The sequence below is a fragment of the Phodopus roborovskii genome, unplaced genomic scaffold (genome assembly GCF_943737965.1).
Source record: "Phodopus roborovskii unplaced genomic scaffold, PHOROB, whole genome shotgun sequence".
Taxonomy (NCBI): Eukaryota; Metazoa; Chordata; class Mammalia; order Rodentia; family Cricetidae; genus Phodopus; species Phodopus roborovskii.
The window spans coordinates 6,846,480-6,918,568 of record NW_026126485.1 but is presented as its reverse complement, the minus strand read 5'-3'; the positions used below and the strand labels follow the sequence as shown (position 1 = coordinate 6,918,568).

General features: G+C 38.7%; 1 protein-coding gene and 1 non-coding gene across 7 annotated transcripts; both read right to left on the bottom strand.

Moving 5' to 3' along the window:
* Window positions 1-12,478: 12,478 nt before the first annotated feature.
* On the bottom strand, window positions 12,479-66,103 carry Wdr37 (WD repeat domain 37). 6 transcript variants are annotated; one of them, XM_051194777.1, is made up of 14 exons: window positions 65,872-66,103; window positions 56,109-56,286; window positions 51,364-51,460; window positions 48,697-48,792; window positions 48,343-48,407; window positions 44,728-44,863; window positions 43,120-43,191; window positions 39,414-39,458; window positions 37,737-37,813; window positions 32,391-32,631; window positions 30,912-31,053; window positions 15,074-15,208; window positions 14,518-14,632; window positions 12,479-13,522 (listed from the first exon to the last, which is right to left on the bottom strand). In XM_051194777.1, exons 2-14 carry the CDS (start codon window positions 56,244-56,246, stop codon window positions 13,391-13,393), a joined length of 1,491 nt encoding a protein of 496 aa, XP_051050734.1. In that variant the 5' UTR covers window positions 56,247-56,286; window positions 65,872-66,103; the 3' UTR covers window positions 12,479-13,390. The 6 variants fall into 6 exon arrangements, with proteins under 6 accessions (XP_051050734.1, XP_051050732.1, XP_051050737.1 ...); XM_051194775.1 differs by lacking the exon at window positions 65,872-66,103 and adding an exon at window positions 65,226-65,393; XM_051194780.1 differs by lacking the exon at window positions 65,872-66,103 and adding an exon at window positions 65,226-65,393 and having other exon boundaries at window positions 32,391-32,628.
* Window positions 56,950-57,082, bottom strand: LOC127229962 (small nucleolar RNA SNORA1). Its single transcript, XR_007835151.1, has one exon. It is a non-coding gene; the product is annotated as a small nucleolar RNA SNORA1 (small nucleolar RNA).
* Window positions 66,104-72,089: the final 5,986 nt, after the last annotated feature.

The window sequence follows — 72,089 nt, the reverse complement described above, 5'->3', positions numbered from 1 at the left end:
AGGAAGGAAGGAAGGAAGGAAGGAAGGAAGGAAGAAAGGAAGGCAGGAAGGAAGGAAGGAAGAAAGAAAGAAACAAAGAAACAAAGAAACAAAGAAACAAAGAAAGTCTATGCTGACTTATAGTTCAAGGAAACAGGGAAAGGCATGGAAGCAGAGCAGGAGACTGCTGCCCACACCACATAAACAACCAGGAAGCAGAGTGCAAAGGAAATGGAGCCAGGCTATAAAATCTCAAGGATCACACGCCAGTGATCCACTTCCTCCAGCAGGGCTCCACAGTGCTTCCTTCCACCGGCTGGGGACTAAGTTCAAACCCACAAGCCTTTTACATTCAAATCACAAGTACCTATTAAAAATTCTGCAATGAGGGAGTTAGAGGATTCTTCTGAAGGACCCAAGTTTAGCTCATCGTATAACTCTTTATGAAAGGCTGTGGTGGTTTGAATGTAATCAGCTACCATAATCTCATAGTGAGTGGCACTATTAGGAGGTATGTGGCTTTATTGGAATGGGTATGGCCTTGTTGGAGGAAGTATGTCACCTTTCGGTTAGGCTTTCAAGTTTCCTATGCTTAAGATACTGAGGAGTGAGACAGCCTACTTCCTGTTGCACCACATCTGCCTGTACACTGCTATGCTCCCCATCATAATAGACTGAACCTCTGAAACTATAATCGAGCCACCCTGATGGGAGATGGCATTCTATAAATATGTTTCTCATACTGGCTAATGAATAAAGCACTGCTGGCCAATAGGAAAGCAAGATGAGCAGGACTAGGAAACAAGAAGGAGAGAGGAAGTAGGAGGGAGGAGATCCAAGATGGAGGATGGAGAGAAGAATGCCAGCCCCTCTCTCCAGTAAGATAAGACCATGTGGAAGTACTTAGATTAGTAGAAATGGGTTAATAATTAAGACAGAGCTAGCCAATAAGAAACTAGTAACTGGCCAACAGCATTATATCAAATAGAGTCTCTGTGTGTTATTTGGGGCTGACTTGGCTGTGGGACCAGACCAGCTGGCAGGAAAAACCTTACTCCTAACACCACCCCAATTAAATATTTTCTTCACAAGAGTTGTCATGGTCATGGTGTTTTCACAGCAAAACAAACACTAAGATGTTAGTACCTGGAGTGGGGTATTGCTGCGATAGGGTGTACCATTTTGTTGAGGAATTTGAACTTTGGTACTTTGGGTTATGAAAGCAGTAAGATACTTTCAGCATTTTAATGAGACATACCAGTAGGAGCATGGAAGGCAGAGATGCTAAGAGTTATTTGAACAGTCAGGGGCTCTGTCAAGAAGTTCCAGAGGAGGAGAATGTTACTATGTGGCCTAGAGATCATTCTTGTGATATTTTGTTGAAGAAAGTGGCTGCCTTTGCCCTTGTTCAGAGTCTGCCTGAGGCTAAAATGTAGTTTTGGATTAATTCTATTGGCAGAAGAAATCTCAAAACAGCCTAGTATAGACTCTATTTTGTGCTTAACTCTAATTAAGATATATAATGAAAAGGAGCAAGCTGAGCAAGGAAAAATATTTGAGCAGAAAAAGAGCACCAGAGAGTGGAATGAAACTAATCTCTGTGTTTGAAGTAGATAGACAGATTAAGATATGGAATAAAGGGAGTGGTAACCTCAGGGTAAGATGCCACCCAGCTAAATTTCCAACTTGTGAAAAGGAACTAAAGAAAAATTTAGAGCCCAGAGTGGTAGCACTGGGAAGGCAGAGGCTGGCAGATCTCTGAATTACAGGCCATTCTGATGTAGAGATCCAGTTTCAGGACAGCCAAGTTTAGCCATTAGAAGACAGAAAGTTGATGAATATGTAATTGAACACGGGGGCCATGTTACAGCCCCAGAAAGCAGCAGAACTTGGAAGCTTCGGCCACGATTTTGGCTTTAGAGTTAAGGATAGAAATGGGTTATGGAATTTGTCTTTGTGACTAAAGAGAGCCACTGAGGTCAGGTATGTGTTGAAGCTGTCCCTGAATGAAGGTCTACTAGAGAAGCCACTGCATAAAACTGTGAAGTTGAAGGCTGGATTGTCTTGGAGAACCCAGGATGTTAAAGATGCCAGAATCATAGGTTACCTGCTGAGGAAAGCTGCTAAAAGGGAGTGGACTAGCCCAAAAGAAAGAAGTCTGTTGCAGACAACAAAGCTGAAAGGATTTGAAGATCTGAAGAGCGTTCCAACAGTTTGGAGTTTGTCCAACTGGTTTTTGGTCTTGCTTTGGTCCAGTATTTAATTACTATGCTCCCTTCCCTACATTTTGGAATGGTAATGTATACCCTGTGCCATATGTGATCTGTCATTCTATTTTGATTATTATAGGAGATTGAAGTTGAGATTGTGTGAATCTTAGAAGAGACTTAGAACTTTTAAATATTGTTCAGACTGTGACAGACTATGAGAACTTTTGAAGTTGGACTAAATACATTTTATATTATATTGTTACAAGCTTATGGAGACCAGGGAGTGGAATGTGTTAGTTTGAGTGTAATCAGCCCCTATAATCTCATAGGGCATGGCTTTGTTAGAGTGGGTATGATCTTACTGGAGGAAGTGTGTCACTGTGGAGGCAGACTTTGAGGTTTCCTATGTTCAGGATGCTGTCCAGTGTGTCAATCCTAAACTGTAATTGGGCCACCCCAATTAAATGTTTTCTGTATGAATTGCCATGATTATGGCCTCTCTTCACAGTAATAGAACCCCTAAGACAAAGGTGCTACTTCCTTACTCATGTCTTACATATCTAGAGATGATTAAAATCTGTTGCTGGCAACACTGAAGGAGAACATCATGAAATATCTCCATTGCTGAAGACACTATGTGGCATATGGTAGTTGGTATCAGCAGGGGAAGAGAGATGTGAGTGTGAATATGGGTTTGATAGAGTTTTGCAACCAGAATATGATGACTATTCTGAAATCCATAGAGATCCTGTGCCATCCACAGCTACCATTAGTGTTAATGGGCATAATATTTGCACTCCCTCCTACTGAATCAGCTGTGAGCATATTCCGAACACAGCTCTTTCAGGCTTCAATGTTATAATATTTAAATTGTTTTACATTTTTAAAATACACATCCATTCTTCAGAAAGTGACTATTCAAAGTTTCATAAAGACAAAAGGTTCAAGAAATATTATTTGGTTTAAGTAAACAGAACTAAAATGATTGTAAGAGTCTCTCAACCAGAGATTATCTACATTGGGTTGACCTGTAGGCAAATATGTAGGAAGTTGTTATGAGTAAATTAATGGTGAAGACCCAGTGCCCCTCCCTAGGCAGTGCCATTCCCTAGGCAGAGGATCCAGAGCTGTGTAAAAGTAGAAAAACCCAGCTCAGCTGACCAAGTGGGCATGCATGTGTTCATTTCTCTCTGCTCTTGACTGTGGATGTTATGACTAGCTGCTTGAAGTTCCTGGAATATAATCTAGAATTGTAAATTCTTTCTAAATTGTTTCCTGTTTACTCTTGATTGTGGATATAATATTATTAGCTGTTTGAAGTTCCTGGATATAACCTGGAATCACAAACCCTTTCTCTAAGCTGTTTTGTATCACAGCAACAAAAATGACACTAGAACTACCACCCTTGGTTCTCTCTCTCTCTCTCTCTCTCTCTCTCTCTCTCTCTGTGTGTGTGTGTGTGTGTGTGACAGAGAGTCTATTTTTAAATGTTTTTGCTTAAAAACTGCAACAATAACACAAAATAAAAATCATCATATAACATAAGCATTCAAATATTCTCATGAAGATGAAGAATATTTTGTGATTTGAGTCAAGGTTTTACTATGTGGCCCAGGCTGGCTTCAAATCACAATCCTTCTGTCTTGGCTTTCTGGGTTGCTGATGAAAGATCAAATCCTGCATGGTCTAATTCATCTAGTACAAATATAAAAATTATCCAATGAATTGAAAGAGTAGCTCAAGCATTAGGGAAGCTGAGAGCTGGTGGTTTTTATACATCTACATGTTTTCAATTTGCTGTCTATAGGAGAAGTTTCTGTAGCATGAACTCTCTAGATCAAAAGAGAGTCCTTGGCTTCTCCAACCAAGCACTTACCAGTGTGTGCATCACACACCAGAAAAGATGGAGGAACTGTTGCTCAAGGAATACATGGGGTTAAAGCTAATTGTTGTCCCCTCCAGGTGGTCAGAAAGATCTTTCATCCATAGTATGAGGTAACTAACTTTGGGATAAGCATTATTCTGGACCTACCTAACACTTTTTTAAAACAAGGTCCAAAGTAACCCCCCAATGCAATTTAAAATAACTGTATGATAGGCCTTAGATCAAGAATGTTTGTAGGAATACTAAGATATACTGTAGCAGCATCTTGCCTGAGAACCTGTAACAGTGGCCACATCCCTTTAGGCATGGCTTCAGGCAGATAGACTAGAGAAGCGTGATGCATGGTCACTCTCAAGCTCTCTTTCTCTTGGGTCAGTAGATCCAATCGGAAGGGCAGAGAAACGCTCCGGCGGTTCTATGTTATTATCTGTGTAAATGTTCCCTAATAAACACCCATTTATCATTTACCTTGTTTCTAGTGAAATCATTACACCTATGCCTTCAAAATGTAGCACATTAAAAGGTAAATTTTACTGTCTAGCATACTATCAAATCTAACCAGATAGAAGCATTAAACATAGAATTCAAAATGAAAAAAATAACTCATAAAATCTGACCTGGTTTTTCCAGTTACTGACCTTAGCAGAGAAGCATACTAAGCTCTATTATAATTGTTTTCCATGTGCTCCCCAAACTAAAGTTGGGCTGAGAGAAAAGAGATCCTAACTTCCAGATGACAACTTCAGAACCCAACTTAAAAGACACAGGATGAGGCTGATGGTACATACGAGATTACAAAACCCCAAACCCAAGAAACAGGTTCATTACAGAAACTGTGCTCAAAAAGACTAAAGGTGAAGATGCAGGGTAAAGGGCACACTGGTGGGGAAAGGTTAATTAGCATAGCCACTATAAAAAGAAGTTTGGAGATTCTTCCCCAGAATTAAAAATAAAGTCACCAAGTGATCCAGCAATCCCACCACTGGGCACATTTCCAAAGGAAGTAACCCCAGAATGGAGAAGGGAGATCTGCATCCCTGTGTTTACAGCAGCACTCTTCCCAAAGGTCAAGAAATAAGGTCACTTAGACTCAGGATTCTGAAAGAGAATATGAAGTGTACACACACACACGCAGACACACACACACATGGAGACACACACAAAAACACATGCACATAAACACTCACACACATACACACACACACAGTGACAGACACACATAGTCACACAAAGAGATACATGAATACTTTTCAGCCATTGAAAGAAATGAAGAATCCAGTGAGACAAGCACAGAAAGATGAACATCACACAATCTTACCCATACATGGGATGTAGAAAAATTGATTCTCTACAAGTTGAGAGCAGTGACTAGAAGCTGGGCAAGGAGGGAAGGGATGAGAAAAATCAGGCAATGATACTGTTCAGTGGAGTTGGGTATGTCAGTTCTGTGCAGTGGGGTGACTAAAGGTAATCAAAATCTACTGTATAGTTAAAAACTAAGCTTACCAGTAAGAAATTTTATTTGCAGAAATTCATTTGCCCAATTTGAGTATTATACAATATATTCATGTCTCCAAACATCACATAGTACTCCACATATATACATATATATGTATATATGTGTGTGCATCCATTTAAATATATATGTTTTCTATGTGTTGATTTTAAATTCCAAAATTGGCCCAGTGACATGGTTTAATGGGTAAATGCTTATTGGCAAGCCCCAGAATCCCCACAGGATGAGAGCACAGACTCTCATAAGTTGTTCTCTGACCTCCACATACATGATATGGTATACATGCCACACACACACACACACACACACACACACACACACACACACACCCCAAATACTAAATAAATAAGCAAACATACACAAAGTTTTCAGGCAGGGTCTCATTATGTGGCCTTGGCTGTCCTGAAACATAGAGACCCTCTTGCCTCTTGCCTTCCCAGTGCTGTTGTGTACCACAATGCCTGGGTAGACATGAAACTTCAAAATTATACAAAATAAAAATATTTCTGAAGAAAAGTCATGAAAAATAAAACACAAGAGGAAAAAAGACTAAAAGGAAATATGAATAGTCCATTGTGGAAAATATAAGACAACTGGGTGGATAATTCTGGAGCCACAGGAGGAAGACAAGGAACTGGGTCAGATAAAGTATTCAAAGAAATAATAGACAAATTAAATTTTAATGACATAGGCATGTAATCCTATATGCAACTGGGATTGCAACTGTAATTCCAGTGTACAAGACTATGAGCTCAAATTGAGCCTTGGGCTACAGAAAGACATGTGGGTCAAAGAGAGAGAAGAGGAAAATAAAAGTAAAAATGTAGGAGGGAGCAAGAAGGGGACAGGAGAGTGTAATGATGGCTAAATATTTATGGTGAAACTCATCAAGCTCATCACTTCAACTATGTTTAGTTTATGTATCAACTACACACAACACTGTGTTGAAAAACACAGGAGAAAGTGAATTTAGCTCCATCTAATGAGGATTAGTTACAGGAGAAAAGTAAGTTTGCCAGTCACATATTTTGTTGTTCTGCAGTGCTAAGAATGAAACCCAAGTACTATACCCCAAAGCTACACTCCCAGGCCTGCTGGGAGAACATTTTAATATTATTTATGAGAATCAAGTTGGAAGCCAGAAAACATCTGTAAAGCATATGTATGGTAGAAAATGGTTAAATATTGCAGAACATCCCCACCTACCCAAAATGCAGTTTTTTCAAAATACAAACTGAAGAATAAATATGTATCTTCTACTCAATGCAATTCTTGGACTGCCTCCCAGATCGGAAATGATCTTCACTCTCAGTATATGAGAGACACAAGAAAACTACTTTTGTTATTTTATGTTCACACCTGGTAAATGAAATCTTTATTACATTTCCTACTTGGACACTAAGAGTCATAAAATGTATTTGAAAACAGCCCAATTCTGACTCAGTATAGCACGTTGCCTTTGTACAATTTCCTTAGTGACCATTTTTTCAAAATTGGTTTCACATCCTCCTATGGAATATGTGCAAACTGAATGACTGAGAATGAGATGTTTTAGAATAATAAAACTACCTGTTCATAAGCAAAAGAATAAATATAGTTAGAGTTCATAAGCAAAAGAATAAATAAATAGAGTGAATAAAATATAGTTAGAAGATCAATTCGAAAAAAACTGTCAGAAAGTATCAACATTCATTTTTTACACATTATTACTCTTAATTATATACTATTATGGTACACTAAAGGAACATATTTGTTATGAGTTATGAAAAGCAAAACACTGAGATTGGGGCTCCTAACCCCCTTAGTAAGGGTGAGGGCAAGATGGCTCAGTGGATAAAAGCACTGAGTGAACCTGGTGTCCTGAGTTCAATCCCAAGAAAGTACGTAAGCAGAGAGACCCAATTCCATCAAGTTGTCATTGGACCTCCACATGTGTACCACAGCATGTGCCTTTACACAGATTAAACATGGAATTTGGCAAGTCTGGGTTTCCCTATTTGGTCTCCTGTCTCCCTACCCCAACTGCCCCAGCACAGAAAACATGACACTAAATTTTGCATTTTTGTTCCTGATGACAGATAGATATGTAAGTGGGATAAATTAGATAGGTAGATAGAATTTAGTTTTACTTGGTTTGTGCCTTTTAAAAAAATGGTTTCATATTGTATATTCATTGGTTTGTTTGCATTCACATAAGGCTCCTAAGATCAAGAATGGCAATGTAACCATATGTGGTTCCTAATATTTAACTGATAGTAGTACCTCACTGTGTAGACCAATCATCACTTATATGCCTGCTCCTCCCATTGAAATCTTCACCTTGTAACTGCTGGATTATGGAGATACTATTTTCCAGTCATTGCAGTATTTTATATCCCAGGAAACAACATGTAAAGGTTTTAGTAGCCTATATTCTTGGCAGATCCTTCAATCTGACAATTGGTCTCACTCCCGTTTCCTGCTCTTCCTATGTTATTTGTTCTTTAACATTCCCATTCTCACTTGATGCCCGATTTCCAGTTTTCCTATCAACATATACAATCTTGTTTGGTTTAGTATCCTACAAAAAAACACGCTTCTGTGAATTAATACATTGTGACTACATGACTATACTTTGGTTTTAGGATGTCTTATAATGACCACAACTCATTATTATATCTAATGTGAATTTGCTAATCCTTTCTAACATGGTTAATGCATTTTTGTTATACTGCTTTTGATAAGTCCAGCCATACAAGCGCGCCCACACACTAGTGTCTTTTCTTTAATCACTTTGTTAGGTGTGAAGGAATCATATTCAGCATCTCAATCCACGTGGATAACTGGCAACACTATAATTCATTAAATAGGCCACTGTGTTGGGATTCTCCAGGGACAGAACTGCCACTGGGTATATAAAGATGTATAAAAACTGGTCTGAGGAGATAGCTGTTAGTATATTGTTTGCCTTGCAAGATGAGGGCCTCAGTCCAATCCCTAGAACCCACAGAAGAAAAACAGAAATAATGGCACATACTTGTAACTTGAGTGCTGGGAGAAGCAAAGACAATCAAATCCCAGGAGCCCACTGGTTAGCCAGTAAGCTTCAATGAAGAGACCTGATCTCAAAACACAAGGTAGACAGCTCCCAAAGAACACTGGATGGCAGCTTCTGCTGTCTCCACGTGCACATGCACCCACACACACACCAAAATAAAAACACCTGATAATTCCAGAAATCTATTTGTCAAAAGCAAAATCTTTGATTCCCCCCCCCCCCCAGTATGATACTTCCTTTGTATCTTCATTCCTTTATTTCCCAATGCCATCAGTAACCCCTTTTTATTATTCTAATGTGTTATTTTTGTCTGTCTGGGTGCCCAAGGAGTCCAAAAGAGGCACTGGATCCCTTGGACTGAGGCTACAGGTGACTATGAGCTGCCCGCTTGGAGTGCTGGGAACCAAACTCCAGGCTTCTGAAAGAACAGCAAGCTCTCCTAACTGCTGAGCCACAATGGAGAGCACAACGTGTTCTTTTGTTTTTGTTTTTAAGTGATTCTACTTGAAAATTTATATTTGAAAACTTAAAAATATACTATCACTAACTGAATGTCCCTATTGAATAAATCAGTAACATTAACTATACGTAAGTATATGTTGGTGCCTTTTGCTCATTTTGAAAGCATTTCACCCCTAACTTTCTTCACATTCATTTTTCAAATATAGAATATGCACTTCTAGTAATTTCTTTTCTTAGAATTTTGAAACACTCACTGTTATTTTTCACTAGGATTAAAAGCAGGGTCACTAATAACTACTGGAGCCTTACAGTTTACTTAAGAGAGAAACTGGCTTTCTCTCTTTCAAGGGAGGGTCCTGATTGGCCATAGAAAAGAAGGGATTGTTCCTACTGTTTCCCTGTGGCTGAGGGATGGATGGGCACAAGGCCAACACTGCGAGTGGTAGTGATAAGTGGTGGTGACAAAGTATCTGTCAGCATAGAGAACAAATACATTTAGCAATACTAAATTAATGCCTCCCATGACTGAAATTTCCTGAGGTACTGCTTTTTTAAGGGAAAGTCCTTCACAACTGTCCCTTAAATGTCTGGAGACCCTGAGGAAGGCTAGAATGGGTAGTTCTTCGAAAATACATTTGGATTGTGGCATAAATAATGATTCCCTCCTGCAAGAAATACCTGTGCTATCCCCAATATAGATCTCAAATGCATACTATTGCCATCCTGCATCCTGCTGCCAACAAGGCCTGGAAGCAGCTCCTCTCACCTGGACATCTCCACAGTCTGTCAATTCTTACTGCATCTCAACGAGGAAACAACAGACAGGGTGTGAAATCCACACTTCTTACCAAGGCCTCTAAATGAGAAGACACCCAGCCTCATCCCAGGCCCCCCACTTTCAGGCCATATGTTGCCACACTGTGGTCAGTAACCACATCGTGCCAAGCTCTTTCTCACCACCTTTGCACACAGCATCCTACAAGAAATGCCCCACAACTTACTACCTACTTTGGTTAAATGTCACCTTAGCAAAGACTCCTTGGCTAAATGACCTGACAAGAGCTACTGAATACCTCTCTATCTACAACCACAACTCATGAGTCCCCAAAATACTGTTATTTCTTTCACACACTCCCAAGATCCCTAACAAAAGCTATTATAATGAAATTGAATTTAAATCTTGAAACTCATAACTTCATTTTTAGCTTCTTTCCATAGTATGGCCCATGTTCTTTGTGCATAATTGAAATGTTTCCAGTTATGAAATATTTTTTTAAATCTTAATTTATTATAGGAAAGCAAGATTTATGGGTGGTGTGGAAGAAATGTTTTGGTAGAACATGCTAGTCTTTATTTGCAAAAGATGCTAGTCTTTATTTGCAAAAGAAATGGATAGAGAATATAACTGCGTTTTAACTCTAAGATTAAAAAAAATTCAAACAGGCATTATAAGCAGTTTGCTCAATTTCTGGACAAGTAATGTTTCTATAACTGCTAAATTGGTTCACAAACTAACACATGAGGAATAAAAACAAAATACTCCCAATAACACAAACCCTTATAATAGTAAATACAGAACACAAATGTTTTAATGAACTTCATATTTCAATGAAGACACTGAACATTTACAAACAATTACAACAATACAGTAAAGATAACTGATTCCACAGAACACTTATAAATGCACTTATCCCTCAAAAAACAAAACTTTTTTTTTTCACAGATATAAGTAACAAATGATTTACATAGTCTTCAGATCCCCAAATATGTACAGAGCTTTTTTGAGTCCACAGAAACTGATGCAGCAGTTAAGGTTGGGGGAGGGGGGAAAGTAAGTCTGTCCAACCAAAAAAAAAAAAAAAAAAAAAAAAAATCTCTTGGGAAATTTTGCTTCAATGCACATTTAATAACCACACATTTTCCCTCCATTATTAAATGAAATTCTGGACACTTAAGCACATAATAGTGTTCCTGTTTCCAAACACTATTTCTAATAAGATCACACATGACTGATAGCATGACTTATCCTTAGATGCAAACAGCCTGCACACACTCATGAGCACAAACCTGTGCCAGTCATAAACTCTTGAAGGTAACACTGACCTCAGCAGTGAACAGACGACACAGCAGTTAACAATGAAGTCACATCCTGCTCCTGAGCACTCTGATTGAGCACCATTAGGGTCTTCTAGAAATGAGTGGTGAGCCTCATTTCTGTATCAGAGGCTGGTCCCTCCAGTTAGTCAAAAAAAAAAAAAAAAAAAAAAGCAGCTATTGGCAGTGAAGGTCACTAGTCTGCATAGAACTAAATGGTCACCAATACAATTTTTTAAAGCTTCAAAACTGTAGCAGAGGTCTGGATCTTATGTTTGATTTTGCTGCTTGTATTTGCATACTTTTTTTCAATGCTCTTAACTATACCTAGACTTTCAGATTAAGATACAAGGAACATAAGAACATGGCTTGTCACCATCATTAACAACTCTAGTGTAGTAGAATGGAGGGGGTAGGGGAAACCCTGTGTGGCTGTAAGGTTAAGCAGACCACTGGGAACATCATCCTACAATACTCCACCATCAAGCAAAATACAATCAAAACAGCCAGAGCTAGGTCTTAAAAATGTAATCAATTACAGTGACTAGCCTGACTCGGTTCTCAAATACTACATGGTAAGAATTATGATCAGAAAGGGTCAGACTTTAAAAGCTCTTACTTTTTTTTCAGTTGAAAAAAAAACAAAATTATTCAAAGAACATTCTAAATGAGTCAGATGTTCCTAATATCAGCTCCTTTGGTGCCCAAATCAAAGGTGCCGATAACCAAGTCCTCACTCCTGGAAAGTGCCACCAAAGGACATCCAAATATTTTACGCACAGCAATACACGTCTTACACCAAACTTCCTACCACTTACTAGGTCAGGTGCCCTCCTGTGGCACTCAGAGAAAATAGGAACTGAGGGAGAAGAGGTGAGGTAATGTAACAGCACACTCACTACCTTTTCTCTTTTCCCCCCCAAGTGGTCAGTCTCCAAACGGCGGTATGCAAAGGACTAAAATACGAAGGGCAGTAACTGAGATGTCTCTTTATCAAAACTGTAACTCTGTAAGAAACACAAACTTACAAATATCAGATGAACAGTGATTTCTAGAAGGCAAGAACGAAAGGCTCACATGTGCAGTAGTAGGATTGGCACTGAGAGGTATCCATGCTGTTAGACAAATACTCTTGCTGCCTATGAACTCTCTGCCATGGTTATCACTTTCCAGCCTAACTGGAGAGCCTTTCACCACCAGGACATGTTTGGTATTTGTCTTTCTTGCCTTCTACCTTGAATTCAATATTCCAGCTTTAAATCCAAGTGCTTTATCTAGGCAACAGTAAGACTCCAAAGTTTTCCCAATATTTATTTTGAGGTAGTGCTCATTTATTTGCATTCTTGGCTCTCAAATACCAACAAGGAAGTGAACCCATTTAGAAAAACGAAAATCAAATGTGTAGAAAATAAATAAGATTCGTCTTCAGGTAGCAGGGCCTTAGTATAAAGATCAAGTCACATTCAGTGGGTATGTCATTTGAAACTTCTCAAACCTGTTGATAACCACAGCTTTAAATTAAAGTGCTTTGAATTTTGTTTAATGTCTAAAATCAGTGATCAGAATCATATTTGAACATTTGCTGAGACATCAGGAGACTGAAATCCTTTATATAAAAGAACAGAAACATCTTCTTCTCAAAAGAAACTTTGCACAAATGCTGTAAATCCAGGTTACTTTTACAGAACTGGTAGAGAAGAATTGAAATGGAATTACATAACAGTACATGCTACAACTTCACAGAAACCAAGTATGAAGTTTTCTCAATCCCGCCTCTCGATAGCCAACGCAAATGAGCTCTGCAGTCTTCCCAGGACAAGGTAGATATGTATAGTTACTCCAGACAATGTAACAGACCATTTATGCCTCACAACAGGTACATAGTTCACATTTAATTCATATAATGTAATGTAATGCCCTACTGCTCATCTGTCAACATCAACAACTCAAAGCATTCTGTATGCTACATGGGAGTGAGTTTCACTTCTACTGACCAGAGGATGCCAATATACACAAGACAAAAAAAAAAAAAACAGAATCACACATCTCTCTGTACATTTCATGCAAGCTGGGCACGATGTGAAAAGAACATATACAAGGCACCCTTCCCAGGGCTAAACTCTCACTATAATGGCTGATTAATATGCAGAAGAGCCTGCATGAATCAAAGGTCCATGGCAAACTTCAAACTAAGGAACACCAGTGACTTATTTTTCTTGTAACAATGCAGGAATATTGATGTTCCAACCAATAGCTTGCCTATCAAACCCACATGTGAACAGATTGCATATAGGGTGGTCTTCACTCCATGCTGAGCAGCACACCATTCGTCTGTGACCCTAGGAATAAATACATACAACAGAATTACTGTATTATTATTGAAACAAAATGTACCACTTTCATCATGCTGACTACATTACTTGAATGAATGAATGAATGAATGAATGAATGAATGAATGAATGAAGTAAAAGTGAAAACTCAACAAAGGAGTAGCTCAGGTGAGGCAAATACTGGGTGGTGTCAACCCTGGGCAGTGGTCCTAGGCTCTATAAGAAAGCAGGCTGAGCAACTCATGAGGAACAAACCAGTAAGCAACACCCCTCCATGGCCTCTGTATCAGCTCCTGCCTCGTTTGAGTTCTTGTCCTGACTTCCTTCAATGATGAACAGTGATGCAGAAGTGTACATCAAATACAACCTTTCTTCCCCAATTGCTTTGGTTATGGTGTTTCATTACAGCCAATAGTAACCCTAGCACTGTGTTTTGGGATCTCAGTTAAACATACAGCCTAAAGAAAGGAATGTTCATTACAACCTCTGCCTCTACTACTTATCAACCCAGATAACACATGCTGAGGACCCAGCCCGAACTTCACAGAGCATCAAAATCATCTAAGCACAGTTCTAGTTGTTCCCTGAACACATTCTGATTCTGTTTGGCTGAGCTGGAGCCATGAATGCAAGAATTCTGGGGTGATCTAAATAAACCACACAGAAGTACCCACCAAACTCCTATGTATCACATCTAATGGTAGCAAGGAGAAATTCCCTAATTTGTTAAGAAATACAGAACTTTTTCTTGTGGTACCCAACCACAGGAGGATGTTTTCTTGGTTGGAGGTGGAGGTAGGTATCCCATATCCAGGAGCTGCCACCAGTCTATGACTTGCTCCTCATCTCATAAAATACACACTAAAGCTAATTTTTTCTCTTCTAAATGTGGAAGTCTCTAGTTTTAATGTGGCCTGTTTGTATTTCTCTGAGGCAACTAACATAAAATATGGAACTGCAAATTCTCCTTTGCTGTTCATGATAAACACATTGTAACCAATACCTGCCGGCTGCTCCGGGGAAGCCGGGCTAGTCGCACTCCTGACATATCAAACAATCGCACTTGCCGGTTGTCATGGGGGAGAGCTATGATTTTTTGGCCAACACATACATTGATCCTACAAAAAAGATGTAAAAAACAAGTTTATATAAAATTTGGACAGTGTAGTATTTAGAATTTATAGATAATGCAGTAATAAAGACCACATTTTTCACATTTCAAGGCACATTACATTAGCAAACTACAGGGGTAGTCTGCCTACAATGCTGGAAAAGACACTAAGATACACCTAACTGCCAGAACACAGACACACATTACCCAACAGCAAACAGAGCCTCTCAGTAAATAAAGAAAGCTCTACAGCATTTGGCTACCAAAGGCCCACTCTTACTCTTCTAAGTCTTACTACATCAATGTAATATAGTACTGAGTAAGGTTAAGTACTTATAAGATACTGACTTCACATAAGAGGATCAATAAAATATTTCCCCGGGAGTCTGAACCCCCTTCTCAAAGGCTGTATCATTACACAAAGCAATAAATCACAAGCAATCCTTACCTATTAATGGCAGAGTCTGTACGGATTGTTGCGATTGGAGATCGCATATTTTTTAAATCCCAGACTTTTACTGTACGGTCATCACTGCCTGAAACAACGTTGTCTCCCACAGTGAACACAGCAGAGGTCACAGTGCTACAGGCAAAATCAGACACATCAGCAGTTAGAGTGCAGAATGTATCAACTATCCCCCACAGTGCATGCTATACAAAACCATGCTTCCAGAGAGGTGCAGAGAACAAGGAGAAAGTTTATAGCATCTTCTACTCCGCAACCTGTGCCTGCTTATTAAACTCTCTTTTTAAATGGATATGTTAAATAAGGAAGGACCCTTGCTTTATATCCCAACTGAAAATGCAGTCTATGTCTCCTTTGTCCTATCATCCTCAGACAGCACAGCAAAGAAGTTACTAGGAAAATATGAATTAAACAGCCTGCCAAAATTTCTATATATTTAGGTCTGGTGGGATGAATTAAATAAAAAGCCATTCCAACTGCAACTTCCAATTCAACCAAAACATTGGGATTAGGGAAAACACTGGGTAATAATTCACAGTGGTAAAGAAGTTCAATTGACATATTTTTTTTCCAAGTAGGATATACCTGTGAGATAGGTCTGTCAATAAAATGTTTGTCACACAAGCATTAGGTTCCAAGTTCAATCCCCAGACCCCACATAGAAAAATAAATAAATAATAAAAGGCATAGCAGCAGACATCTGTAATCTTAGAGCTGAGGGGGGTAGAGACTGGAGGGTCCCTGGAACTTGCTAGCCAGCCAGTCTTCTGAAATCTGTGAACTCCAGGCTCAGTAAGATAATTGGTCTCAAAAACTAAAGAGCAAATGAGTGAAGAAAATACTAGATGGTGACCTAAGGCTTCAAAGTGCACACACACACACACCACCACCACCACTAGTCACTGGGAAAGTTATTCCTTTTAGAAGTGACCATGGCATATTAGGTTAACTTATGATGCAACCCTTCCATTCAAACAAAAGTCATCAATCACTTGTTGAGAGACAGGACTGAAATGATAAATGGCACTTGAAGCCAAAAATTCTCAATCACCTCTCTTCACTGGCAAGTTCTGTAAGAAAATGTGATCAAAGCCTACATCCCAAGAACTAAGGCATGACATGCAACCCAGCATCTCATAGAGGAATCCCTAGACCTAGGCAATACTATTTTGACTGAATGCAGGTGAGTCTCCATTTCACCATACATCTCTGTAGTGGGACTTTGCAGAACTTGCTTTCTGCCTGGTGCAGTGCTGGCTGTGCATTTTAGTTAATATGTTAATATCCAATCTCTCCAGATTGGTACACAAAGCAGAACACTGCCTAAATCCATGCCTAAAGATGCCAATGCAGAAGCCTCTCAAGACTTCATCCACACCTCTTTAACTATCTCCCACCACTACAAAACCCATGACCATCCATTCCATGTGAAGGCTCATTGTTTACAAACTGTTGAAGTTGCCCTACAAGATGACAATCAAGTAAACCTGGATATGCTGTCTTTTTATACCCATAAATTATTAATTTGCATGAACAAAAGTTTGGTTTCTACATTTTAAACATAAACATCAACTGCTTGGAACTTCCAAATTCCAATTTAAATGGCACTCGCTCCTATCCCAAGTCTATAGTAAGATGTGATTCCATGCTCTATTCAGACTCTTGATGAGAACCTATTAAGTCACCAGGTCCAATTTATAAAAACTCAATTATCCAAAAGGCACTGCTAAGTTCTAATTAAATCTAAGTTCTACTACATTAATCAAGGACTTTAAACTGCAACACCAGTGTAGCTACTAACAACCAAAAGGTTTTCAACACCTGACAATAAGCCATGGCCCAACACTGAAAGCACCAGAACACAATCAGGACTAATACAGGGATAGCGCTATTTTCACATAACACATCTTGCCTTCTGCAACACAAATTTGCCCATCCCAATTACTCAACTGATACTGGGTAGGACTGTTCTCTGGTGGTGGGATATCCTGGGCACTGTGTGGGATAGCAGCCTCCCTGTTTCAGCTCATCTAATACACAGTGGGTACCTCTCTATATATGTGACAACCAACAGTGTCTCCAGGAAGACAAAACCACGTGGGCTAGAAACTACTATACTACATCTGGACAAAACATAAAAGACACAGCACACAGCAATGTATGATACAGGGATAAATGACTATATGGACAAATCTTAAAATTATGATTGACCTATATATAGTTTTTAATGATTTTTATTTTATATGCATTGGTGTTTTGCCTGCATATATGTCTGTGTGAGGGTGTCACATGCCTGGAACTGGAGTTATAATCAGTTGTAAGTCACCATACAGGTGCTGGGAATTGAACCCAGGTAGGTTCTCTGCAAGAGCAGACAGTGCTCTTAACAGCTGAGACATCTCTCCAACCCCATGTATTCTTTATTTAAATAAGTAACAGCATAGGGCCTGACTATAAATGAGGTGTAGCAAAGGTTACAGGAACATTTAAAGAGCTTCTCCTATTGCCAGAGATTTGAAAACCATGAGGTAAAGATGCCCATTGACTTCTGTTTGCACTGTGTTCTAGAAGGCTTTAGCCAAGTTACATTTCAGCTAGCACCTCACTAATTAATGTAGAGCCTCAACAAAAGTATCTGACCTTATGTTAATGAAATGCTAGAAGACATTGGGTTCTTAATGAATCACAGTCCTGACAGGTATTGTAGGACATCAAAAGAAAAACCTGGCAAAGACGCAGTAGTTTTAAAGGCACCCTTGGACTGTGGGTCCCACGGGGAGACTAGTGAGCTACAACCACTCACTGGAAAAGCTTTCAACTCTGCCAAACTCCAGCAAAACTCATTTATCTTGTCGTGGAGAGCAGCCGAGCATGTACTTCCAGCTGACAGTATGGTACCTTCTCACCACACACCACTGCCTGATCTGGAACATTCTGCTCCCTCCGTGGGTCTCAATCAACGGAAATACTGTAATGCTAGCACTCCTCATTAGGACTAACAGCTGTCTTCTCAGTCACACAGAGACACAAAACTATTTTGCATAACAATCTGCCGAAATTTCACAGCTAAGAAAAAAAAAATGTATGATATGGAAAATGCTGGACCATGAAATGCTAATGTAGGGCGCCTTTCTGGCATCATGTCAAAAACTGACTACTGGGTTGCCATTCTTTAGTTTTAAATTTTAAGTCCCTACAAAAGAACAATTTTGTATCTGTAGAGCAATAAACAGAGTAAACATTCCCTGAGCAGAAACACAAGTGTACAGGACATCCCCTATTAGAACACAGGCTTCTGTGTTCCGGCACTCTCAAAAGGATGTGGTCTTTCCCCTGTCCACTTCAGGATGCCTACTGTTGCTGTCCTTGTTCAGTTCATGCTTAGACAACTGTGTTGGAGAGAGTTATGGGTGTAGCTTCTGACATTAATTACTAGAAGACACAACACAATCTCACAGAGAACTCCCTGATCCTCTGGCTCCTGAAAACCTTTTGAGAGTTGTTTTGAGGATTAACATACAAAAAACATACATACATACATACATACATACATACACACACACACACACACACACACACATATAAAACAACAATTAAAAAGGAGGCCATGAATTTAAAAGAGAAAAAGGAAAGGATCATGGGAGGGTATGGAGGGGAAAAAAAGAGAAAGGGAAATGATGTAATTGCATTAATCTCAAAGAAATAAGTATTTTTTTTTTTTAAGGATAAATGTGGAGCTGTAGAGATGACTTGGCAGTTAAGAGAACTTATTACTCTTGCAGGGGACCCAGGTTTGATTCCCAGAACCCGCACAATAGCTCACAGTCATCTGTAACAACAGTTCCAGGGGATCTTATACCTTCTTCTGACCTTTGAGAGCACCAGCATGCCTATGGTACACATATACACATGGAGACAAAAATACTCACATGCATTACAACATGTTTTTTAAGATTTTTTTTCAAGAATGTAGGTGAAGGTATCATTGGGACACTACTGCTCTGACCTGTCAACTGTTCATGTATTCCAGCATTAATGGCCAAGTGCATATACTTCACCTAGACTGATCAATAGATCCAACTTTCAAACTGAGCAGTCTGGAATTGATAACCCAATTATGCCCAACAAGCCAACCAGAACCCAGATCAGTGCACAATGCTGGAGAAGTGGGGGAAAGGGAAACTGCATGCCCTGTACCCAAAGTCTGGACCGGCAGCTTCTTTCCTGAAGATTGCTTTCTAAACTATCTGTACAGAACCCAACTCCTGACAGGTAACATCAGCCCACACCCTCACAGACTAATTATGTAGACATGCCAGAGCCTTTGGAAGTAATACTTTTTGCTTTCCCTATTATCTGTGTTTTTCAGAACTTATATAGCCTGTGTTTAAAGAGATCAGATGCCTAATTAACCAACAGAAAAAAAAATCTGAATAAAACATATTTCTGAGTATTTCTTGATGGCTAACTCCCCAAACTTAGAAAATAACATAAAAACAGCAAAAGCATTAAAGAAGTTGAATTTGTACCACCTTCTTTTTCAGTAATTAAACTGTAACACTACCCTAATATTTTCATTTAGTTAACAGAACTCTGCAATCTAAATTACTAGAAAGTCTACTAAGCACTTTCTGTATACCAGGTCTCACTCTGTATGAGGAAATATGGAGTAAAGAAGAGAAAAAAACACTGCCCGTGAGACCTCCGTTCTAGACAAGCCAGTGAGCAACATTTACCCATCTTAATGAAAAAGAACACTTACTCTGAGATAGAGAGCATAATTGAGAGCTAAAGTTGCACTGCCAGCAGCCACTGTGAAGCTGCAACATTCTGAGACAGTCACGGGATGACTGGCCCACTGGCCTTCAGGGATTTCTGATCACTCTAGAGCAGTGTTTAGGACAAGGCTAATGATCTCACTGCAGCCTTAGCTGACTTGGAATTCATGTATAGATCAGGCTGGCTTTGAAGGCAAAAGCATCCACCTGCCTCTGCTAGGATTATAGGTGTACATCACCATGCCCAACAGGGCTAAATTCTTAAGACTGTTTAACTACATTAGCAAGAACCCTTTTCAAATTCAAAGATAAAAATCAGTTTAAAAATACAAATTAAAGTAATTATTACTAAAAAGTTAAAATAATAAGTTTCATATAATAAGCTGGGAGGTAGAAGCATACACCTTTAATCCCAGCACTCAGAGGAGATAGAGGCAGCTAGATCTCTGAGTTCAAGGCCAACCTGGTCTACAGAGTGAGTTCCAGGACAGCCAGTGCCACACAGAGAAACCCTATCTCAAAAAATAAAAACAAAACAAAACAAAACAAAAAAAAAAAAAAAAAAAAAAAAAAAAAACCACACAAGGTTCATTTGCTTTCTTGAAATCTGGTTTTCCTAACTTGAAAACATTGTAATTTTAGAATATTTTAATTATATTCTATCAATAATTTTAAAGAATTGACAGCAAATATATTGTTTAAACTTGGTGAGAAGTGACCTCCCTGTTTTTTTGATTATTTAATTTTCCATTTCTTTTCTTATCTCCAACCACCCCCACCACCCCCCCCAGAGCTGAGGAACGAACTCAGGGTCTTCCATTTCTTTTCTTGACCCAAGACTGTCAACTATTATTAGTTACCAACATTTCAATAGTAGATGTTATATATTCATTTTTTGTATATAGGAATTTAAAATTCTATGTTTCTGAAACATTATAAATTACATTTTAAAACAACATGGCTCAGAGAGTAAAGGTGCTTGCCATCAAGACTGACAGCCTGAATTTGATTCCTCAAACCAGTATGATAGGAGAGAAATGACTTTCACAAGTTGACCACCAGACACATGTGCAAGTGCCCACATTTACCTCATACATATACACACGTGCACACAATACACACAAAATGTAGTATCAATATAATTCAGACAAGATTTATTCATTAGAATGATTAGCGAAAGTAAAGCCACTGCAATGTACTATAAGGTTTTTTACTCTTTTGTGTAACAGCCTTGGCTGTCCTGGAACTCACTCTGTAGTCTAGACTGGCCTCAAACTCAAAGATCCCCTTCCTCTACATCCCAAATACTGGGATTAAAGGCATGCGCCACTACTACCCAGTGGTTTTTCACTCCTAAATATAAACAGATTAGCAAAAAAAAAAAAAAAAAAATCACAAGTTGTCCGAAAAATCCTACTAAACCAAAAGATGAGTCACTAAGTGGCACCACACACAGCAAGGTGTGCCAGGTGGGTCCTTGTGCTCAGTCCTGGGTCAGCAGTGACTATTCCACAGCCTAAGAAAGGTCTTCATTCCCAAAACAAGGAAGCTGACCAAAAATGATGGCAAACTTGAGAACAGAGCCTCTACTACCTATTCAACACTGAACTATGTATGCTGAGAGCAGCTATACAGCTTGAGACCCAAGTAGAACAAGCCCCAGACACCATGAGAATGCCTCTCAGAGGTGGTGGTATACAAAGAGTCCATCCATGTGTATACACACTATGTATGTGTAGGACATACACTCCTACTGCCCACAGAGACAGATACTACCAAGAAATTGTGGTAATGAACACCTTTTAAAGCAAGCTACTCTGACATGGCTAGGGGATAATAAGATGGGTGTCAGAAGGCACCCATGGGTTCTATGCTTAGGCAAGAAAGTCAGACTGAAAATAAAATGACACTTTTAAAGTTCACAATCAACCAGGCATGATAGTTCATACCACAATAGATGAAGCAGTAGAGTTGCCAAAAGTTTGAGGCTAGCCTGTGCTATATAATGAGCTACAGTTCGGCCTAGGCAACAAGTAAGACCCTGTTTCAAAAGAAGAAGCCAACAAAATGTTCAGAATGGACCATTATCACAAGTCTCTAATAAGCGGAAGGTCCTTAAAGAGAGCCCATCAAGAAAATAGCTCTCACTACTTTCATCTAACATGTGGAGAATCCACACATTGTCTACTTCTGGTCATTGGAGCACTGACCTTGAGGCGCAACAATTATACAGGCATCAAAAACCCTCCATCCTTTACAATCCTGTAGACTTCACAGTGGGTAAACAGTTCTAGTATGACCATACATTAGACTACTTCCAGAAACTTCCACCACCCCTACTTGTATTCATCAAGCTGGGGCCAAGATACACGCTTTTAAGCTAAGGCTCAGATATCACTGACCAACAACACATAGAAGCCAACTGACTCCTTAAAGATGGCAAGCATGCCATCCTTTACATTACACAAGCCTGCAGGGAGGCAACCGACTGGTAGGGGATGACACACATAAGTGGGTGAGGTCACTAGGATGCAGCAGCACTGCTCCTGCGAGCACCAGACAGCCATGGTGGCAGCTGGCCTCCTCACTTTGCTCCTCACTACCAGTAATTGTCCATTTCACACTTGTGAAGAAATTAATTTTGTCTCATTCTTTTAAAATGGAAATTCATACCTACAATATTCATCAAGAATAAATGTTTTTCCTTGTGGAGTTCCTTGGTTGTGTAACAAGTGACATGTTTCAAATCAGCTCTTTCTTGGAAAAGTTGTATCCTGAAAAAATATAGTTAAAAACCTTCTCCACAGCAAATGTTACTTGAAAAGTTACCATACTAACACCCTCCAAGACATGGCAGCTTCCTTTAAGATTTATTAATAAGCTACTTTTCTGAACCATTTCTACTTACTTACTCTGAATGGCTACAAACAATGTTTCACCTTAGAGCCTCAACACCGCAGGCACAATGACAATCCTTTGGAGCTATTACTTATGCAAAGCAGAATCACTGTAGAAATATAACAAACCATAGTGCTAAACTCAAGACAGCACTCACTTGGTCCTCTCTAGGCAAAGCAACAGCACTCCACTTGGTGCTCTCTGGACTAAGCAGCAGTACTCAGCTAAGCCCCTGATCTGTTTCATGTTCTAGTCCTCTCTTCCCAGAAGACAAAGGTTGTGAAGAGAATAAGCCATCCCTTACAACTACCTGCATGTGTATGGCCCTAAATGCACATAATTCAAAAATGTATGCTCCTGTCTTATTTTATAATACAGTCCTTCAGAATACAGAAGGGAATTCCTAATCCCATACACTCAAATTCTTGTTTTATAGGGGAATGTGCCTTAAGCTATTACTCAGACTTAACATATATATATTCAAATGCCACCTTAGGAGCAGCTCCATAGCAGAATGCTTACCTACCAGATGAGGGCCAGGGTTTGGCGGCTTACCTACCATATGAGGGCCAGGGTTTGGCCTTCAATACCATCACTTTTTCCCCTAGTAGATATACATATACATACACTCACATCATTTATTGATTGTAACATACATATAAGGAGCAATAAATGGAGAATGAAGACTGAAAGATTAAACTGTCTAAGTCACTGTTCCACTGCTGTAAAGAGATACCATAGTCATGACAACTCTTATAAAAGAAAGCATTTAATTGGGGCTGGCTTACAGTTCAGAGATTTAGTCCATTATCAGCATGGCAGGAAGCATGGCAGCATGCTGACAGGCATGGTGCTGGAGAAGGAGCTAAGAGTTGTACATCCAGGTCCACAGGCAGTAGGAAGAGAGAGGCACTGGCCTGGCTTGAGCTTCTGAAGGCTCAAAGACCACCCCAAATAACACTCTTCCTCCAACAAAGCCATATCTACTTTACCAAGGACACACCACCTAATCCTTTTCTAGTATGCCACTCCCTAATGACTAAGGAAGGGTTCAAATATATGAGCCTATGGGGGACATTCTTATTCAAACCACCAAAAGCAATAACACAAAAAAATACAACTGACTTCAAAAGACAAAGCAGACACACAAAAGTCAAACTGCTTTTTGCTGTAAGAACAATGTAATACAGAATTCCTTATTTCTCTTCCTTTACACAAACATGACTTAGAAGAGTAAAAGTTATTTTCAAATTTTTCATTCTTAAGAGATTACTGGAGAAATCACTTATGAGAACAGCTGGCTCCCCAAAGATGGAAGTTAAATGACAGGTCTTCTGATCTACAACTGAATGTCAGAATCCTGTGGTTCCTGTGTAAAGCAGAGAATCTGAGAATCTGATGGGGGATGTGTGTGTGTGTGTGTGTGTGTGTGTGTGTGTGTGTGTGTGTGTGTATATATATATATATATATATGTTTCTCTTATTGGTTAATGAATAAAACACTGTTTGGCCAATAGAGGTAGGAAGGCGGGACTAGGTGACAAGGAGAATTCTGGGAAAGATGGGCAGAGAGAGACCTTGAGGAGATGCCATGTAGACCACAAAGGAATAACAAGTCAAGGCATTCTCCAGTAAGCCAAGACCATGTGGAAGTAAATAGATTAATAGTAATGGGTTAATAATTAAGAGAGAGCTAGCCAGTAAGAAGCCCTAGCCATAGACCAACAGTTTTATAATTAGTATAGCATCTGTGTATTTCTTTGGGGCTAAGCTAAACGGCAATGGGACCAGGCTGGGACAGAAACCTCCAGCTACCAGAATTCAGGCAGCAGATGAGTGGAAACAGAAGTGGCAGCAGTTCCAAATCTGATCAGGTGACTGTCACACCTCAGCTAAGTATGAACAGGTTGTCTACCAATACTGGCTATGCCAGACAAAACATGTTTTAATGCCACTATCATTACTATCTTTCCCTCCAGAGACTGGAGCTCTTGGCAGTTCCTCTCACCCCTACTCTGCAGATCCTACAGAACGCAAAGTGGTTTCTACCTACACTGGGGCCAGGCATGATGGCACAAGCCTTTAATCCCAACACTTGGGAGACAGAAGTAGATGGATCTCTGTGAGCTCAAAGCCAGCCTGGTTTACAAGGCTGTGACAACCTGTCTCAAAAAAACTAACAATTCTACCTGTCTGTACTTGGACATGTCTCCTGTCTGTCTCAGTGAGTCAGAACATTTATAGTCTGTGATAAAATACAGCTATCAATTCATCCACTTAAAAGCACTCATTTCCTTTTGATACTTGTTTTTATGAGTTTCTGAATAGCCCATTTCTTTGCTTGGTGGAAACAGGATCTCAATGCAGCCAAGGCTGGCCTCAAACTCATCATCTTACCACTGTAGTTTCCCAAGTACTAGGATTACAGCATGAGGGCTTTAAAAAGAGCAAAATATTTAAATATATCTCTTGCTTTTGATAACTACATTCTGAATAAAAAGCAACTTTAAAATGCATCACTTGGGTTCTATTCTCAGCAATACACAAAGCTGGCCATAGTGGCAAACACACCTATGAACCTAGTACTATGGAGACAACAAGAACATCTGATTTAGGCCAGCCCCTAGGGGGAATTTTTTTTTTAATCAAGGAAAAGCTAAAATAGGAGTTCATACCATACCACTAGCCTCTATTCTCAGCCTTAATTTATTTTTTTTAATTTTCATTGAAATACATACACAAAATTTCATACATAATGTTTTTTAATACAGAATGTTTTTTAATCAAGTCTACTCCTCATTCCCTCTCCTCCAATTCCTCCCCTAACCCCCATCACTATTTCCTCCCAATTTCATGTGTTGATTTTAACCCACTGAGTCTAATCAGTGCTACCAGTATGTGCATGAGTGTAGGGCCATCTACTGGCACATGAGTAGCCTCTCAAGGGCCAAACCCCTAAAGAAAACTCAGGTGTGGTTTTGAGGCCACTGTAATCTTAGAGATTGATTCATTTCTCAAATGGTCATTTCTACTCCAAGACCAAGGCACACGAGCTTGCATTCTTGCTGCTACTTGTAAAACAATATTATATAGAGTAGTTAAATTATTCTTCAGACAAACTGGTATACACAGAGCTACTAAAGACTGATCCAGTAACAGATGTACTATTACATTCAATAAATACTAATATGGTAGAATTCCTATTATAATGAAGGGATGTCATAATACAGGGAGAAAATCAATGCAACACATCAAAAACGAAAAGGGCTTATTAGTCCTTTCTAAAAATGTGTGATAAAAGTAAAAGCCTTAAGCACAGCTGACATCAAGGAGCTCTGTCTACATCCAGCAAACATAATGACAGTACAAATTTCAAGGAACCTTTGACTATTTTTTTTTAATCTTACAGAGAAGCATTATATCTCAAACCCTAGTTTTTCAAAAAGGCACCAAAGCCATGTAAAAGTACAGGTATAACAAAAAGAGCAAACAAAAAGGGGGGGTGGGGAATTTCTCTCAACTCCTTGAGAAAATGGATCACAAAAATGAGCTAATAATTTTGATGCTTATATAACTATATATCTTGACTTAAGAAAATCCAAGATACAGAAATTCAGATTAACTCAAAATTGTCAACTGTGCACATTAAAGACATTGGTTCTTTAACAAAGAATTCATGCAGTCAGGCATGGTGGTGCTCACCTTTAATCTCAGCACTCAGGGAGGCAGAAGCAGGCAGATTCCTACAAGTTCAAGGCCAGCCTGATCTACAGAGTTCTAGGACAGCCAGAGCTACAAAGAGAAACCCTGTCTTGAAAATAAATAAATAAGTAAAATAAAATAAATAAAAAAATTTATACTGAGTTCTCATAAATGAAAACATGAACTAAAACTTTCTTTCCTCCCTTTATATTTTTTTTCTTTTGGTTTTTCAAGTCAGGGTTTCTCTGCATTATTTTGGAGCTTGTCCTGGAACTAGCTCTGTAGACCAGGCTGGCCTCAAACTCATGGAGATTCGCCTGCCTCTGCCTCCCGAGTGCTGGGGTTAAAGGTGTATACTAAAATACAACTTTCAAAATAGAGTTGTATATCATGTTTATATGAAATATGAAAGAAAGGCTTCTGTAGAAATACTGTCTTTTTCTAAGAAAAAGATTTCACTAAATATCCTCATATTCAGATTTTTAGAGATACAACAGTAAGAAAATTAACATAAAAGCTGAGAATCTTGAGTTTTATGTAGCATTTAGGAAAAAAATGTATTGAAGCCTCCAGAAAACCATCTTTGCTAGATAGTACTGTAGTCTCCATGAGCTTCTAAAAGCCCCTTACCATGTACTCATTCAGAGGATGCTAGTGTGAGGCATCAAGACTTTCAGCCTGCAGAGCCCTGTGAACCCACCAGAATGATAAAGAGAGCCAGGGCTCATTTCCTTAAGTCACATTCAGAACAGCAAATTAATGATTAAAGAGAACACACACTGCAAACCCTGACTGTTCTTCTGCTCTTAATGAGGAATTAAATCAAGTTTGCTATTAATAAAAACATGTCCTTTATGAAGCACAGATGTACATCTATACGCATTTATTATAAGCTGCTATTTTGTCATATGGGCTCAAATTCTCTGAATCCATGACAAAGGTAAAAGGCAACAGTCACTATGAAGATTCCTCAGATAAAACATATTAAATGTCTCATTTCTTGTTTTTCTATATGTGAAGTGTTCCTAAAGGCTTACTGCTGATCATTACTAGAAATACTTTGTGTTCAATAAAGATATCTATAGCTCCATCTGCTGACCAAGTCCTAAACCTACATGAGAAAGGCCAGAGAATACTTTTTAAGCTCAGCCACTCTTGTTTTAAGAATTCCTTTTCTTTTAACTTTAATTTAGTTTTATGTATATGGGTGCTTTCCCTGCACATGTGTCTGTTTATCACTTGTGTGCCTGGTACCTGAGGAGGCCAGAAGAGGGCTTTGGGGTCCCCCAGCACTAGAGTTAGACTGTTGTGAGCTACTATGTGGGTGTCAAAAATCACACCTCTTGACTACTGAGCCAACTACATGAAATTTAGAGGCAGAAGAAAGGCCTTAAAAATTAAAACTTATCCTTTTTGATAGAGCAAAGAAATTAGTATCAAAGAAAAATATTTCAATGCTTTTTAGATATACACATCAATGTAACATGCTAGTTCAGGACTAATCTATTAAGAAAAGATAAAACAAAAATGATCTGGGCAAGAATAAGCTTAATTCATATATTTTATTCTCATTAAAACTTTCACTTATTCTATGGTTAAAGGCAATCTAACAACTATCTTACATCTTACAAAAGCTGGGTGGGAGAGAGGGCTCATGTGAATTAGATGTATTTATACTCTTGGTCCCTATTTTAAAAAAACAAAAGCATTCAGCAAAAGCTGGTAGATCTTTGAATTTGAATCCACTCTGATCCACACAGTGAGTTCCAGAACAGCCAGAGCTATGCAGAGAGACTCTGTCTCAAAAGAGGGGAAGTAGTTGGAAGAGGACTCAACCAACCTTTTAAATATTCGTCAGTCTATATTAAAAATAAGGGCTCCTTAGGCTAGATGTGATAGCACATGCCTTTGACCTTTGGAAGTAGAGGCAGGAGCAGGTGGATCTCTGTAAGTTTGAGGCTAGCCTAGTCTACAAAATAAGTTACAGGAGAACCGCAGCTATATAGTAAGACTTTGCCTCAAAAAGAGGGTATATTTGAGAGGGGAGGGGGTCGCAACCAGTTATGTTCCTAAAACATTTCTAAAACAATTGTTATTTCATGGAATAGCCAGATGCAAAAGAAAAAAAGGTATCACTAATTATATATTGTAAACACCATATTAGCATTCACTACACTTTTTAGCTAAAGGGATATAAATTAGCAACAACCTACCATTGAAACATCCTTAAAAGCTGTTAACATGCACCTCCATCAGCTACCAGTAATACAAACACATTCTCCTCTCAAAGCATGAAACACAAATAAAAATTTTTCAAATGAACAGAGTGCCAATTTTAAGTCTTTAAATGCTGCCATAAGGCAAGCTGGGGACACCAGGAGAGGCTACACTTGATCATTCCCTTAAGAGTTAAACTCCACTGAAGCCAGGCAGCCTCCTGGCTTGCTCATGGTTCACTCTTTCTAGAATAGAGATGATGCCTGTCCAAGCTGGGAACATCAAGTCCAACCTGGGAATTATAACTACACCTGACCAGGCACACCCAAGGACTTGTAAAACTCTGGCCATATGTTGCTTTCTTTGGACACAATGCTTCAGCCTTCACCAGTCCCCCACAAATTCCTTTCTGTCCTTGCAAACATGGTAAGGACAAGCTGGCTGGTCTCCTTATGACCTCATCTGCTCTACCTTATCACAAGTACAGTGCTTGCTCTCTGAAAACAAACTTTCTTCTTGGCCCATCTCAAACCTGATAAATTTGCTTGCTCCAATACAGGTTAGCAGAACCAACTAGAGGAGATCCCAACTAGAGGATTTTCTAACCTAGGACATCATGCTATTGTAGAAAAACAATAGCAATGTCTAGAGACCAGAGGACAACTGGAAGATTCAATTGCCTACAGTGGCACCAAGAGCCAAAATTAGAATGACTATCAAAAGCACAAGCATGATCAGAAATCTGTATTCTCAAAAGGGCTAGCTGGTGAAGGTTAAGAGAAGATCAGAATTAGAAACCTGACCCTTTTGCAACATTCTTGTACTGCCTAAGTTGGCAGGGATCATCAATGATGAAAGGCTGCTGGGGAATAAGATAGTCACATATCTCAAAATAACACCATTCCAGTTTAGTAACTCTAAACTGAAAAATGTAACTTTCCAGGAAGAGTCATGACAGAAACTACCTTAATCTGTAACATGAGGAACTAGATAGACAATCTCCTTGTTTACTGAAAAGACTAAAAAAGTAGTTTGTGGAAGAACTCTATTAAGACAGTCTCATGCTGAACTTGTCTGATAGAAATTCAAGCAGAGGGGAATACATATTAGACTGATGATCTGAATGTATACATACACAGGCAGAAAAAAACCCTCCCAGTGTATGCCCTGCAAATACACATAATAACAAATACTTTAAGATACAACATGGTGTCTATCTATGTGCTAGGAAGTCACAAAACTAGAAAGGAGCCATGAGAGGGCTTAGAAGTAGATAAAGGAAATGGAAAATAGAGAAATTAGTGGAATATGTGTAAAAAGAAAGCATAAGGAGGATGTGGTGGTTTGAACAGGTATGGCCCCTATAGATGCATGTGTTTCAATGCTTGACCTACAGGAAGTGGCACTATTAGGAGGTGTGGTCTTGTTACAGTAGATGAGTCCTTGTTGGAGAAGTGTGTCACTGTGGAGGTGGGCTTTGAGGTCTCACATATACTCAAGCCACACCCAGTGTAATAGATCTCTCCTGCTACCTTCGGGTACAGATATAGAACTCTCAGCTCCTTCTCCAGCACTATGTCTGTCTACATGCCACCTTGCTTCCCACCATAATGATAATGAGCTAAACCTCTGAACTGTAAGCCAGCCCCAATTAAATGTTTTACTTCATAAGAGTTGCCATGGTCATGATGTGTCTTCAAGCAATAGAAACCCTAACTAAGAAAGAGGGCAAAATGGGAGAAAGGAATCAGATAAGGAGAGAGGAACAGTAGAGAACAAAGTATAATGACACATGGGTATGACGATGCCATTATTAAATCCAATACTTTGTTTGCTAATCTAAATTAATCTAATTTGCTAATCAATTAGTTTTAAAAAGACATATTACAATAATTTGTAAGTAGCTGTGGACAGCTTAGATCAGGCCCCTTGATGGATAATAGGGGTATGCTCCCACTACTCATGCCTGGGTACTTCTAAATTCTTCCTTTACTAAGCTACCCACTCCCAGCCTCTGCCAGATTCTATCCCATTCAATTTCTTGAGACCATTAGAGCCTTCTTAATCTTTTGAAAGACGTACCAAAATGTTTAGAGAAAGAGCCATCATTATGAAAAAGAGCTAAGTTTTTAAACAGTAGAAAATAAGATTAGACTTAAGTTTCAATGGTAATCTATAAAACCTTTTTCATAGATAGTTAAGATCTCTAAACAACTGCAACTCACTCCGTGTGTCCTTGGAAAACATTCACGGAGTGGATGGAAGGGTCCCTGAAATCCCAAAGACGGAAAGTTGTGTCACGGGAAGAGGTCACCACGAGCCGCTGGGTGGGGTGAGTGCAACAGTGTGTTAACTCCTGGTCATGCCCTACAACCAAATACAACAAAAATACAAGGTCATCCACCTGCAGACACACAATTAGAGTGAAGCTTTTATAAAAACACAAGAATCAAAAATATCCATCATCGACAAAACAGCCCTACAGACTATAGCCAGGATATCTAAATCTTCTTCGAATCCCCCATGACATCGCCCCTTACCAGCAGGAAGTAGTTTGGAAAGAACGACGCCCAAATTCCCAAATATTGTGTATAAATGTTTGCTTTCATTTAATTGGACTTTGTTATATAAAATTAAATAAAAAAAAAATATTCATCATCTTTACCAGACACCACTAATAGCTGATGGAAAAGTAAACCTTACAGAATTACTTAGTGGTATGGGAGGCTGTCCCCTCAGACACCTGAAATCATTTCAGCAATCCACATTTAAAACTAAGAGTAGGGAACTATATATATCATAACTCTGTCTCTGGTCCTAATAATTACAAGGTCTGACAAAGAGGCTGAATTAACAAGAATAACTTCTAATGGTATAGTTTGTGAACCCTTAGTACAACATCCTGTCTTACAATTGGGGAGAACCTGTAAATACATCTTCTATAAATGGGATATACAATATACCAAAGAGAATTCCACATATTTATTAAGGTCCCTAAATCAGTTATCTTTGTGTTAATCAATGAAAGGCTGTCTTCAGTGGCCAGGTCTAAACAGCTAGAACCATTCAAAAAGCTGAGGTCCTCCCAGAAGCTAGAGAATCCAGGGCAGCAGAGGCATGCTCCTGCTGGCCGGAAAGCCAGCAACCTGCTATGTGGGAAGAGGCCTTTGGTGGGTGCCCTGAATGCTCAGGACAGACCCTAACTGACCATTAGTAAGAAGGTATAGCCCCAGTCACATAGCTACAAGACACTGGATGGATTTTTCCAGCAACCAATGAGCACAGAAGAAGACTACAAGTCCCAGAGGTTCTGCCCAAGCCACACCTTCTCTTCAACCAAGCAGACCCTCATAGCTGAGAAACAACTATGTTGGACATAGAACACCTGACAAGGAAATCATCAAGGTAATAGATTCCTGCTATTTAAGTGTGCTTTAAAAAAAAAAAAGAATTTGTCAAAGAGAAACAGAAAACCAATACAGCAATCATATTTCAAATATTAAAATACTACGTGCTACAGCTAATATGCTGAAGATAAAATAAATTTAGCTACAAAGAGTTCTATTAATCATAAAGGATCTCCAAAAATGACAACCAAATAGCCAATAGCACACTAAACCAAATCCTGGCCCGGAAGTAATTTGTAAGCTCAGACATAAAATCAGCCCAGCTAAGAAGAATTTCAGATGTTCGCGGCAAGATACCTGTCAGAGAATGAACAAGTTCAGATGTCTCCACATCATACAGGTTGGCAGTCCTGTCCCATGAGGCTGTCACCACCTGCTTCCCACCAACCAGCCAGTCAGCAGCAATAACCACACCCTGATGGCTTTTGAGAGATGTCAGCGGGACTCGGACAGTAGGGCAGTCACTGGACACGTCTCCATCAATGTCAGGCTCATCTTTATCAGAGCACTCTATTTCATCTTCCCCAGAAATTTGTTGCTAAGGATAAAAATCAGAAAAGAAAGACTTTGTAGGAATCTTGAGTTTCTTCTAACACAGCTACACCATTTATCTTTCTATATTTAGTACCATTAGGGCCAATGCAATTACAAATTCTGGTATGTAACTGGTATTCAAGGAATGCTTTCTTAATGTTAAGGCTTGATTATAGAAAGGAAGGCAAATATCCTGGAAAATATTAAAGCCACTATGGCATCAAAAGAACTAAAATTCACTTTTCACTAATTAATAAAATGACAAAGCAACTTATTTTCATTTTTACCACTTATTAGAAATATAATATGAAATTAAATACATAAAAAGTCAATAATATGTCACAATACAAAAAAAGCATTTTAATTATTAGGAGCCTATTTAAAATACTTTAAAAACTTCTAAATTATAACTTAAAATTCCACTGTTCTTGTATCAATGAAATCTTTTATTAAAAGTAAGATAATGTAAAACTGTAACAGTCTATATGCTGTTTAGAAAATGTTTAGTCAGTCAATAAATATTGATAGCCAGACAATGCTATTTATATAGCAGAGGAGAAGACAAAGGACATCTGCCATACAGAAGATGATGCATACTCTAAATGATGAGAATGCCAGCATAAACACAAGTGGCAAAGTTCCTGTCCTACAGGAAAGACTGCACACACTCACAAAACTCACATGTGGACTAGTGGACTAGAATGAATGTCATGTGCATGTACACACTAGGATGAGAATACAACACATGAACGAAATACACAAGGAAGTATGTCATCTGTGTCATCTGCATTCACAGGGCATGGAATGCATGGGATATACAATCAGGTAGCAGTGAGTGCTATGAAGAAAGTAAGAAGAGGATAGAAGAAGAGGATAGAAGAGAAGATACTGAAGAAACAGCATTCCGGGCAGAAGGAACAAGTATAGAATCCTTTTTCTGCTGCACAATTAGGCTTGCTAATGTGTGGAGGGACACAGAGATGGAGATGGGGGACAATGTATCAGGTGATGTCATGGAAAACATGGTAGGTCATAGAAAGGACTCTGTGCTATTCTGCATGTGGTGGCAAAATCATCACTACTAAACAGAGGCATGATATGACCTAGATTAACTGCTAAACACAGAAAAGGAAAGGAGGGTGAATGCACTAGACTGTACCACCCACAAACTCATATGCTGAAGCCCTAACCTCAAAATGTGAACCTCTTAAGGAAAAGACCCTTAAAAGGCAATTAAATTACAATCAGGCTGGATGTAGGATCTGGTCTATCATGACTTCATACTGCATACAAAATTACAACAGACACATATACAAGGGAAAGATCATGTGAGGGCACAGTAAAAAGGTGAACACCTGCTAGCCAAGGACCTAGGCCTCAGAATAAACTAATCCTTTGCTACCTTGCTCTCAGACTTCTAGTCTACAGACTGTGATAACATAAATTTGATGCTGAAGCCACCAGTCCCAGGAAGGCACCAGGGTAAAAGTAACTACAGGAAAGAGAAATCTACATGTGGGTAGTAGTAATAATGAAGGTGAGAAGAAAGGCTGATTAACATATCCTCTCAGGAAAGTTTCAGAATTTGCCAACAGATTTCCACATAGATTACACACACACACACACACACACACACACACACACACACACACAATTTGAAGACAATTTAAAGGTATATGGTCCAAACTATTAAGTGAATGACAACAGTACAAACTGAGATGAACAAGAGAATAAAAGTAGCAGGTTAGAAGGAATATCCAGAAACTCAGTAGCAAATACAGGACACCCAAGGAAGATACTAAGTAATTAGATGACAACAAAAATCTGGAGTTAAGAAAAAAGTCAGTATGCAAATTTTGAGACTCACAGTAACAGGTGGTCCCTAAAGCCATAGATGCTGAGTGATACCAATTAGGGCTAGTTAGTATAGAAGAACAATAGATGAGCTTTGGACTCACACTTAGACCAGTAGGTAGAGCATTACAGAGCCACCCAACAAGATTTAAGGGAAGAGAGAAACAGGAGGAAAGGCTATCTGTTAGAATCCCAAAAAGTAGCCTTGGAGAGTAACCACAAAGACAATGAGGAACAGCAGTTGTAGGAACACTAAACTAGACAGAGTATGACTCAAGAGGGAAAAATGAATTCACAGAACACTTCTGAAGATGTTGGTGTGGGAAGGAAAATCAGGAAGGTAGTAGTTCTAGATGGGCTCTGCGAGAAAGGTATGCTGATGGTAAGAGCCATTCTAAGGACAGAAGGAAGCACTGCAGAAACATCAGGAAGAGAGGAAATAGAACTCTGGTGATGACAAGGGATTATCAGACTATGCTAAAATCTGCTAAGAGTACAGAGGGTAGTGTAATTCTTCAAAGAAGCCACATGTGAGTGACATGTGAAGGAAGGGGAGCTTGGCAAAGACAGGTGCAGCCTGAGAAAGTTAAGAATGCGGTTACTATAAAGCTCTAAGTAAGCATAGTTGTTTTTTCAGTATGGGCTGATGCAGAGGAGTATAAAAACTAAGCCTAGATAGGTTTGCAAAGGGAAGCCAGAACAGACCCTATAATCCAGGAATATAATATAATAGCTCATGCCTATAATCCCTGCACTATGAAGGCTGAGGCAGGGCTACCATAAGGGCAAGGCCATCCAGAGTTAAACAGTGAGGTCATTTCAAAAGCAAACAACAAGAGATGAGTAAGTGAAGCTCTGGAAAGAAAGGACTTCATCTCAAGGGCAAAGGGGAAGTTATCTGAGCTATTAGCATGTCCATTATTCTAGAAATATGACTCCTGATGAACTATGGAAAAGGAGCTATAGTACACAACCACTAGATTAAATTTAACTGGTTAAAGAAATTGAGAGCCAGGAAATCTGTGGAAAGGTAAAAGGCCAGCAAAACCTTTATCTTCTGCATGAGATGAGAGCTTCATTCCCAACCTATGCTATTCAAGAGAAAAATGACTCCTGGCAGATAAACATACCAAGACAGGAAGGGCTGCTACAATCACAGGAAATGCCTGATGGAAATATTGCAGCAGTGCTGTAGCTCTGACCTGTGTCTAGATGCCTCCTGTCTCTGCTGTTACTCATAAAACTGTTCAGAAGGCCCTGGCTCCTTGTCATGAGGCTTCTCAGCTCCCACGCCTGCACCCAAGGAGTATAGCACCTCTGTACCTGTGCTGCTGCATACTTCTGAAGGGCTCTGCAGACAAGAATCTCTCTGACTAGGTGATCAACATGGCTCCAGCAAAATATGGACTATGAAAACTGACACATTGTCTTGTCTGTCTTGCAATTCCTAGGTAATTATGCCCAATGGTGGTCCATGGGGAAAAAATCAGTGGATATCCCTCTTGTATGCTACATAACAGTTTCCCAGGGACACAGAAAAGATTGAACAACTGAATCCTTAAGATTTCATGGAGTAGCTAGAAAAGAGCAGGTAGACGTAAGAGTGTGTCACAGAGAATTCCAAACTTCATGACAGGTGTGTTAACTGCTGAATTCCTGACCTACAACAGAGAACACAATTAAAAAGAGAGAGGAGAGAGAAGAAATAAACACCTAGATGTGGGATGGAGCCACCTCTTCAGAAAAGCAACACAGAGGAAAGGGTCTGGGTGTCAAGACTATGTGCAAAGTTTGAGCCAGGTGTAATGTTAAAATGTGTTCCACTGGAAAGGCCACACAAGAAAGGCTCAAAAAAGGCTCTGAAACCTCATGTTTTAGAAGGGGAAATGCCATTAGTTAATTCTGGAGAGCAGAAGTCCATGATGAAGTGAACCAACCAGTTAACTTTCTGGTGGAAAGGCTTTTTCTGCATGACAAACAGCTGCCTTTCACACAACGGCGAGAAGAGAAAACAGTCCCTCTGGTGTCTTAAGGACACTAATATTATTAGACCAGTGCCCTACCCTACCCTATGGTCTCATTTAACAAGAACTACTTTCTTAAAGATATTACCTCCAACTAAAGCCAGATTAGCATACCAACTGTGAGTGACATAAATATCCAATCCATAATATTCTAACCCTGGGCCTTCTTGCACTGGAAAATATTTATTCTATCCCAAAACATCAACTCATTCCAACATTAACACTAAAGTCTAAAGTACAGTCTTAACAAAATACCATCTAAGTTGGGAGGTCTGCATGAGAATCAAAGTACAATTTATCCTCAGGCAAAATTCTCAACTAGCTATAGACCACAGAAAACAAACAAGTTATATTTATCCAAAACACAATACTGGAGAAGTACAGTACAAGCAATTCTATTCAAAAAGGAAGCAAAAGAAAAAGAGGAAATAAAAAAGGTTTCAACAAACCCCAAATCTAGCAAAGCAAATTCCATTAGATCTTAAGTCTCAACAATAAATCTTCTTAGGCTCCACTCTTTACCTTTTAGAACCACTAATAGCTTCCTCACCATGACAATTATCTGGGCAGCCCCACCCCTGCTATGGCACTCGGCTGTGGCACCCTATCCCCCAATCCCCATGGCCAAAGCCAAAGAGGCCATATATACTGACACATGCTTATAATCACAGCTCTAGGGAAGTTGAGGAAGAATGCAAATTCAAGGCCAGCTTGGGTTGGGTTACAATGAAATCATGTCTGTTTTTTTTTTTTTTTTTTTTTTTTTTTTGGGGGGGGGTGGGGGAATGAAGCAGAGAGGCAAGGCAGGAAGAATAAAAACTAAGACGCCCACCCTTTGAAAACAAGGAAAAGTCAACCTCAGGCCTGTGGTAGGAGTGACAGCCTTAGCAATTTCCAAATCACTTTCAGATCCTTATTCCCCTGTCCTGACACATATTCACAGCCAGGCAGTTCCATTTTCTGGTGCTTAAGAGAGAACTCCAGTGCTCTGATAATACTCCTCTATCTCATCCTTGTTCTGTTCCTTTACTCACAGCAGTATAACTCATGTCTCTGTTGCTGGCGTCTGCTGAGGTGGTTAATTAAGCCACAGTTCACATCTACACTAATCATTTAAGATGTAGCCAACCATACCAGATACTATCAGCTTATTCTAAAATTTGCAAGTATCCAGACTCCTACTACAGGAGCAGACCAACAATAAACTGTCAGAGTAACTAAACATGCTTACACTAGTGTCGGCCACAGGCTGAGGTGTTGGAAGCTGTACCACGTATCTCCAAATATGAGCAGTCTGATCTCCAGAAGCTGAAGAGACAAATGGGGGAAGATTACCCACTGGGCAAAACATGCATAAAATGTGTTCTTTCCTACACTGTGGCCAAACATCAATCATGCTTTTCTAACTTAGTGGTATTTAGTAAAGTAAATGTTTTATTTAAATAGCAATTTCAGACTATACCATGCTAATAAGAATAGAACACATATACAAAATTAGGATTACAATTACTAAGAAAGTATTTCCCCTTTCATCTTAGAAAACCTTTGAAGGTTAAGAAGAAAATTAAGAGATTTTATTTTTAATCTATATAATAAATATTCTACTGCATTACACTTGTGACTATAACAGTCTGAGATGTTTTAGGAAAGGGAATGACTTTTCCATCTATTCACTATTATTAGGACTTTATAATATGCCTGGTATTACTTATTATTTTACTATTACCATTACTCATTTGTGTTGCTTTCCTATTCCTCTTCTTTCTAGCAGAAGTTTTGAAGAAAGTGCACTGATTAGGAACGGAAGACAAAGAACAGCCACACAGGCACTCCAGAGTGATATTCTCAGCTCTTGCCAAAGTGGTCTGCTTTACATCTGCTCTCCTCTCAGCTGCAAAACTTACCTAAAGAAGTTACCATGATCATGAATTTGTTATGGCTAAAATCAACTGACTGACCTAATTTGCCAGTTTCTCAACACTACATAATTTCCTTTGATCCTTTATCTGTCTCAAAGCTGGTATTAGCTCTTTTTTTAGATGTCACTAGGTTTTACCTCTCCTTTCTAAGCTTTTGATTTATATCTAGATATATCCAACTTCCATTAATCTAGTGTCTTTCCTCTCTACCAATCACACAATAAACCTTCAGTGTCTTCCCCACTTTCTCAGGTATGTGTTGAGGTAAATATTGGCTATGATCATCTAGGACTGGGAAATGATTTAGAGTAACCTTCCCACCATATCTCTCTCACATGTAAAAAGTCTCTGACCAATTCAAGGCCACACACTAAAAGTATTCATGCTGGGCTCCTTCTTAAACCCTTCCACCTGCACAAAACACCCTTGTCATTTCAACGTGTATACTCTATCCTGGGCTCAGCAGAATCCAGGCCATGGGAAAAGTGCAGGCAGGCATTTCCCCTTTTTTGTAAATGAACAGTCATGTCTTTTCACCTTCTACAAAAGACATATTTTCACTCTTAAAAAAAAAAAAAAAAAAAAAAAAAAAACAGACCAGAGCAGGGACAGGCATCATACAGTCTGTCAGAGACAAATATACCTACTTACTGGTCTTTTCCAAAAGCATGGCAACCTCTGACCCATCAAGCCAATGCATACACTCCAAGATTATCAGCTGTACCACAAAACATATAACTCCACAGCTTTCTGACAATTTTGTAGAAATAATACTCAGTATAAAAGGCCACCTTAAAAAAGCAGCAAATTAAACTAGGTTTTAAAAGCCAGTCCAAGATGTGATGTACAAAGCTACTGCAGCTTAAGCAAATTACCTAGAAAGGAATGAAAATTATTCATAAAATGTCTACTAAAGATTGTCTAACAGAAATTTTATAGCTGTTTTAAGATTATTATTTCATTCAAGAAAGAAAAAAAAATCAACATACCAGTAAGAGCCAACTGCTCTGAAGGATGAAATTTTATAGAATTTACTGCAAAATAAAAATATTACAAAAACAGTTTTAAGATAACAAAACCATGTTATCAATTTTTATTAGCTACTGTATTACAAGGTTACTGTAAATTTAAAAAACTATAATAGTGTATTAGATCCTTTGATTCAATTAAATATGAATTAATATATGTTAGAACTGAGGTATAATTTAAAAAAAAAAACAACGCATGAACCAACTTGCTAAATGACAGACACAAAAGAAAGATTAACAATCTACTTTTATAAACAGGCAAGTAATTTAGAGTTAAAATAAATCAAATAAAGAAAAACAAAGAAAATGAGCTTATGACACGAAGCAAAAGCAAACTGTAGTGTGAAGACTGCAAAAACCCTGATCTATTCCATGACAATGAAACCCCAGAAATGAATTCCAACCATACTCAAATGGAGATTAGGTCACTGTCCTCTCATTTTCTTATCCAAATTCAGAATACTCAAAGGTAAGCTTTGGCAAATGTTTTCTTCTTCTTCTTTTTTTTTTAATTATTTTTTTGAGACAGGGTTTCTTCGTGTCACTTGTCAACCAGGCTGGCCTCGACTCATAGAGATCCGCCTGCCTCTCCTAAGTTCTGGGATTTAAGGCATGTGTCACCACTGCCCGACTGGCAAATTTTTTCTTAGGAAGCTTTCATTTTCTTAATAAAGAAGCATAAGGAAAGACTAGACTCCCAGTACCCACTATCCCTTCCTCCTTCCTTCCTTGTATTCAGATGAACTATCTATAGCCAGCAAGAAAACAAGGATGAACCCAGTTTAATGGAACTAGTCAGTTACTAAAAAAAGATTATAGGCCAATCTACCTAGGACTTTTCCTAAAGAAATCCTAAGTTTTAGCATGGACTAAAACTACCATCAGTCTGACCAGGGAGCTGAACTCAACTCACCCTAAGAGTAACCAAACTTCAAGTCCCTGACTCAGGGAAAAAAAAATTATATATTTTGTGGAAATTCTACTAAACTTCAAAAAATTATCCATTAGTGCAATTTTGTTAGCTATGCCTTTAGAATTATGTTTTACTAATAAATTACAGTTAAAAAGAGAGGATTCTATTTACTTTCAATACTGAAATACAAATAATATAGAAATATTGGTGAAAATTGTTATTTTTTAGTAATAAATATAAGCTATAATGCTAAAAATAAGCAAATGTATTTTAAAAATAAGGGCAAAGGGGCTGGGAAGATGGGTCAGTGATTAAGAACTCTTACTGTTCTTATACAGAATTCAGGTTCAGCTCCCAGCATCTATATGGCTGCTTACACCTGCTGTAACTCTAGTTCCAAGAAATCCAACACCCTCTTCTGATATTTCGGTAGCAGTCATATATGGTGTATATAGATTTTTCAGGAGAAAATAATACACATAAAATTTTATATTTTTGAGTCCCTAGTAATATATTCTGAGCACTGTATTTATAAACTAAAAAAGAAGACTAGTAAGAAAGAGACAAGTAGAAGCAAGAACAGCCAAGGGAGAAAAGGTGTTAAGAAAGAGAAGAGTTGGGGATCTACAATTCAGAGCCCTAGCCTTACTTACCAAGATGGTCAGGAAGGTACTGAGTTAAATGAGGATTCCCCCCATGGATGTGGCTTTGCACAAGCTAAAGGAGATGTTGAGTCTATAAATGTGAGACTAAGCTGAACTCCAATGTAAATGGAGATATTCTCAAGAGACACAGTATCCCTCTTTGGCTACAAACTGTCACCTTTTCTCCATTGGAGAATTCTCCATTGGAGGAATTATTGTGTTTTTAACAGACATGCAGGAGTCCATCTAAAGCTGACCCCCAAAAACAAAAGAGACTTCCACTCTATATAAATACCAAAGGAATGGAATGAATCTAGGGACAAAAAACTCAAAACAGGAATCAGTGCAGATCTTACATACAAAAAAAAAAAAGACTCTTTCAAAAGTGAGGCCCTTTATATGAATCTCTTAGAATACACCTTGTATCCTAATTCCTCTGGCGATGTGAATTACAGGCTGGTGATCCTTTGCTCTAGGTCTAAAAATCCATATAGTCCCTCACAGAAGGGGGAAGGGACAAGTCCCTCAGAGCACATGGCAATTGGGGGAGGGGCAATGAATGGAGAGAGAAGTAGGAGAAAGAGGAGAAGAGAGGAAAACGACTAGGAAGATTGAGTCAGGGTAGGAATAGAAGACAAGAGAGAGAAAGAGAGAGAGAGAGAGAGAGAGAGAGAGAGAGAGAGAGAACATAAAAAGAGCCATTACTGGTTTGAAGAGAAAAACTGAACCTAAAGAAAGGTCTAGGGACCTACAAGACTGCCGCCAACGAACAATTTGAGCAACCATAGAAAGGCTACCATAAATGCCCCTCCCGGCATTTATGAGATCAACAACTAACTTATCCACCATCATGGAGCCCTCATCTAGTAGCTGTTGGAAACAGAAGCAAACACCCATACCTAAACATTGAGTCAAACTAGAATCAAGATGCAGAGGGAGAGAACAAGACCAGGTTGCAGAAACACATAGAGACAACTGACCTGAACAAGGAGGAGCTAACGGGCCCCAAGACTGATAGCTGGGAATCCAGCATGGGACTGACTCAGCCCCCCCTGAATATGGGTCTCAGCTAGAAGGACTGAGCAGTCTAAGGGACCTAGGACAGTGGAACCAGAATATATTCCTGGTACACAAAAGGACTTTGCGGACACCCCCCCCCCATGGAGAGATACTGCCTTAACCTAGAGACAGGAGAGAAGTCCTAGCCCCTACTTCAAATGGCCTGTCAGATCTACATGACCCCACCAGGATGGCATTGCCCTACATGTGGAATTGGGGTGGGGGGATGGGAGGGGAGAGTGGTTAGGGTGCATGTGAGGGGGCAGAGAGGGTAAGAGGGAGGGAGGTAAAGAAGGAGGGAGGGAGGGAGAGGGGACTGGGATCGACATGTAAATAAATAAATAAATAAAAAGTGAGGCCCTTTAAATCCCATTTTCTTCAGATGGAGACTGTCTCATCATTAAATTCGCATTCCACTCTAGCCTTTATTCTGTTGTTTTCTATGAATTTTTAAGATGGCCACAGGCACAGTGATAAGAAAAATCACATGGGTGCGCTTGCATCTAAGTGTGCTCATGAATCTAAGTGCCAAATAACAAGGCTATCTTGGAAACTAAGGGAGGAGTGGTAGCTAGCCAAGGAGGAGAATGAGAAGGAGGGCAGACTGGATAAAGACATTCTAAATGGAAGAAGTTTACAAATGTTTGGGAGAAAAGTATAAGAATGAAACTTGATCAAAACATTGTTAATACCCATGTATAAGTGAAGAGGCAGAAGAGAGCTACTATAAAATATATAAAACACAAAGCCATAGCCTGATTAATCTCTCATTAATCTCTAACACATGGTTTATAATAATTATAAAGTTATACAATGTAGACTAATGTGTAGCAATGCTTAGGCATTAAACTTTTCCCCTTTATTAATCATACAAGGTAAAGAACAGTTTATCCAGTCTGACTACATTACATTGTCCACTAACCACCAAAATATTAAAATTCTATATCAAGTATAAAACTTTTTACTAATATAGTTGGTATTATGAGAAATTTTAAAAGGAACCAGAAAAACACAGCTTCTGATTACTGTGCTCTTTTAGAAAAATGCTTACCTGAGCCCACATGGCCAGCATATTTGACAAGACATTTGCCAGTCTCTATGCTCCACAACAAAGCCGTGTGATCTACAAGACGAACAAGTCATAACTTAGCCATCACTAACTTTATAATCTCTTTAAATATACAATAATATCCAAAAATGGTAAGCCACATCACCCTAACAGGTATTTTTAATTTAGTTTTATTTTATGTACATGGGCATTTTTGCCTGCACATATGTCTATGTATGCAGTATCCTTGAAGGACAGAAGAGGGTACTGGATCCATTGGGTGGATCCAGTGAGGCACCATGTGGGTCCTGAAAATCAAAACTCAATCTTGGGTCTCTGGAGAAACAGTCAATGCTCTTAACGGAGTCATTGCTCCAGTACCCAAACAGCTCTTGCAACTTTGATTCTACTGCTTTGTACAATTCAATTATCCTAAGGAAAATGCTGAGACGTGTCCGAAGCCACAGAACTGGAAAAAGGACAACTGGACTTGCTATCCTAGTGGACCATTACACCAAGGCCATCATGTGTGACTGGCATACATTATTCATTTACATCATAGTCCCATTATTTTATCCTAGCATTAGGGCTTTGCAGAACATCTTATAATTCTCAAATTCAATTAGCCTCCAAATTCAGTTAAATTATATGAAATAATGGCTATTCCTTTGGACCTTTTCCTCCCACAAGCATTAAAAAGGGAAAGAGAATTAAAGAATCTAAGAAGAAATAGTAGCCACTGATCCACAGGAAATTTCAGAAATATTAGAAGTCACCCCCCCCTTCTTTTTAACTAATACATTCAAACCGAAAATAACTTCTCACAGCTAAGAAAGTCATTTTCAACAGTCAATCAGCTATATCTGAAGAGGTAGTATGTTAGACTAATCTGAGCTTTCATAAATTATCATGTTAGTGGTGAGACCTACCCAGTGACCCCAAAGAGCAGCCTCCTGAACAACTCAACAGTCTAAAGAATATGCATTTTTTAGTTGCTAGCATAACCTTTCCCCTTCATTGCTGCAAGAAAAATGACAAAACTGTCTCCAAGTCAGAAGCACATCTAAATAGGAACAAAGCCAATCAAAAAAAAAAAAAAAAAAAAAAAAAAAAAAACAGTATCTAACATTTAAAAACTATCCTACCTATACTGTTTCTACCATTCAAATCAGATACTCTCAGATAACTTAGTTGAAGCCAAGTATCTACTAACTCAAAAACAGGAGTCCAGCCTTGACTGTGACATCACCCACAGGACTACTACAAAGGAAGACTACAGGTCTCAGGAGAAATGGGTGCTCCCACACCAAGGCAAACGTTTTTCCATTTCTTTTCCTTCTTTTCACTTCATTTTTGTTTGAGAAACAGAATGACAGGACTTTATATCACAGCCTATGTTGGCCTGAAGCTTGAGGTCCTCCTGCCTCCACCTCGAGTGCTGGGACTTTGACATATACTACCACACCCAGACCCAAAAGCTTTGGTTTGAATAACTATTCCAGCAATTTTGTTTCCAGGAACTGCTCTGCCACTGTTAACCATAAGTCATTTTCATAAGTTATCAATCAAAGCCACATCTTAATAAGCCAGCTGCAACAGTGTCTAGCTCACCAGCAGATGCTGTCCCAAGAACCACAGGCTGTGTCCTTGCAACACTGACATCCCAGATGCCATCCCTGTGACCAATATACTCCTTCACAAGCTGGCAGATGGCCCTTGATGTGGTAGTCTTAAAGCTGGAAACAATCTAAATTGAGAAGAAAAAAAGCACTTTTAAATTTCTCTAAGTTAAAAAAAAAAAAAAAAAAAACAGAACAGCAAAAAGATGTAATTTAACAGAATACTGGAAACACTAACGGAATATAATACAGGTATGAACAGAACTGAGAGCCTCAAACAGTAAGGCTGCTCTCACTCAGCTCATAATCAGAGGCTTCAGAAAATTCTCCCCACTCCATTAGTGGACAGGAGTCATGTCTCACTGCAGGTCACGCCTCACTGCAGAAGAAAGGCACAGGTGGGCCTTGCAAGCCACTCTTCCCCAAATCTCAAACAAAATTCTCCATCTTTAAAACACACATATACATACAGAGAGATGAGAGAAAGACAGAGACAGAGAGAGAGTCAGAGAGACAGAGACCAGACAGAAAAACAGACATGAAAAAGTTGAGAAAAAATACCCCAAACTACTAACACTAAAGTGTGTGTTCACAGAATAACTTTCATTTTTTTTCCTGAATTTGATCATTTTATACCAACCATATATCAAAACAAAAAAGGCCCATGCTGTAAGAGGAATCAAATGACCACACTTGTAGCAGATGAGGAGGTTTATTAAAGATTGTTTATTGAGCACTTGCTTAAAGCCACGTGCCATGCTGGATGGAGTCAGCACTGAGAGATACAAAGGCCTTTTTAGAAGCTCATATTCTAATGGGAAACAGACATGAGATGATACAGACAATGAGGAACACACAGTAAGGTACGGGTCTATATAATGACACATGTAACAATTCTCATTTCCCTTGTAATGAAGACTATAAAGTAAGGAAGAAACTAAATGCAAAGACTGCTTTAAACTTTGTTCACGAAGCTGCTTCAGATAAATGAAAACATTTCAACTTTTAAGAAAATCAGAAAAAAATAATGAATCTATAAGCAAAAAATGAAAACAAAAAATTAATGGATTCATACAGCTTGCTTTTAACAATGATTCTGCAAAACCTAGGACATATATATAAATTTATTCTTACATAAACATATGCAGACACAATCTGTTACATTAATTACGTATGTGCTTTCAGATTATCACCACCAGTAAAGACAAAAACAAAATGCTTAGTTAAGAGACCAAAATTTTACAAATAATGTAAGTCAATTCTATTTAACTTGATTTAAATTTTACATAAAATAGAAAATAACTTGTTCAAATCTCAAACTCATTATTGTCATCTTTTCTAAAAGCTAGTCTCCCTCCTAAAATCAACAGAAGTATCCCTCCTACATTGTGTGTAAGCTTGTGCTGACAGAAAATACTACTAAAATGCCAAATAGTATTACATTTTAGAGAGAGAGAAAAGTTACAGATCAATAAAACTCACCACCATCCTAAGTTGTGGTAAAATTCATTTTCCAAATCTCTCAACATTTCTACTATAAAGAATGCTATTATAAGAAACGACTAAGCCACATTTCTTACCCATTCCATTCACAGGGTAGAATGGAAGAGGCACTACCATGGGAATACAACTTTATAGTTCAGAAACAGGATAATATGCTTTCCATGAATACTGCGGCAGACTTCCTCACATGTCACTTCCATAATGTTCATTATGCTTAAATACCAAACAAACACTGACTTAAGCCAAGCATGGTGGTGCGTGCCTTTAATGCCAACACTCAGAAGGCAGAGGCAAGAGAGAGGCAAGAGATCTCTGGTAGTTGTAGGCCAACCTCATCCACATAGGGAGTTCCAGGGCAGGCAGGACAACATACAGAGCCCCTGTCACAATTTTTACAAAAAAGCAATGGTGTGATGTTTTCTCATCATTCTAAATCATTTTAACCACAACCCAACCTAAAGTACTTTTATGAATCAGAAAGGCCCTTTCCCAATACAAAAAATACTTTCTAAAGAATATTTGCAAACATCTCCACCGGTTTCTTTAAAGTAGTTTTCAGGGTAGACTGTCTTCCCCTGACCCCACCCCATAAGCATTAGCAATCAGTCATGAGCAGCCCAGGGAAGGGAAAACCTCTCAGGGTTTACTTCATACACTTCTGCGCTCCCGCTGTCTCACCAAACATGCTACTTGCCTTTCATGGCTCTGAGTCACAAGGAGGGCAAGTAATGAATCTAGACTGTAGCATGTTCTTGTTGCATTCGTGCTTAGCTTTAATATCAAGAATCCATGCTGTGGTACAAATCAGAATATATTGTTACCAAATTATTTCTTGAATTTTCAGATGTCTTGTGTTTCATTATATTTTAAGATGAGTACATACAGTGTATAAACTGTAGTAAAATCCATTAAGAATATGCTTCTGGCATATTCTAATCCTGAAATGACTGCTGTTAAATAGTTCTAATATATTTTAAAACAAAATACTATTGTGTATGTCCTTACCTTTGTCCAAACCTTGTTCTTATTGCTCATGGTAAAAGACTGCTATATAAGCATATCTTCCTCTATTTCAGAAATAACCACAAAGTTTTGAATCCTAAAACCACACACTGTATACACAGAATTGCAAGCATCAGAATCATCTATTTAATTCAAGATAATGTAACAAGAAGTGAAGAACATAATTTTACACTTCATTTTGAAAAAACAGACTGAAGTTAATTACAAATTTCAAAACTAGGGTAAACTAGACATTACAACAAACAAAACTCCAATGAAACAGCCATTTATATTCCAGATGTTATCAAAGTACACAGTAGAAAATGTCAACAAGATTCATGTTCCCTCCTAAATAATGATTACCAAGAATTTTTAAATAAGGAGAAAAAGCAGAAAGGCTAGAGTTCTCCTCTTAACCTCATTATTCCTGCCAAATAAATGACTGCCAGCCCAATACAATGAAAAATTAAAAGCTGGTAATACATAATCATAGCACAAACTTCTATTTTTCCCCTCACATTCAACCCAAAGAGTGTACATTCAACAAAGTTATGTAATTAATTTATCTTTTACATAGTCAATATACTCCAAATTAGAGATATAGAATATTACCTCAAAATACTATTATACAATAACTTTCCAACAATTAAATCCTTGCCACTTCAAGTCAGCACTAGGCATTATAAAAGGAAACTCCTTGACTGTCCCTACATGCCTCAGAAGCACTCCCCCACTTCCTTCTCATACTTAGAAAATTGAAAAATAATAATGAAAATGTAACTTTAGCCCAGAAAGAATTTCACTCCATATAGTTATCTATTGTCTATCCAACCGAATCCATATATTTTCAACAAGCCAATTAACAATACAAAATATATTATTCTTCTAAGACAAAAATTAATAATGTACAATACATTGATCTCACTAAAGTTAGTATCTAAGTATCTAAGCATCTATATACTGTAGCCATTTAGCAATGGTTGTTTTAGAAACCAGACATTTTTCTATTACACATTTCTAACTGGAAAATATGTAAGTTAAAGTACACATCTGCACACCGTAAACACCACATGACTGGCTCGAGAGCCAGTGCCTTGCATACCTTGCTGGTGGAAGCCTTGTAGGTGGTCTTTAGCTTCTGAGAAAGCTGACTGGTACTGTGACTGGCTGTGGAAACAGAGAAAACAATCATATACCCTTAAACTCAATAACCACTGCATTGTAAAGTACAACTATGTTGTAGAAAGGAAAATTCAGATCTATGTACCCACCATGTCACAGGGACAACAGCAGAACTGGAAGAGGGACCCAAGCTCTTTATCATCTGACCTATATCTGAATTAAGTACTCCAAGTTTGGCTGATAGCAGTGAGTATATGAGTCAGTATCCTTCATTAAATCCCAGTTCCCTTGATAAGTAATCTACAAGCAATAAGTTTACAAGCATTTATTTTACCTTTTGTTTTGAGCTGGCCCTTACTCAATTCTGCCCCATCGATAGCTTGTCCTTCACCAGCTAAGCGTTCATTAAGAGTATCAATTTCTCTGCGCACTGGAAATTAAAAACATCCTTTAAAAAATTGTAAAATTTGGTCTTACATTCAAATGTACTCATCACTTCTAAAATTTACATAAGAATGTTGTGAGTTAGGACTGTCAAAAGAAGATGTGAAAAATATTCTAAAATGCAAGGTGATAATTTACAGTTTCCAAACACTCAAGTCATCATTCCAGGTACCTTCCAAGAACAAAACATCAGTGCTGGGGATGAAGTTCAGTTGGTGGTGTGCTCTCCCAGCATGCATGAGGGCTTGCGTTTCATCCATGCATCATATATACTGAGTGTGGATGCCTCCAGCCTCAGCACTTAGAAGGTGGAGACAAGAGAATCAGAAGTTCAGGGTCACTCTCAGCTACATTTCAAGTTCAAGGCCAGTCTGGACTGCATGAGAGTCAATCTTTAAAAATAAATAAATGAAAGCTCACTTGTGACCCTGTGAAGATGTTACTATCAGGGTTGCAAGCAGAATACCTGCATATCTAAATTCTTATTCAGCATAGCTTCGTTTTTTGCTGGTTTCATGAACTTAAAAACATTCTGATACTGTCTGAAATTCAGTGAAATTATTATAGTTTACTTGTGGATACTGCAACTGAGGGAATAACAATATATAACTACTGGTATATGACACTAAAGGATCTCCACATGAGGATTATGTACAACAAAGATTTTAAAATTCCAGAATGAAAATTTAATAAGAAATTCAGGACAGGGAGTGTCATAACAACATAAATATGGGAAGAGAAACACAAAAATGGACCATTATAAGGAACACAGTAATTGAAGATACAGAAAACTATGGTTCCCCTTGCTATCAGAAGGCCTTAGGAGTGACCTCAGGTATCCACACAGTGAAACAGAGACAAGACTTGCTCAGGGTAACTGATCTAAAAGCACCAAGTATAAGCTGGCATAGATGGGACCTGCCTTAAACACAAGTCCACCCAGCTCTAGGGTCTACATGCTTGCCAGGATACCAAGAAGCTCCCTGGGACTCTAAGTAATGAACAGGCTGAGATCAAAAGGCTCTAATACAGCACCCAGGCTGAGGAACTGGGACTTTGCCAGGTGGTGGCACACCTTCAATTCCAGCATTTGGGAGGCTGAGACAGGCAGATCTCTGTTAGTTCAAGGCCAGACTAGACTACAACACAAGTTCCAGGACAGGCATCAAAGCTAGGAAAAAAACCTGTCTCAAGAAAGAAAGGGAAAAAAAGGAAAGAAGAGAGGAGGGGAGAGGAGGCAGAAAGGAGGGAAGGGAAAGGGAAAAAGGAAATTAAAGAAAGCATTCAGCAGGGCGTTGGTGGCACATGCCTTTAAATCCAGCACTCGGGAGGCAGAGGCAGGTGGATCTCTGTGAGTTCAAGGCAAGCCTGGTCTACACAGCTAGTTCCAGTACAGGCTCCAAAGCAATACAGAGCAACCCTGTCTCAAAAAAAGAAAGAAAGAAAGAAAGAAAGAAAGAAAGAAAGAAAGAAAGAAAGAAAGAAAGAAAGAGAAAATGAAAAAGAGAAAGAGAACAAACATTCATTGGGGCTGGACTGGAAAGATAGCTCAGAGGTTGTACACTGACTGCTCTTCCAGAGGTCCTGGGTTCAATTCCCAGGACCCACATGGTAGCTCACAACCATCTATAATGACATTTAGTGTCCTCTTCTGGAATGCCTGAATGCCAAAACACTGTATATATAATAAATAAATCTTAAAACAAAAACAAAAGAAAAAAAGAAATTTGAACTATATCATATGGGTAACAAGGAGCCACCAAATCCTCTAAGTGCTAGGCAACACAGAGTTAAAAGTACCTCCAAACATTAGTAATTTTTAAAATTTTATTTTTATTATTTTAACTAGGCAAGTACTTTGTTATGTGAATGTCTTAAATCACAGTGACAACACCCAAAATATTTCAGTTGCTGTAACTCTGATAACTTTTTTTAGAAAAAAATTCTTAAAACCAGATGCTATACCTATTTTTTTTTTTTTTTTTTTTTTTTTGTTTTGTTTTGTTTTTCAAGACAGGATCTTTCTGTGTAGACAGAAAGGCATGTCAGAGAGGAAACAAGAGAAACCATCACATCACCAAAGGAGATAGGCACATTAGCCAAAGACAATGATAAAGAGGCCTTTCCTAATAGCACAACTGACTGCATTCTGTCACCAAACAATAAGCAGAAGATGTTTGTCCCTTTGACATCATCGAGGCAAGAATCATGCTACGCTCACAGAACTGTCAGATAATCTTTTTTATGTGTTTTGGTATTTTGCCTGCACGTGTATGTCCATATACCACAGAAGAGGGCATCAGATCTCCTGAAACTGAAATTACAAACAGTGAACAGTCATGTGGGTGCTCGGAATTGAACCCAGTACTTTTGTAAGAGCAGACAGGCCCTTCTTAACTGCTGAGCCATCTCCCCAGCCCCAATAATAAGTTTAAGTCAGCATGTTTAACAACAAAATAGAAAATAATAGTGAAGAATCTCAATCCACCAATACTATTCTCAAAGATTTCTATGTAGACGTAATCATGTTTTTAAAACACTGATAGGAGATACTCACATTCTAAGTTTTCGATGTAAAGATTTTCAAATTCTCTTTCTATCTGACCAAACAGTTCCAGCAATGTACTTCGGACTGAGGAAGGCAGTTTGGAATCCTGTACAAGACAAATATTTTTGTTTAAAATGGATGAAATAATCACTTTAATATTAGGCAATAATATATTTTTTTCAAAGTGAATTATCATTTATCTTAAACTCTTTATAATATCATATATTTTATTGGTTATAAAAATGAAGATTTAAAGAATTTAAAGTTTACCTAGGCATGTAGCTCAGTGACAGCATGTACTTAGCATGCATCTTGGGTTCAAGGCCCAACACTCAAATTTTTTTTAAGATTCAAGTTTCTACAAAGGAAACACTCAAAATGTATTCCTAGAGGAATACAAGATTTAAGAGCAAACATTTTATAAAACAACTTTCCCTTTTACACGTGTGAACACAATTCTCTGAAGAAGCCATATATGTGCTAAAAATCGTAAAGATTGACTGACAAACCAGAACATAATTATTGTGGATATGTAATGTTTTAGACTGAGAACCCACATGATCTGGAACTTCCTTCAGCTCTTTTTAACAACCATTTATGATCAACCTCTGTAGCTGACCTAAACCTTTCAGAATGAGCTGGGCATACCTGAAGCATCCACCAACCTTAAAGCTAAGAATGTCAGAACGTCTTAAACACAAAGCAAAGACAACCCCCTACTCCGCTGTAATCTGCCTACCAGATGTCTCCAACAATATATCTGGCCAGTGCACTGATGTATGTCATTCTTCTGTTATATGACTCAAGAGGTCTTGTACCCTCTTCCACACTAGAGTGGGTTATTTAGGTGAACATAATCTGTATTCTTGGACCCTGGTCACACATGTTTGACTTGGAGTAAACTTTTTCCCTTTGGGGGAAAAGCTCTGTTTTGCAATGACATAGAGGGAACATGAGCTTACTTTATTCAAAAATTTCCAAATTCATAGAGAAGCAAATACATTCCCAAAAATGAAGCTATGTTACAAATAGCCCTTAGGCTCTACCACATGCTACTTAAAATAAAATAAAATAAAATAAAATAAAATAAAATAAAATAAAATAAAAACACTATTTCAATGGGCTATACACTAAAAGAGAGGTCTGCCTAATCACCTAATTAGATCCATTGTGCTTCAACCAAAACAAACTAGAGACTTCCTATAACTCTATAACTAAGACTACTATGAAGAGGGGGAAAAGAAATCTTGCCTGTAAGAACAAAATGTCTAGCAGTTTAGTGAACACATAAAGTAGGTCACATCCTTCATGCCTTTGCACATTTCCCCCCACTTCAGTCTCTATCTAAAATGTAAAGTGAAGACAACAAGAAGTAACATCTACAACATACTTCCAAGTTAAACGTATGAATGCTTCCAAGACACCAAATAAGTTCACAAATTTACTTTTCCTGAACACTAATAATAAATAGAAGACTATTTGATATGTCTATTTTCTATTCTAATCTCCACGAGGACACTGTCTACATAATTAGTATGTATGTCCCACCCTTCCCCAGCACAAAAAGTATTTTCAAAAATAAAATTCTCAAATATGTCTATATTAATGTTCCAATATTCAAATAAAATCAGTAAAATTTTCAAGTGACTTCACATTTATAAACAATATCAACTGTTGAGACCTGGTTAAGTTGCAAATTTAAAAAGTATCCATACTCACAATATTTATTAAATTCCACCTCAGGTTAACTTCTTAGAACTATAAATTTTAAGAAACAGTGAACATTTCCACAATTTTTCAATAATTACATGTTCTCACATAAAGTTTATGAACTATTTAAAATATATACATGTTACCTTAATAAATCTAGCAGAACTGGTAATCTTAACATCTCTCTAAAAAACTTCACACTTACAAATTAAGATTAACCTAATATAGTATCATGGCAATCAACCTTCACCTTCTTTTTGATACTATTCCCTAATAACCAAAAGAGCACTGCTAAACACTGTAGTGATTACCACTGTAAATCAAGAGTACTGACAGTCAGTCAGCACATCTCTGTTTTCCCACAACAGTCCACTTTATACCTACCATGCCAGCTGCAGCATCAAACACTTATGGCTTTACTCACAGCAGTCACTCACAGATCATGCTGGTTGGTTCCACTCCAAATAACTTCAGTAAACAATCTAGCTAACATGGGAAACTCTGAGAGCCAATATATAGAGTGGTACACAGGTCTAGATTGCTCAGGTGAAAGAACTATGAATGACCTTTGAAATGCCTCCTGTGAGGTACAATTACCACCTTATACTACATCACAATGGAAGACAACACTAAGAGCAAATTTAGTATACACCAGCAAACAAAGTGGAATTTTCACTGCTGGTAATGTAAGTAAGTAAATCAAAAACCTTAAGTACCATTTTAGATTGTTTACCTACACTGTCCAATTAGTAGCCACCAGCTACATACGACTATTTAAATGTCAATGTAATTATGTACTTATTTAATCTACATTTTAAATACTAAATTATACCAATCATGTTTAACTGCCTAAATGTTACAGTGACCTTGTGGCACCTTTATCAAAGGTGATAAAATTTCCATCATCAAAGAAATCCTACCACACAGCTAAAGTTTTACTCTTTCAAATGGATGAACTGTGTCTCAAACCTGAATATCCCTAATGTGACTATAATAAGTCAAGATCTTTACTGGATTGACCAGTACAATGCAGTCATGATGGTGATCCTAACTAGGTATGACTAGTGAACTTACAAGAGTTAAGAAAAACAGGCAAAGAAGAAAGACCATGATGATGCAAGAAAGTAGCAGTCAACCACAAGCTACAAGGAAGGCCTTAGGAGGTTCTTACTCACCTTGATCTTGGCTTTCATCCTCCAGAATTATAAAAAAAATAATTTATGTTGTCTAAGCCACATAGTTTATGGCACTTTGTTACAACCACCTAGCAAAGTAAATACTGTCAACGCTTTTCTTATATCCAGCACTAGATTAAAAGTAGACAAGGGTAGAGTTGGCCCCCTATATTAACAAGTTTTATACCTGTAGAGTCAACCAATCTAGGCAAAAGCTAGATAAGGTGCAGCTTGCCCTAACCCAAGTTCTTGAAGAGCTGTGCCAGAAGGAATCCAAATCCAAATCTATATATAGCAAGACCCTCTCTCAAAACAACAGAAAGGAAAAATACATGTGCTGTGGGAAAAAAAAAAAAAAAAAAAACAAACCTATAAAAACCAACCTACACTGAAAGAGTGGCCACTGTCTCAGCATCATTTCCTAAACAGAATGTAAGAATTATTTTCCCAGCATCTACACTGTATGAACTGACTGATTACTCTGTGGCATGCCATAATCCTATGGGTTTCTAGTTGAACACTACTGCCTCTATAGACTTTATATACTAGAAGTCACTTGCAAGAAGCTGTTTACACAGTTCTAGTAAGATCCAACATTCATGAAGGCCAATTTCTCAGACGCAAGCCTCTTTATCCAACAGCACTATGGTTGATACAGTCTAATTGTGGGGAAAATGGTTATACAAGTTGTTTTGACTAAATCTCAATTGTTCAATTTCACCAATAAAAACTCAAGAGCCAGATGCTGGGGTGAAACCCTGCTAGCTCAGAAAGACAGAGGAAAAACCCTGTTGACCTTCCTCCTCCACTGATGTCTCAGGAAGCTCTATTCTTTCTTCTCTCAAATTCAATTCAATGTCCCTCCCTTTTCCTTCCTATGCATCTCTCTATCTGTCCTCATGACTCCCTCTTATCCGCTATGGTTTTTTTCTTAATAATCCTATGTTCACTTCCTGTCAACTGGTTGCTTGCTATGCCTCTTGACCCATGGCTGACTTTATTTGATCCTGTTTACAATATTCAAGCAGAAAGCCCTTGGATTAAAGGTGTGTGTTAGAGCTGAGCCACACCACAACTAGAAACACATTTTTCCAATACATAACACAATCTTAGGATTCACAATGTGATCAAACATCCTGCAACAAAAAGTATAACTGCATATGTAATAGGCATATACTGCATATGATTATTTTAATAAAACATACTTTATCTAGACTTCACAATAATACTCTTCAAACCCCTTAACATTTGACAACTACAGAGGCACTAGAAAATTACAAGCAAAACAAAGTTATCAGTTGTGTATTAGTAGAGACAAAGACAAAGGTAACTTAAGTCACTTCAGACAGCAAAATGAGCATCAAAATTTTAATTCTCCCCTTTTCTTGAGACCATTAAAAAGAGAAAAGCTTTCTTAGAAGTCTAGTGCTAAACTTCTTGGAGACAACTAATCTCTACAACGAATAAAATTAGTCCATATTGTCATACCTGTGTCTTTTTGTTATTATTATAGATATATTAACATTAGCCAGGTGTGGAGGTACATGCCTTTAATTCCAGCACTAGGTAGTCAGAGGCAGGTAGACCTCCATGAGTTCAAGACCAGCCTGATCCACATGGTGAGTTCCAGGATGGCTAGGACTACACAAAGAGGCCTTGTCTCAAAACACAAAATAATAAATCATAATAAATCAAGAAATCTAATTCTATCTCTGTGTATTTATCTCTGCTGAATTTACTGTGTTCTTTTAAAGGTTTGATAGTGTAAGCCTTTCTTCTGCTTTAGAAACCCACATGGATTAGCTATTTCAATTATACTATAAGCATGCCAACCACCTTTAAAATTGGCAGTGACCAACGCTGACTTACTTGTCCTTCTAACATCTCTCTCGGTAGTCCAGTTCTCTCTTGTTCTGAGCTGTTAGTTCTTCGTATAGAAAGACTATGAGATTTGCGCTTTTGTTTTGCTTGGCGAGCAGTCGAACAACTTCCGCTTTCTGTGGGCATTACTTCTAGAAGGTAGTGTCCTGGTCACTCCTGCAATAAGCTAAATAATAACAGGGAAAAGAAGTACTTCATTTCTGATACAGCAAATTGAAACAATCAGCAGACAAGGTAAGAATTTCTTTCAATTCAAGCTCTTAATAAGATTAGTACTCGCTATACAGTTTAGAACTCAAGTGCTTAAGTCAGTTACAGTGTTTCCTGTTGTTTAAATCTTTCTCAAAATGGTTTAGCTATTCTAATTTATTGATCTAACCTAATTTTCAAAAGATTTTTTTTAATCCTGAAAATTCTTGAGAGCTCATTTAATGGTTAAGAGCACTGGCTGCTCTTCTGAGGACATGAGTTCAATTCTCTGCACCCACATGGTGGCTCACAACCTTCTTTAACTCCAGTGCCAGGGGAACTAACACCTTCTTCTGGCCTCCACTTGGCACCTAGCACACACACTGCATAGACAGACATACCAGAAAGCAAACCACCCATACACATAAAACTATCTTTTTTTTTTTTTTAATTCTTGCTGTAACTTTAAAAAGAACATTGTCAAAGCTGTTTATCAATTTGGGACATCAAACACTTGCTCTTTCATCAGTTTCCAGGTAACTATTAAATGTGTATTTCCTTTTTTTTTTTTTTCTAAAATATTTATTATACAAATATTGTGAAATGAATTAACATGTCTTCACTCAACAGTATAGCAGGCAAATGTTACAGGTCTCATTGTCACCACTGTAACATATTTACTGTGATGGAAGCATGACCTGTGTCTCAATTTCGCCACATTAACCAGTTCTGGACACTGATTAACAGCGCCAATCCTTATGTAGAATGTGGCTAAATGTGTATTTCTTGATTTCACTAAAATATCTTTTTTATATCTTTAGTATTTAAACACTATTTTTCGTTGTTTCACATTTTAACTGCTAATATACAAAATGCAAAAGATTACTGTGTATTGATCTTGTATCTCACATTCTTTATAAATTTTAGGGAAAAATTGTAGATTATTTTTGCCATGTAATATATACTGTTACACCTGAAAAAAGCAAAGATAATTTCTTCCTTTTTAATTTGCAAGCCTTATCTCCTCATATTTTACTGATTTGGCAAGAAACTGTAGTACATCCTTGGTTGTTTTCCAACTTCAAGGTAAAAACTTATTGCCTTATACTTTGATTGACTTGGCTAGAAATTTTAGTGCATCCTTTATTTCCAATTTCAATGGCAAAAACTACAGATTTTCTATAGTTAAATACCAAGTAGACAACATTTCTTTCTCATGCATTTTCTACCAGCTTGTTCTAAGCTGTCATGCTTTTTCTGCATCAATTAATATGTGGGCATAGATTTTCTTTGTTGACTTAACAAGGTTTAATTATATTGATTATTTTCAAGTACAAATAATACTGACATCCATGGACATTCATTCTCCCTCTGTCCACTTATTTTCTCTGCTTTCTTATAGATTACCTAGCACATTTAGAATTTTACATTGAGGGAAGGGAGATGGTTGGCAGGGAACATTACTACAACTTGATCCCTTGAACCCACATTAAAAAAAAAAAAAAAAGGATGCAGACCCCCCCCCCTTTCCCCTCTTTCTTATATCCTCGACATTTGGGGTTTGATTTGTCTTGTTTGTTTTATTTTCTGTTGATAATAAGTGTACTGGCTGACACAACTTGACACAAATCTAGACATATATGGAAAGAACTCTACACTGAGAAAATGCCTGAAGGCAAGTCTATGGGGGTGCTGTCTTGATTAATGATTGATGTAGGAGGATCCAGCCCACTGTGAGACATACCACCCTGACTTATATAAGAAAGCAAGCTAAGCAATCCATGAGGAGTAAGCCAGTAAACATCAATCCTCCCTCCATGATCTCTGCTTCTGCTCTAGTTTCTTACCTTTAGTCCCTGCTTTGGAACAGACTTGAAGCTATAAAAATCAAATATACCTTTTTTCCCCTGATTTGCTTTTGGCCATGATGTTTATCACAGCAACAGAAAGCCAACTAGGATCATAGGCATTCTGACTGTGTGAAACAAAAACTCAATTTGGATTTTCAGTTCTCTGATGGGTAAAGATGCTAAACATTAGCCATTTGTATTTCTTCATTTGAAAAGTATTTGTTCAATTCATTACCTTACTTACTGTGTTATTTGTTTGGGTATTTAAGTTTTTAAATCCTCTATATTCTAAATATCAATCCCTTGTTAGATGATTAGGTAGAAAAAAAAATCCTCTTGTTCTAGATTGTCTCTTCACTTTAGTGTATGTTTTTTTTTTTTTTTTTTTCACTAGGAACAGCTTTTTAATTGCTGTGACCCCATCTATCAATTCTTGATATTGTTTCTTGATATTCAAGTCCTGATCAGAAAGCTCTTGACTATGACTGTATCTTGAAGTGTTTTCCTCTAGCAATTTCAAATTTCCTATTTTTCATGAAGATCTATGATCCATTTTGAGTCGATTATGAACAGAGTAAATGATTCTAATTTCAATCTTCTACATGTGAATACACAGTTTTCCCAGCACAAATGTTTTTGACACCTGTCAAAAATCAGATGCCTGTAGTTGCATGATTTTATTTCTGGATCTTAAAACAGTTTTATGATGGTGAATTTAAAATTTTTGCCAAATCTAGTATCAGTGTCATATTTGTGCTAGCACTCATTATTTTTAATTTCTATCGTCTGAATTGAGATTTTCATAGTTCTTCAGATGTCAATTGATTTTTAATTGAAACCTTGACCTTTTGGACAAGATACTATCAGTCTTGGTTTCTGTTACAGCATGGCTTTCCTAAAACTGTTTGGCAAACAGGAGTATTGCTTAGCTACTGCCAGATGAATAAGGAAGGCAGAGATTCAGTTAAGGTTCCCTATTCATATGCTATCACATGAGGAAGATTCTTAGTTTCTACTGAGAGGTAGCACAACAGTTCAGCCTCTTCTTTAGCCCCACTCAGATCATCATAGCTGAAGAATTGGAGTGTTCATTACTGTTCCCCATTTTCCTTGCCACTATAAAGGGGTAGCTACTTTGGTTTCATGCTTATGGGTGTTTTGTCTGAATTTATATCTGAGTGCCACAGGCATGCCTGGTACCTACAGAGGCTAGAAAAGGGCATCAGATGCCCTGGAACTGGAGTTATAGATGGTTGTGAGCCACAATGTGGCTTCTAGAGATCAAACCATGGTCCTCTGGAAGAGCAACATGAACTCTTAACTGCTGAGCCATCTTTCCAGTCTGCCTCTTCTTGAATCTGTGCTGTCTTTTCTGATACCACCTAAGTAGGAAAAAAGAGTAAGCATAAAAACAAACCCCAGATCTTCACCCAGCCTTCTCTGATGCCAAGTATACAGAGAAAGACATCTTGTTTCCTTTGTTGTAGACACAGATCTATTTTCTTCCTTCCTTCCTTTCTTCCTTTTTCTTCCTTCCTTTCTTTCTTTCTCTACTTTTTGCCCTGAGCCTTTTGTTGTTCCTTGGTTGTGAGCTTCTATGGCATCAAGTTAGAAATATATAATGGAAAAAAAAAAAAAACTAAATGACATGTCACTTTTCAGATCTCAAAGGACCTAACCAGTTTACTTACCTTCCCTCATCTTTCAGTCTTACTTAGTTTTATGTATAATGTCCAGTGTTCCTGACTGTACTTCATTTTTTCCAGATGAGAAATTAATTTTAATAATGTCTTAGACTCTCCCCTCCTCTTTTTTCCCCCAAAAGCAGTGCTTTTATTTCTGGAGTTCTAACCTCATCAGCAGTGAGAAGAGTAGGAAAGATCCTTTTATCATTCCAGGGACCTCTATAATGTTGGTATATTATTAGCAAATACACAGGCATGTGACATCCTGGATTTGGTAAACTAATGACATTATCTAGTCTCTCTACTAGAACAAGAAGGTATCAACCAAACTTTGCTTCTACAAGAATCCTGAATTTAGGATTTCTACCTACAACTCCTATTTGTGAAGATTTAGAAATAGCTGACAAAATGGTAGACAGAAATGAAACTAGTTTCCACCATGTAGTCAAATATCCAACAAAAATTCTTCACTTATTTTTCAAGAAAACTGGCTGACTCCGTTTAACTACTGCTGCAGTAGCTCTAAATCCACAGTCAGAATTAGCAAGCTCACACTCAAGAACCTTATTTTTCACCTATCCAATTAAAGGAGACAACAAAATCGATTCATTTTAGCATTCTGTGTGCAGCTTTTTCTTTCTTCCTTCCTTCCTTTCTCCTTTCCTTCTTTCCTTTCTTTCTTTCTTTCTTTCTTTCTTTCTTTCTTTCTTTCTTTCTTTTTTGGTTTTTGGAAACAGGATTTCTCTATGTAACAGCCCTGACTGTCCTGGAACTCGCTTTGTAGACTGGCCTTGAACTCACTGAGATTTACTTGCCTTCCAAGTGCTAGGATTAAAGGCATGCGCCACCACTGCCCAGCCTGTGTGCAGCTCTTTGACAAAGTATGTACACAGTTTATTTCCAATTACTGTCTCATATTTTCTGTAACTGAGATATGTTGTTGGCTATCATTCTAAGTATCACAAGCAATAATGGTTTTAGTTTTCTTGAGCAAATGAGTCACTGCTGAAATCCAATAATTTGTCAGGTGCTTCTTTTCCAGATGACATTCATAGCATCTTTGATGTAAGGTTAATAGTCTGAGAAGTAGACTGTACTTAGTAAAGCTAGCCCTCAGGTTAAACAAAATGGTACTATGAATGCAAGAATCACAACTGGACCCACCAGAAATGTCTACAACACCCACAACTTTAATCTTGGTCTCTGTAATTGTAGCTCCTACACCAGAAGTACTACCAGCCCCACTCAGAAGCTGTAGTCTGTTGTCATGTGACACCGTTTTCATTTTTATTTTTCCCTGTGTATTATAGCCTCTATTTTCCCCCCTGCACTCTACAGTCCTGTGCCTGTTAACCTGAGTTAAGAAATACTTGGGAACAGGGCAGTGGTGGCACACGCTTTTAATCCCAGCACTCAGGAGGCAGAGGCAGGCGGATCTCTGTAAGTTTGAGGCCAGATTGGTCTACGGAGCAAGTGCCAGGATAGGCTCCAAAGCTACACAGAGAAACCCTGTCTCGAAAAAACAAAAGAAAAAAAAAAAAAAAAGAAAAAGAGAAAAGAGGAAGGAAGGAAGGAAGGAAGGAAGGAAGGAAGGAAGGAAGGAAAGAAGGAAAATACTTGAGGCATTAAGAAGACACATCTGAGTGTATTAAAGAGCAGGGATAAGGACACACTCTTAGTTCTGTATATCATCACCCCATGGGCTGGGGGCCAAGACTGAATACAAGGAAAGAGAAAGCTAGCAAAGCACCACCCTTTCTGTGCTTCCTGACTGGCCCTCTGCTGCAGCACTTCAGACAACATGCCTTGATAGGTTGCATTCCTCTCAACTGTGAACCAAATAAACCCTTCCTTGCTTCAGCTGCTTTGTCTTCGAAATTTGGCCTCAGAGATAAGAAACATCAAAACTTTAAAGTATCTAAAGGCTACAGACACTATCTTCATTCCAAACCATGTACTGGTATTGACAAAAAAGTAATTAGAGAGGTAGAGGCAGGGGGACCAAAGTTCAAAGTCAGCCTTAGCTGAATAATGAGTTCAAGGCTACCCTGGGTTATGTGAAACCCTGTCTTAAAAGAATAAAAAGATGGTTCTGGGGTTAAGCAGCATGGGCTGCTCTACCAGAGGACCCAAGTTCACTGCAGAAACAGTCAGACAACTCACCACCACCTGAAACTTCAGTGCTAGTCATGTAGACTCCATGACTGTAGAGGACCTAATTTCCTCTTCTAGCTTCTGGGGCCACTGCACTCACATGACATGTACTCATGCAGATACAATTAATTAAATGTTTAATTTACCAAATAATTCAGAGATTTGGGGGCTGGTATCCCAGCAAGAAGGACAATGAGGTCAAAAACACTTGTAAGAGAAATATTAAAATGATATACACAGAACCCAAGCTAGACAAGTGAAAACAGAAAGAATGGAAAGTCAATGGTGACAGGTCTGAGGTTGAAAAACTACTACAAAGGTTGCTTATGAGACTTAAACGAATCCATAAATGCAGAGAGAGGCACTGATTCTCACACAAAATCACTTTGAGGTAGAGTTTTCAAATTCAACAAGTAGTATGACAGACAGTACTTTACAAATGAAACAGTATATTAATTAGACAACTGAAAAGAGAAAGAAAACTGTTTCATTCTGAAAATAAGACAGGCCTACCTGGGCGTAGTGGTGAATGCCTTTAATACCAGCACTATGGGGAAGAAGGAATTGAGTAAAGGTAGGTGCATCTCTGAGTTCAAGTTCAAGGTCATTCTAGTCTACATAGAGGGCCCCAGGACAGCCAGAGCTATATAGAGAGGGACTCTATCTCAAAAGAAAAAAGAAAAGGGTCTGGGACAGGATATATGTAGTTTGATGGGAAGGAGATTGCTAAGTATGAGTTAGTAGCATTGGATTTCATCACCAGCATATCTCTCTCTCTCTCTCTCTCTCTCTCTCTCTCTCTCACACACACACACACACACACACACACAAATGATCTTAAAAAGTTACTTTTACTATGTACTAGTTCACCTATATGAAATCTGAAGCTCCAAAACATAATTACTTTCTTTCAAAACACATCTACTCAATTCAACAGGACAGATCAGCACATTAAATGGAAAGCTACAATAGCTCTTAACTGATTATGGTCTGATACACATTTGTCCTTATTACATGCTGTCACAGGCGTATTCTCTTCTCTGCTATTTTCCAAGCAAAGCAGAATTATACTGTCCAACTTTAGTGCAACATGTTTAACAAATGAATAAAACCTCTCAAACACTACTAATGTACTGAATTCACCACCTTGGCAAATGGTATAACATTAAACAGCATCAATAAACACTTAAGTTTTCTCTTTTCAAAAGGTTTTTTTTTTTTTTTTTTAGTATTTATGTTCAGTATTAAATTGTTACTACCTACATTATCAGATTTTTATTAAGTCATAGAAACAAAACAAGAACTTATTGAAGTAGCTTTTAAAATCAGTATAACATATTCTGGTTTCTCTTCAGATCATATAAATCTTTCGCCTTTTTAAAAGCAGTGCAACAAATACTTCATTCATGCTTTTACTTTAAATAATATAAACATAGCTCTCCAATTTATACCTTGCAAGAAGTATTTTATTTTTCTTCTAAGATAAAAGATACCTACCTGCCTTATTTCAAAATAAATAGTTGGTTTAATTAAAAAATATCAATTATATGTAAAGGAATGGTTATACAATTTGTAGGTGGTAGTATAAAATGTCACTGAATACCCGGAATATTTTATTATAATAATACTTTTAGATTAATTCCTAGAGGGTTGAAACACCAATGTAATGTCTAGCCAGTATCAGAGGAAAGAATGGTCTCTTACAAGCAACCTTGGAAACCTTCACCAGCACTAAGTTGCTTAAAATGTTCTGTCACTGATGAGATGAAGGCATAGGATGCATACTTAATAAATTCTAAGAATGCCACTGAACTGACATGTATCATTAATTAAATAAGCTACCACAGATTTTTTTTTTAATCTTAGTAACTGAAAAAAGAAACTCAAACCGAGAATGAAATTTAGTACAAATAAAAATATTTTTTTCCTGTCGGGTGGTGGTGGTACATGCCTTTAATCCCAACACTTGGGAGGCAGAGTCAGGCAAATCTCTCTGAGTTCCAGGCCAGACTGATCTACAAAGCTACACAGAGAAACCTTGTCTTACATATCTTAGAGAAATCAGGACAGGGTAACTGACAAACTCTCAGGGGGAGTAAGAATAAACTGCTGGGGGAAAATACCCAATCACAAGGATTTTAGCTAAAGCCAAGGGCAAAGTGAGTTAATAGATCAACATACCTATACAAAAAAAAAAAAAAAAAAAAAAAAAAATCAACACAGGGTAAGAGAACAGGAAGGAAACACACTTAGTAAAGTCTTGTGTCCAGAAATTTTTGTAAGAAAGCTTGATACAGACAACCTTCCAACAGCAAAAATGCGGCTGACATAACACTAAAGTCCCACTGTTATTACATGTCACTGGCTACTGACCACTGTGCCACTGTCTCCCATGGGCAACGCTAATATAAGGGCTCTATTCCACTTAGGTCAGACCATATTTATACACCATGCTCAAATATAGGGATTAGATGTCAAAAGGAATTTACAAACACTCCAATTTGATCAGCAAAGTAGCCAAAACAGCAAGGAAGTAGCATAACTGATTATTTCTTAGAAACAGGAAAAGTATTCTGGAAGCATATACCTTAAGCTGTATTACTTAGAGGTAAACCGTTTCAATAATGCTTTGGAGGCAAATTCGTAGGCCAAACTAATCAATTTAAAGGAAACCCATCTGAACTTCAAAGAAACTGCCCAGCAATCTACATTCGTGCAAGACAGTAGAGATAACGGATCTGGTCTGCAAACTGAAGGAACGTCCTTGAGTTCAAGTGGGATAATAAAACCTCTTAAGATCCTGATCAATGGTTTCGTCATGTCGGCTCACAAACTGGGATCGCGTATCTGTGCAACTTTTTGGTAAAACGAGCCTGATAAGATGTCCATCTTCGGAGGTGGCAGTGTACAGGAGAAAGAAAAGGAGAAGTCTTCAGAAAGGGAAACAAAGGCGGGGCGGGGGGTCTACCACTTTAGCAACTGCTCACCCCTCACTTTCCGCCCCCAGCTCTTCCTCCTTCCCAGAGGCCATACCCCCGTCTTTGCGGGATCGAAGGTCACCATCTTCGAAAAACCTTCCAAGGGTTTCTTCTCCCAGGGCACAAGCAGCCAGACAGGCACCACTTGGAGACAGAGGAAGCCAGAGGGGGCGCGCAGGGTTAGGACCGATCCCTTGTCCACCTCTAAGCCTTGACCAGCTCGTCCCAACCGCAACCCCGACACCTCACCTCCTCCGGGCACCCGGGAAGGACGCCAAGCCAGACAGCTGGGAAGATGGCGTCACCTGTCACAGCAGCAGCACTCGCCTCCTCCCGGAGCTAGCCCGGCCTGCACTAGACTCGTGGGTCCCCAAGCAGCTCCCAGGACCGACTCAGAGCAGCGTAGATAATCGGCCAACTCCCGCACTGACACGACCCGGCGACCCGAACTGGCGGGTCCGCACTTCCGGTAAGTGCGGAAGTCCCTCCCCCAGATGCACTCCACAACCCACAGACCGGAAGCTACGCCCTACGACCGAGAGCTACGGAAGTTCTTTCCTGGTTTCCTTCGCACAGTCCCAAGGGCTCGTTGCGCCCGGCTAGTCTCCTCTTTCGGCTTGGGGCTTTGGCATGGGTTCCTGGCAGCTTCCAATATGGCCTATCTGTGCGCAGAGTCAAGACCCAGCGAGTGACTGCGGGAAAACTAGTATAACTCCCCCTGGTGGCGTAAGCACGCCCAGCATTTCCCCTGTCCGGAGATTCCCCAAGATGCCACTCACTGGCACTGCTAAACCCCAAATCCTGCACCCTGCAAACACAATGCAAAAACGATCCTTGCCGGAGAGTCGGTAACTTGGGGAAAGCACACGCAGCATCCTGGGCTGTGGGTACTCACCACTGCAGGTGTTCCGGCGAGGGGTCCACGGTCAAGCAGGTTTTAAGTCCATCTGTCCTAAAAACTTGCGCAAACCCAAGAACTGGAAAGGAAAACAATCTATTAAAATGCAAGATCAAGTATACTCTAATTTAATTGGTTTCAGAATCTTTCAAACCCAACCCGCTTTGCAGGCTGGCTTGCTGGGAACCACTTCTCCAGCAGGACTCTGGGAGTCCTGTTATCTGCAGGAGAGCCTAATGGAGATAGATCTATTAATATTTCAGCTTATCTGCAGAAGATGACTCACCCAGTTTCCTTCTGAAATATCTGATCACCATTGGCTAAGAAGAGAAAACAGAATCAGCTGTTCACTGCAAAAGGTGGGACTTGAGCTGCTTTTTTTTTTTTTTTTTTTTTTTTTTTTTTTTTTTTTTATCTAGGTTGGGAAGACCTACATAACAGAGTGGAACCATTACATAAACAGCCTCCTTATTTTTACTAGCAACTTTAACAGGTGCTTAAAACTCACCTAAACTAAAAGCATTGAAAGCATTTTCCTTCTATTTGGGTCAACATTCTTTCTCTTCCTGTAAAATAAAACTATAGGTTAAGAATCAAGAAGCAGTAATACAATATGTTTGTTGAAGAAGAAACAAATTTATCATATTTGAAGACTCAAAGCATTCTGTACAACAAAATGGGGGGGGGGGTTCTTTCGTATTAAGCATGATAATCAAAGCTTACCACTAGAAACAGTTCTATAAAATGAACTGGGAAAGAGATTTGACTTCTCAGGGAAATTATTGTCAAACTCGGAGGCTTTGATGTTTAATTTATTTAGTGACAATAAATGTATCAGATTCTGCTGTTTTCATGGCAGCCAGCAGAAAACACTGTAACCACAATTCCATATACAAGTAACATTCCACTAGGTGGCTTTGTTTGCAACAGAGCAGCCACATTTGGATACTGTTAATGAAGGTACATTTTATCTTTAATATATTTAGGGTTCCACAAAAAACAGGAAATAGGGGCCGGGTGCTAATGCAGAGGACCCAGATTCAATTCCCAACACCCACATTATGGCTATAATTCCAGTTCCAGGGGATCCAATGCCTTCTTCTGACCTCCTCCAGTATGAAGCACACATGGTATTCATACATACACACAGGCATACTCATACACATAAAGTAAGAAAAAAAAAGTTTAAAGAAAAAGAACAGCCTAAAGTTACAGAGTAAGAGGCAGAAGTAAAACTCTTCTCCATGCATACTAGCCATTTAGAAACAGCTGTATGAATCTGAGTTGCATAAAAAAACTTATGCATGTATACTGCATTATTATGCATTCAGAATCTCAAGATTGTACACAAAGATATCATTGTAAATATGTTGCACACACCCAATTTCATGGCAACATCTGAGTAACCAAATCTTCACAAAGTACAGTATTGAAATGCAAATACTGTGATAGTTGTTAGTTTTCTGTTGCTATGATGGACATGCCCAATAAAAAAAAAAGGAAGGGATTATTTCTTCTAGCACATAGTTTCAGGGGAATTAGTTCATAGTCACTTGAGCAGGATATTGTGGTGGTAACATTTGGCAGAAGAAATTCTTCACTTAATGTCAGACAAGAAGCAGAGAACAAGGCAAGAAGAGGCCAGGAATAATATACTCATAAAGGCTTATCCCCAGCTTAGGTCCCTCCTATAGTTTCATGACTCTTCTAAAGTAGCATCCCCATCTAGAGAACATGCACTCAAAATGTGAACCTGTAGAGAGCATTTTGTATTCAAATAATACATTCTGTCCTTGGGCCCCCTCATAATGCTAAGTGTTTAGTCTACTCCCAAGAGTCCCCAAATTCTGTAACAATTCCAAAGTATGCTTTAAGTTCAAGATTGTTTGTTTGTCTGTGGCTTCAGAAGAGGTCCTGGAACTAGCTCTTGTAAACCAGGCTGGCCTCGAACTCACAGATATCTGCCTGCCTCTGTCTCCTGAGTGCTGGGACTGAGGGCATGCCCTAGCACTGCCTGGCAAGTTCAAAATTTATTAATATTTTTAAAATTATGTCCATGTGTATGTGCATGTGTGAGTCTGAACATGTGAATGCAGGTGTCCGAGGAGTCTCAAAAATCATGTGGATCTCCTGGATTCTAGGAATCAAACTTAGGTCCTCAAGAGCAGTTCTCACTGTTACCAGCTGAGCTATCTCTCCAGTCACCTCAAAGACTTAAATTCAAGTTTCTTCTTCAAGTTTAGCTATGAGTCCATATAAAAACAAGTTACATCTTCCAACATTCAAAGGTACAATAAATATTGCTGTTGCAAAGGGTTGAATAGGGGAAGGATTCCAAGGTATACTTCCCAAGTCTCATCTCTTTATATACTAACCACGTAGATGTAGCTGCATAACTCTGAATTGTACACAGAGACCTATACAGAGAATTATGCGATTGGATTAGACCAAAGAAAAACCAAAATTCATCTTAGAAAGTACTAAAGCTTGTACTTTCATATCCATCTGGGGTGCATAGCCAGGCTTGGGCAGCCTTTTGTAGTCTACATGCCTCTTTCTTGGGTTGGTTCCAGTCAGTGTAGCGTTTTTTAGCAAATATTCCATATTTCTAGCATCTCCAGCACTCTGGGGTCCCCATTGTATCTTGAGGTTCACATTAACAGCTTCTTTTATCACCTCTCTGCTCTGAGGCTTTCCTTTGAAATCTTGGTGGAATCCTTGATGAATGCATTGCCCTTGCATCCTGTGAGCCTACAAAACTAACATCATATGGACAATGCCAAGTTCGTTTGCCCAGATCCAGACCCTTTGGGTCATAGCAGCATTACCCTCAGTTTCTGGGTAGCTGGACCTCAGAAAAAGTATTTTTATAGATGCCCATACCTTGTGGCTCTGCAGTGATCTCAAGAGACAGTCAAATGGGTTTACAGTTTTATACCTGAGTCCATGATGGATAGAGTTGACCAATTCCTGAAATCCCCTGAAGGCATCTTTCACTATCCCAGTGCAAATTGGAAGATCTCTTCTCATTTTGTTTGTAGTTTTGCTTTTTTTGATATGGTCTTACCAGGCAGTGGTGGCACATTCCTTTAATCCCAGTACTTAGGAGGCAGAGGCAGGTGAATCTCTGAGTTCAAGGGCAACTTGGTCTACAGAGCAAGTTCCAGAATAGCTAGGACTACACATATAAATCCCTATATGGAAAAACAGAGAGAGGGGGAAGAAAGGGAGAGAGAGAAGAAAGAGAAGAGAGGAGGGGAGGGGAGAAGAGGGGAGGGGAGGGGAGAAGAGGGGAGGGGAGGAGAGGAGAGGACAGGAGAGGAGAGGAGAGGAGAGGAGAGGAGAGGAGAGGAGAGGAGAGGAGAGGAGAGGAGAGAGAAATCAGGGCAGGGCCTCATATGGACCAGGGTGGCCTCACTATGTAACCATGAATTTTGACACCCTGTTTCAAAAACATACAAGTGTTGAAATTATAAACATATCACAATACCAAGTTTTCTATCCTAAGAAGTAAATTTTTAGTTGACCTACCAAGTAGTAATTTTAATGTGACATTTTCATACATATAAATCACTATAGTTTATTCTTATTAAATCCCTTTATTGCCCTTCTATGCTGCTCCTATTGGTCTCCTTCCTCTCCCCCAAATAGTCCCTCCTGCTTTCATCTTATGTAGTCTATTATTTACCCCAATGTTCAAACCCTCTTCCTTTTAAACCTCTTTCTCCCCAAACTTAGTCCCTCTTCTATTTGTATGCCCTTCAAAAATGTGTAAACATGTGTAGATGAATTCAAATATAGATTCCATGTACGATTGAAGGTATGGTGCTTTTGTCTTTCTGAGTTTAGTTTATTTTGCTTAACATAAAGATCTGTAGATACATACCTCCTTAAAAACCACACCATTCTATGCCACAGACATTAACTTGCTGCTCTTCTGGTCAGACTGCCTGCTTCACAAATCTTTCTCCCCTGCTTTTGGCTCCCAGTTCTCACTGTAAATGTCTGAAAAGCCTCCAGTCCTGACTATAGCATAGCCTGAACACTAAGCTGTCTTGAATGTTCTCTGCTGAATTCATTAGTCCATTACCTTTAAACTTAGCACTTTAGAAAGTCTCAGGATGTGGGCAAAATATAGACAGATTCTTAGCTAGAATGTAACATGAGTGGTCTCTAGTGTGATACATAATGTAGTATTTGAAATTTCTGTAAATGCCAGAGGCCTCTAGAGCAGTGTTCCCTGTCTGCATTTCTACTGTCTTCTGGGCTTCAGAGTTCACAATAGAATGACATAACATTCTAGGCTTTTTCTAGACTACTCCAAACTCTTACAGATTTCTCCTACAAAAAAACATAAAGACTTAAGAACCATGTTGTTTCTGGTTATGATAGCTCAAATTGTAATTCCAGATCTTGGAAGCTGAAACAGAGTGATCACCAAGAGCTTTAGACAAGGCTGGGCTACACATAGTTCCAGGCCAATCTGAACTACAGTGACCCCTCCACTCCCCCCCCAAAGTTAAACCTGCCAATGTTGTCAGATAATCACTCAGTGGTTGTGCTTCCTCTTCTCACTAGCGATTATACCTCCATTACCAAATACCTGACAGAAATAACTTTAACATGAAGGGATATATTTTGGCTCATGGTTTAAGAGGTTTCTGTACCCAGTCCTAAAGCTGGGGAACCAGCGTTGGATCAAACCAAGCCCTCTGAGTGTGGGTGCCAGTTAGGAGGCCTGGGCAGTCCATGGAACCTCTAACACTGGAACCAGTATTTATCCCTAGTGCATAAATGGACTTTGGGAGCCCATTTCCTATGGAGGGGGTACTTTTTCAGGCCAGATACACGGAGGAGGGCCTAGACCCTCCCCTAAATGATGTGACAGACTCACTATCCTTGGGGAGTAGGTTGGAGGGTTGGTAGGGGGCATGGGAGGATGGGACGGAGAGGGAACAGGGGGATTGATATGTAAAATGATTGTTCCTAAATTTAAAAACTTAAAAAAGAGGCTTTTGTTCATGGTTTCTTGGGCTTCTGCGTGTAAAGGCATATGGAAGGAGAGAGTCATGGGTCTATATAGCCTCAAGGATATGCCTTCAGTGACCTAACTCCTCCAACAGGTTATCTTCCTACCTTTCACCATTTCCTAATACAGTAATACCATTGTTATAAATCTGTCACACATTAGGTCACATGCCAATCTTAGATGCAACCTCAGATGGCATTTTTCAGGCACTGTACACCTTTCACTAGATAGAAAGGCTCTGGCCTGGATATTATCAAATAAGCTAGGCTGGTTGGCCAAAGAACCCCAGGGATTTATCTGTCTCTGCCTCCCCAACTATGGGTTTACCAGCATACCCCACCATGCCCCAATTTTTTTGTTTGTTTGATGTTTTTGAGACTGGTTTTCCTATGTAGCTTTGACTGGACTAGAACTCACTTTTAACTCAAACTCATAGAAATTCATTTGTCTCTCTCTGCCTCTTGAGTGCTAGAATTAAGGTGTGTGCCCTCGAACTCATGCTAATCTTTTTTATGTGGGTTCCGGGAATCAAACTCAAGTCCTCATGTTTTCACTTCAATATCTAAGCCATCTCCCCAACCCTCAAAATGCTGTTTTAAATAAATATTTCAAGAATATTCTCATCCAACCTAATCACACATATGTTATGTGGTTTTTCCCCCTCTTCCTAAAGGATTCCAGATATTCAAAGAATAATAATGATATCACAATGCAATAGAAGAATCAACTGACCTGGTGGCTCAGGTCAGTAGCCACAACTACTCAGGAACTTGAGATGAGAGGATCACAAATTTGATGCATATCTAGGCTGTAGAGTGAGTTAAAGGCAAGCCTGGGTAACTTAGTGAGAACCTATATCAATTTTTTTAAAAGTGAAAAGAGAGGGCTGGGTATGTAGTCCAGTGATATACTACTCACCTAAGGTCATGCTGAGGTCTCAGGCATGCTCTTCAAACACCTCTCCAACTCATCTGACTTTACTGTAACACTCATTAACTATTTCTCAAACTGAGTTTGTTAATTAGCTTTCCATTACCATGATCACATACCTGAATAAACAAAGGAGGAATTTATTCATTTTAGTTGATCATTTCAGAAATTTCAGTCCATGGTGACTAGGCTGTATTGACTTTGAGCCTGTAGGGATAGGAAGGAGTTCATCATGCTAGAGAGGGCATGACAGAGC

Bases quoted from the DNA above. Each gene is read 5' to 3' on its own strand.
- Wdr37 (XM_051194777.1), bottom strand. From the start codon at position 56,246: ATGCCCACAGAAAGCGGAAGTTGTTCGACTGCTCGCCAAGCAAAACAA. The intron at 15,209-30,911 runs GTGAGTTGCAGT...TTTTGCCTGTAG, and splicing joins GTTTTCCAAGGACACACGGA to CACTGTGACCTCTGCTGTGT. The intron at 14,633-15,073 runs GTAAGGATTGCT...TCTTTTTTGTAG, and splicing joins ACAGACTCTGCCATTAATAG to GATCAATGTATGTGTTGGCC.